Source organism: Globicephala melas, chromosome 9 (genome assembly GCF_963455315.2).
Source record: "Globicephala melas chromosome 9, mGloMel1.2, whole genome shotgun sequence".
NCBI lineage: Eukaryota > Metazoa > Chordata > Mammalia > Artiodactyla > Delphinidae > Globicephala > Globicephala melas.
The window spans coordinates 65,935,439-66,007,527 of record NC_083322.1 but is presented as its reverse complement, the minus strand read 5'-3'; positions in this window follow the sequence as shown (position 1 = coordinate 66,007,527).

Sequence of the window (72,089 nt, the reverse complement as noted above, 5' to 3'; positions counted from 1 at the left end):
AACAACCTCAGTAAAGCACTGATGTCATAGGTTATAGGTCATCCTGTTACATCAAGCATCTTTTTCTCTTTAGCTAAGGAAAAAAGAGGGAGTGATGTTGATTTTTTTCAAAAATCACCAAATGTGAAAACTTAATATCATCATAATTGATTATGGATAAGTGTGCAGACACTGTGTAGGTAAATATTTTGAAAATCTAAAGTTTCTAAAATGCTTAAAAATATAGTTTATAAAATACATTTTAAAATGTACAGCATAATTATATGTAAGAATAAGCAAGCTAACCTCAAAACACCTAAATATTTTCTGTTTACTGACTTTGCTGCATTTAAATCTCTCAAATTTATAATGGGATATTTATGATACATATTAAAAGATACTTAAAAATTACATAGGGCTAGTAAATGAAAGCATAATTTGATGTTGCTTCAGAGCCAACTAATGGATTTTGAGATGGCCACATATATAACTGAAGAGACCAGTGAAAGGGATTAAATAATGAGACCAAAGGTACTAATAACAATGTCATCAACTAAGTTTTGATTGAAGAGACCTTCAGAAACATAAATGAACTTAGCTGTACATAATAAATATATGTTTCTATTCCCTCGACAATACCCAAGGTAAATTATCTATTGAAGCCTTCAAGGGAAGAAGCAGACTGCATTAAGAATAAAGGCTTATGTGCATTAAAAAAAGAGTTTGGGTTTCTACTGGACACAAGTCAACATGTAAGTTGAATAAGAATTTAACATTTGTAATAAAAACTTTCTAAGTAAGTCATGTAACTAATATGTTTTGTTAAATGAGCAAAAGTGGAAAGGAGCTGAATCAATATTTGAAAAATGCAGTTGATTTGTAACGTGGTAAGAAATGATTTTCTAATATATAGTGATTACAAATGGACAAAGTCCCAGTGGCATTATCACTTGCAATGTCAGATACTATATTACCTGGACAAAATGACGTCTTACCTAGGAATATTATGATGGAGTACTAATATTGTGTGCTTAGTTATCATTACTAATTATACTCTTAGCAGGAAATTTTAAGCATAAAAAATTCACTAAGACTATATGGAAGAATGCAGATATGCTTTTCACGTAGAGAGCATTTCATAACAGGAAACAATGATAGGATATTGTAAACATCTTCTTTTGCCTACCTTTGTATTTCAGTAGTTCAATATAACCACATTTCTCCAAAGACTCATTCTGTTATTGAAAGGTAATGGTGGGAACCAACTTAAGAACATGTAAAATGCAAGATTTTTTAATCAATGAGGAGCTATTAATTTAACCAACCCTTCCTGTAATAATATTGAGACAGACTGTCTGCCTGTTTTTACATTATAGCTAGCTTTGCAATCTGTGTAGAATTTAATGAGGTGTGTAATTTTTGTGAACTTATTGATTCTGAGAGATTCAAAGATTTTAGTGGTACTGAACTTTAGTATCTTTACCTTTCGTTTATCTTGTATAAAGACAATAATATTTTAGTGCTAGCTGTTGATCTCTTTGCACTGCTCTTAGTATACATTAACTATTTTTTCTCTAAAGGTACGTGGAATAGGTATTTGGAAGAATATACAATTTAGTCTGTTCCTCTCCCTATTAAAATTCTTCATATTCTATATTCAGGTATTTCATAGTTCAGTTAATTTCTTCTTTTGAGATGCATTATCTAGAACTCCTAGTTTTGTGTATGTCTTATTTACCTATATAAGAACCACATACCTTGTCTCTCAACAGTATTTTTACGCTCTGGAAAATTGAAACAGCTTCTGAGTCATTTAAGAGGGCATGCAATTCACAAGAATGAACTCGTATACCAACGTCCCGGGGATTCGTTCCAGGAGCCCAATCAGATATTAAAGTCCATGGACGTTCAAGTCCTTTATATAAATGGGGTAGTACAGTCGGCTCTCCATATCAGGGGGGATCTGCTTCGCAGGTTGAATCAAAATTTGATTCCTGGTTGCCTGAATCTGCGAATGTGGAACCCACGGATGCAGAGGACCAACTCTACTGTCTGTTAGCTCTGGTAGTGTAAGAGGTCTGACATGGTGAAATATTTCAATAAATTGTATGAAAAAATATTATATGTAATTTGAAAACCGGTTTTATACCACTACATTGTGTGACTAACCACAGCACAGTATTAACGGTTATTTATCCAACACAAACCAGAGAATGTTGCGTTTGCTTTATTTTATAACATGTTATTTGAATTACGCAAGGATAATATCTAAGATATTTACAAAATGATAATGTTCAAGTTTTAATATACTCATAAAATTATTCAAAGAAAGGCTGCTCAAATTCTACTCAGAGGCTGCCCAGAATTAAAGTTAGTGGCTGCATGGTATGTTTTCTCATCCTGCTAACCCTAAAATTACTGAAAGAGAAGAGATCTTTGCTGGTAATTAAAGGCAGAGGCGAAAACAATTCTGCTTTAATTTTTATGTAGGACAATTATGGGTCATTTCATTTTAAGAAAAATATCAAGGTAGAGGAAAAGTTGTTCCCCTGCTTAAAAAGATTTAAAAACCTTTGGTTTAGTGAATATTGAAACCTAATTTAATTCCTTGGAGATCCATCAATTAAAACTAGAATAAGTAGTCCAGAGTTGATACTTTCATATACATGACCAACAGACAAAGAAACCCACTTATACCCAATGGAGGGTTGATGGTTTTAATGTTTGTTTCCTACCTATAACCAAACATCCCCTCTATCCCTTATTGACTCAATCTGATCAATAGCCTTTTATGTAGAACCCTGTCTAAGGCATTTTAAACGTCAGAGTAAGTTAAATCTACCCTTTAGTCTCCATGTGTCCCACTGTATAATTTTCCAATATTACTTAGACATATTTTTCCTTACAGAAATTAGATTGCCTTTTTTTCTAAAACAGCATTCTGTGATCTTGCCTGTTTTTCTATTCTTTGCCAGGTGACCATTATGAAGGATGTCTTTATTTGCCCAGGCTCCTTTTGGGAACTGATAGGTTAGGATTCACAATGACTACTCAAACATGTCATGAATATTTTATCAAGTTGTCCCCCAAAAGTTGTCCTTGTTTTAAAAATGCAAAGAAAAGATGTGTATATATAAAGGCTCTGGGAATTCAGAGGCAGGAAATGTTATTTCCATTTGGGGAAATCAAAAATGCTTCATGGAGGAGGTGGCCTATCACTGTTTAATTTAGCTACTCTTTGCCCCAAATGAAATAGATCCTGCTTGTTTATAGGTTCTCAGTCTTTAATATCCATCAGGATCCCTAGAGGGCAGATTTCTGGGCTCTACCTGCAGAATTTGTTATTCAGTAGTTTTGGGGTGGGTTCTGGGAATTTCTCCATCAGGTTCTACCAGGTTCTCAGTGGTGCTGAAGCTACTCATCTGGCTAACACGTTTCGAGAACTATCAGTACAGAGCTAGACAATAAGTCAATTGGACTAAGCTATCTGCCTTTAATTCTTGAGGAAACCTTAGGCTTAATATTCCCAAATGGTCCCCTAATTCATTTCCGTCTTTCTTCTTTATCATATTCAAACAACTGAATATTTACTCTGAATTTCCTTGAAATGTGGCATTAGTTCTCTTTTGGCTAAATATTTATTTCTTGCTTTCAATTTACACTAATATTTTTTAATTATTATTTTTTTTGAATCGCAGTTTGTATTGTTTGTTTCAAGGCAACCTAGTCATTAATTTCTGTTTTTAACTACAGGATCCCAGATGCTAGGTTAAGAAGAAGAGAAAAAGATATTATTTCCATTTTGTGGTATTAAATCACACGAAATACCTACACTTAAAATAGATGTTTTTTCTGACTACAACAGGGATATATACTTGTCTTAGCCTGGTTTCACCAGAAAGCAGAGCCTTAAGCAAAGCATTAAGTGCTACTCCTTCATTACAGAATGCAGTCCTGGGAGTAGGGATAAGAGAAGAAAAGAGTGTCAGAGAAGGAGGGAGAGCCAAGAAGAGGATGTGTTTTCAACCTGGCCAGCACTTGGGTATCAAGGACAAATTGCTCAATCTCCTGAGACTGTCTCCTGAGAGGTCTTTTAAGTGACTGCTTTTTACGGCAGTCCATCATAAAGAGGAAGAGATAAGAATATATTCACTAGCTCTTTTCTCTCACTGGTGAAAGTTGAGCCCCACAAAGCACTAGGCTCCCCTGCACTTCCTGATTGTGCACATGTGCGCTCCACAGGGCTTGGTGTTGCGTGCCTCATTGTCACTAGGAAGCTCCAAGGTCTGTACCCACAAGAAAGGTGCTCAGAGGTCATGGAGAAAGAGATTAGCCCTAGGCTGGGACAGATAAAAATGGCCAAATGGCCAAGATACAGTTTTGAGGCCAAAAGAATCTAAAGTGATTCATAACAGATGATATAAATACTCATTGTAGAACATTATCTTCCTTGTTCCCTCTGCCACTTTAGGATGGTGTCGAATATTGTCTGTTTTTTAAATTCGTGGTTGCCCTGACCTCTAGGAAACCAGTCTCTCTTGACTCTGCTCTTATCTCTTGAGGACTCCTTATCAATCTTTAATGTGGATCTTTTATGTGGGTGAATTTTCCTTTACATACCATGTAAATATTGTTTGGATTTCTATACTTGGTCATCTTCTCTTTTCACTTCTACTTTCTATGATGATTTCTTCTACTTATACCTTCAACTGACAACTATATGCTTAATGCTCCAAAATGTATCTCATGCCCAGGTCTTGTTACTGAGCTGCAGACCCATGTATCTCATGGCATACTCTCCATTCCTACTTAGATGTTTCGTAGGAATTTCAGCATTTTCAAGTTTGAACAAATCTCCCATCTCAGAATTCTACCACTTCTCCTGTATTTCTTAACATACCATCCGTCTTCACCTTCCCCATTCAATCTTCATGTAGTGGGGATAGTGTCTTGTTCACTGGTTTGTTTTTTAGATTTCTTGAATCTGTCTAGCCCTCTCCATCCACATTACTACTATGCTTATGTGGGTCATCGTCATCTCTAGCTGGGATTACTACCACACACTTCTAATTGATAACTCCCTTTCAGGCTTCCTCCTTTTTCTACTGCTTAACATTTTTCAATTGTTCCCCATAGTCTTCAGGATAAAGAGCAAACATCTTGGCATGTCTTTACATGATTTGCTTTTCACTTTCTTCTTCAGTTTAAGCATTCACTGCTTCTAGAGAGTTGCCCTGAGTATTGTGCCAGGTCAAACTAAGTCATGTTCACTTCCCTGAATCTACTACACTCTGACTTACCTTCAGGTCTTTTTGATTCCTTTTGCATGAACTAACATTAAATTCACTCTTTATCTGACTCATGTTTACAGATTCTTTCAATATTCAGCTTTTCTAGGGGGTCCCATCTTAACAGTCCTACTTCCAACCCAGACTAGTCATGCTTCTTGTATTTTTTATTTTGTTTGCCCAGACTGTACTGTGCCTACTCTCATCAAAGGATACAGATAGGCAATCTGTATTCTAATCTGCTGTTTACTTATGCATTCCCTTATTTAAGTTGTAAATTTCTTGAGGGCTAGAACTGCCTTGAATAGATATTGACCCATGTTGAATAGCCAATACATGCTTGAATAAGTTAATACATAATATTATTTATTGACGAAGTAATTTGACACATATGTTCTGTGAGTCATCTCTATTTTTTGGCTGAAGAAACTGAGTTTCAGAGAGTATAAATAAATTGCCCAAAGTCAAACAGCCAATAAGTGACAAGGCCAGATTCAACTTCAGGCATATCTGATTCCAGAGCATTTGTCTTTACCACAGAGCTACACTGAAGATGCAAGGATTCAAATTCTAACTCTGCCTCTTGTCAGATTAAGGCTTTACTTGACCCCTTTACAAAGCTGTGTCTCAATCTGCCAAAAATGGAAGGGGATACATGTGATGGGTTTTTTTTTAGATAAATAAGCAAATATTCCATACTAGCATAGAGTTAATAATAAACATTTTAAAAATTATTCTTATTATTTTACTTATTTACCTAAATTTTAAAAGTGCAAGCATGGGGAGTATAAACTATAGATCCTTTAGTAATCGTGAATGGACTTAAAAATTCATAGTTCATCAGCATTTCATAGAATAGGAACCTTCTACTTTCCTAAAAATATGGGAAATAAAAGCATTTATATCATGAAATACTATATACATCAGAGACATTTTATTTGAAATGTATAGGAAATTACTATAGAGAAATAATACTAAGATGGAGAATCCTCAAAGGTAATGAATCCTTTTACTGTAACTTTACACCTATCGATGAACTGACCAAAACAAAATTGTATTACATTTATCTAGGTTGAACATCAAGGGGGGCCAGTAGAATAACATTTAACATTGAAGACCTGAGGAAAACCACCTAAGGCAGGATTGCACTTTTTGGCAAGCCTGTTGGTCTTTATTCTTGAAATATTTTTCTTAGGAGCGCTGAAGAATAATACTTTTACTGCTAGTTAGTGATTTTTAACAATAGCATCTTTTGAAAGATTAAGGAGATGTGTGTACATTTAAATGTATAAACATATACATATTTATATACACACACTTATACATACACACCATCCAACAATATATAAGTGAAACGTATTTAACAAGCCCAATTTTCCTTCTAATTTAATAGGGTTCAATAAATGGAAAACTGTGCAGTCAGAATAATGAAAAGAGGACATAATTTATCTTATTCTGTTTGTGTCCTTTCTATGTTCTTTTGTCCTTTGATTGCACTGGTGGATAATATTATTTTGTTCCCAAGGAAATATGTCCCTTTGATTAGGTTGTAGATATTCTCTCATTTGTCACTGTTCTATCAAGCTATGCCATGTAACAGCAGGAACTCTTGATTATTTAATTGCTTGTAAGAATTCATTAAATCCGACTATCAATCATGGGACATATGGTAAACATCACCCAATGGCGTGAGAGGTTGTAGCAATGATCTGTCGCTAGGGCAAACCCTCTTTTCAGCAATACAGACTTTGGTTTAGTTGTCTGATCATGATTATTTTTAATTGATATTGATTTACAAGTCAGGGTTCATCTAGTTGCCTTACTCCACACTTTGAAGTTAATAATATAAGCATTTGTAATTTTATTAGAAACATACTCAAATGAATCTTTTCTGCTTGTACCCGATTTTCTTCTGAGTAATTGAATTTATTCTTTTACAAACAGTGCATAATAAATTTTTAAATCTATTATTTTTCTCTTGATAGAATTCAAATAGTACTCCTTAATAAATAGAGTTTACAAAGTCAATATCAATACTTAGTTATAATCAGTTGTGGGGAAGCAGCATCTGTAGGGATTATTTCTGAAATGGTCCTTTTCAAATTAGAGAAAATCAAAACAGCTATTTTTCTAGGACTAAAATTGTAAAACTTGAAACTAGTGTATCTTCCATTAAGTGAGCATAATTTAAAAAAATTATGTATTTACAGTGAAGGTTTACAAGCATCTAGCCCTCCATGTATTCAAGACCAGGGTATACAGCTGCCTTTAGGGATTCAGTAGAAAGTTAAATTTAAAATAAAGTTTAATTCATTAGCCCGTTTCCTAGAAAACCATGCATCTATTGGTTATCTGAATCAGGTGCACCTAGAGGGAAGAAAAAATCAAGCTCCCATCTCCCTCTTCACATGGATTAATACACATTGAAGCCATTAGAAAATCCTAATTCTAGCAGCCTTCAGAATTATGCACTAAAAAGAGGAGCACATACATGTGGAGGAACTAGTTTAGATTCCAGTTGTGAACTTCCTCAACACCTCCATCATACCAGTGACTTGTATGTCAAAGTCTTTCTTTGGAAAAAGAATGTTTTGTTTTTTAGAGTTTCAGCTTAATACTAGATTAATACTAAGGCTATTAATCATTTTGCTGTATAATATGCTAACATTTTACAAACAGTTCCTCATTTAATCACGTAAGTTAATATTGATGGAATGCTTATATGTGGTAGGCACTTTGGTAAATGCTTTACCTACGTTATGTCATATAATTATTACTATAAGCATGCATATATGAAGTAGGTGCTAATAGTTCCATTTTACAGTAAAGGAAACTGTGGTTTAATGAGGTTAACTAAAGAGATACAACTAGTAAGTGACACAGTCCATACTGAAATCCAAGTCTGCCTCACTCTTGAGTCTTCACTCATAGTTCTACAGCTAAATCCAGTAATTATGGGGCCCCTGTACTGCTACTCTCTTCTTTCGCTCATTGCTAATTGGTTACAATGCATGTCCTCAGACTCCATCTCAGCATAGGGCTCCCGGCAGGCACTGCCCCTTGGTGTGGCAGTAAAACCATTTCTCTATTCATGTGTTATAATAAACTGCTCTTACCCACTAACAATACAGGCACAATTACATTTATAAGTCAGGCATGCATAGAAACAAAGCAATTACGAACGGAATATGAGAAGCAAAGATAGTAAATCAGGATACTGTGTGCAAAATTATGAATAGGTGCATTTTTTCCACTTTCTCTGTAACATTAAAATCCTGAATACACACAACAGATGGTAACCATTTCTCAGCTCACATCAGGGAAGGGTTGAGCCTAGAGAAGAGTTTTCAACCCCGAAGGCCACTCAGTCTTTACTTTTGTTAGTGAGATGCGACTAAACACACCTGAAGGGCTTATATTGCTGGGAAGAGCACTAGGGTTTTTCTTCCTGGGGGTTAATTCTTTAGTTACGTTTTTTTTTCTTTAATATTAATCCACATATAATCTTATCAATTGCACTACAGGATTTAACGTCCCCTGTTTATGGAGCTTGGCCTGGAATTAAGAAGGGTTCCTCACTTTGCATTCCTATAGCACTCTGATCTTGAAACAACTATATCACTTATACTTGTATATACAATTTATACCTTTATATTTGTCACCCCTAGTAGGCTCTCAATTCCCTGAAACTATTTATTTTTAAAAGCCATGTCTTACCTATATTTGCACAAGTTACACAGTGTAAATTTCATCTTGTAAATTCTAACATTCCTTAACTGAATGGATGGATTAGTGACATAATCTTACATACACCTCTATTCTAGGATACTTCATATTCCACTTTTTATTTCATCCTCTAATCATCTGTTTCCACTCTTGATCTTCCTCCCTCATCTTCATATTGCCCATAGCACCAAGAGGCAACAATCAAGTGTTGATTAAATTGAATGAAACCCATTTTCTTATCACTGACCTGCATATTCAATCTGTCAAACGTCTGGATATGTTACCTAAGTTGATTATGCACATTGCCCACAGTTCCCAGATATGTAACTTCTCGTTGACTGTTTAGAAGTATTACGTAGATAAAATTAAGAGTACTTGAATTGTTGGGGTAAACAATAGGCTTACTAGAAGTAAGTAGTAGATCCTAAGAAACCTATATGGGTTTCTGTACTTGAAGCATATTTACAGTTTACAGTATGAAGAAACCAACTCTGCTATATGGAACCAGTGAAATGAAAATGACAGAAAGAATACAAGGAGGTCCTGTATTCATAGCACAGGCACTCTGTGATGCACTTGTCTTTTTATGATTAATTTAGACATTTTCACTAATAGATTCAAAGATAATTGCCAGATAAACAGCTGTGCTATCCCTATAACAGGAGAGGAAATGAGTAAGGGATATTAAATAAGGAAAAATGGTGCTCAGGTGCATTAATCTGGAATATGGAGCTCATTGTAAGATGTTCTGTCTTCCTTGGTATTTGGATTTAAAAACTGGAGTATTAAGGCATACGGACATGACAGGGCATCATGAGAATGAATAATCTCCTTATGAAACTAAATGATTATAATAATATAATTTTTTATGGGTGGAAGAGTCTTGCCATTTCATTATTCAGTCTTTTATTAAAACTTACAATATACAAAAAAGGAAATGTTTAAAATATTTTTTCAAAAGTGTATAAATCCTGGGTCAAAGAACATGTTTCAAAGAATGTTAGCAATATAAAAAAAACTCATAGTAAGTGTTCTCGTTTATTTTAACTTATTTTTTATTTGCAGATAGGAATATTTGTGATTGTCCAAGTTGTAAAGTGCTGAAACCATCAATGATTTCAAAATTGTTTATTTTATAATGTAACTATTTGTAATTTAAAATCAAACTCCTAGAAAATACATATCCTATTTGTAAATGTGGAAGAGACAATCATCAAATTTACTAAATCTGATTTGATGCCAAATATAAATAGACAATTGAATTCAGTAGTTGCCCTAATAAGTTAAGTAATATCATAGATGCTTTGGTAAAATTTGCATAAAACTGTTTTCCTATTCTATTTTCTTGCTGGACTTTTCATGAGTTAGTGCACCACTGTACTTTTAAAAATCTTTGCACATGTAAACTATTAACTCAGGCTTTTACAGACTTAGTATATTGATGGGAACTGCATTATACTAATTTTATGACTTTCAGACAGGTTAGTGCCAGTGAGATCAGCTAAAGAGTAATGAATGCCATTTTAAAATACCAAGAAGCATGATTATTTTCATGCTGATATCACTGTGGAAAAATACCAAAGAGGCTGTGAGATTATGCCACAAAGTATAGAAACTGTTCCAGGCAATAAGTGCATAAACTCGGCTGTGCGATTGTACAGAAAAACCCATTAAAACCCATTAAAAGGACCCAAACTGCAGGCAGAAGATAAAAAAGGATTGATCAGTTGCATCCATGAAGGCTACAGATTGTCCATTTATTAATTAAAAGTACATTTTTATATATTGTGATGTGATAAATAGTTTGCCTGTATAGGTTAATTCTCTCACATCTGTACTGAGGGCTATTAGCATTGATCAATTATGCACTATGACATTTAACATTTCTGACAGACAGTCTAAAGGAGTGCTGTACCTGCAGCTTTGCTTCTGGTATTTACACAGCAGTTTTGTCTGGCTACAATTAATTGAGAAGTACTCCTAACACAAGTGGGACTATACCTCAAATAAGCATGTGCTTTTGTGGTTGTGTGATTATATTCTAGAACCAGAATTAAGTCTCCTGGAGCATAACTGTCTTGGTCACCACAAAATGCAGAGTTCCTCTGCCATGTATAAACATTATTGGGTATCACTGGCATAATGAACCTAAATGTCCCAACACATGAGATGTATTATATACATAATATGGAAACATATTTCTATAATTTATATAGTAATTATATGTGATGCCATCAACTTATTTTTGTGTAAATTACCATAGGGACTTTATAAAAATTTTTTCTCTGTTTTTTTTAAAAATTTTTGTTGGAGGTTTTTTTTTCTTTTTTTTCTTTTTTTAAAGTCAGCTTCTCCATTAACAAGGATCTCCTGTATAGCAAAGGGAACTCTGCTCAATATCATGTAACAACCTAAATGGGAAAAGAATTTGAAAAGGACTAGATACATGTATATGTATAACAATCACTTTGATGTTCCTCAACATTGTTAATCAACTCTGCTCCAATATAAAATAAAAATTAAAAAAAAAAACTTAAAAAAAAGATGTTTGGAAAATTTTTTGAGCTAGGTGAAGTTTTAAAAGTCTATCCAAATGTTTATTTTTAAGGGTCTTGCTTCAAAGACTTTGTATACACAAATTGTTCACTTGGGAAAAGTGGAACACATAGTAAAGTAGAACTAAAAGACAAAACAAAACAACACAAAAGCATCTACCTGGCAAAGAATGAAAATATCATATTTATGTAAGACATTTTTCAATTTATAAAAGAATCTTCATTTTAATATCTTAATCTCACCAACCATCCCATAAGGCATTCTGCCTTCACTGAATATATAGAAGAACAAGACTTCAAGAGTCATAATTCATGGAGCATTTGGTAGGTTCCCAAAGGTTCCTTCAGTGTTGGGTAATAAATAGCCATCGACTAATTCTCTTGTGCTAACTTAAAAGAACCTTAAAACCAAGCCAGTAAAGGATCAACCGTTTTCAAGTAACTAGTTGAAAAATATTTATAGAAATTTAAAACTATCCAGCAATCACCAAGGTAAAATTCACCATGGCTGATATACAATAAAAAATAAACAGTCTTTCAAAGAAAAAAATATTATAAGAAATTATGATAGAAACTATCTAAAATGACACACAATGGAAACACAGTAAGCTCATTAGTGAGCTGTGGGACAGTTTTGAGTGGCTTAATATACAAGTAATTGGAGTCCCTGGAAGACATAAACTATTTGAAGTGATGATGGCCAAGAATTTTCTGAATTTGATAAAATCTGTAAACACACAGATACAAAAATCTCAGTGAACCCCAACCACAAGAAACATGAAAAGAAGTACTCTAAAACACATTATGAGCAAATTTCACAAAACAAACATTAAATAGAAAAATCATAAAACCATAGAAAGAAGAAACATTACATAGGAAAAAAACTAACTTCTCATTGAAACAACAAAAGAACATTTATAAAAGCCCTAAAAACAAACAAACACATCAAAACCCTGTGAATGTACAGTTTGTTATCCAGCAAGAATATCTTTAAAAACAATGATAAAAGAAAGAATTCTTCAGATATACAGAAGCTGAAAGAATTCATAACCAGTAGAAATGTATTCTAAGAAATATCAAAGAAAGTCCTTCAAGCAGAAAGAAAATGAACATGTGGATCAATAAAAGGAATAAAGAGCATCAAAATGGTAATTACATTGGAAAATATATAATATTAAAATATTTAAATCTTATTAGTAGATAGCTTACTGTTTAAACAAAAATAATCACAATGTGGAGTTTATAACTTGTATAGAGGTAAAATGTATGACAAATTATTGGAAAGGCTGGGATGCGAGAAGAGGAAGGATATAGTTTTAAGGTGCTTATACCAGACATGAAATGGTTTGGAATCACTTGAAAGCAGACTGTGATTAAAGATATGTACTATAAATCTTAAAATAACTACCAAAATAACAAATATCTATAGTTAATAAGCAAATGTAAGAGAAAAAAAGGAATCATTAAAAAAATCAATAAGCCCCAAACAAATCAGAAAGAGGAAAAAAGAGGACAAACAACAAATAAAACACATATCAAGATTACAGATTTAACAGTAACCATATCAATAATCAAATTAAATATAAATGGTCTAAATTCTCCAAATTAAAAGGTAGAGATTGTCAGATTGGATGGAAAAGCAATATCCAACCATAGGCTGCCTAGAAATTGTATATATATACTTTATATTCTACTAGTATATATATATATGTATATATACACACATACATACACACACACACACACACTAGTAGAGCACACACACAAAGAGGCCAAAAGTAAAAGGATGAAAAAATAAATACCAAGCTAACACTAGTACAAAGAAAGCTAGAATGACTATAATATTAGACAAAGTCAATTTTAGAGCAAAGATTATTACCAGAAACAAAGGGTCATTTCATAATGATAAAGGGGTCAACTAATCAAAGGAGCAAAAAAAAGAAAAAAAAATCCTAAGCATTTATGCATCTAGCAAAAGTGCTTCAAAATACATCAAACAAATACTGATAGAACTACAAGAAAAATAGACAAATTCACAATTATAGTTGGAGAATTAATATCATTCTCTCATACATGATAAAAGCAAAAAAAAAAATCAGTAAGGATATGTAAGGTTTGAACAACACTATCAGCCAACTTGACCTAATGGATATTTATAGAACAGTCTACCCAACTTCTGTCAGAACACCCACTTCTGTCAAGAGCACATGGATAATTTACCAAGATAAACTGTATTCTAAGCCATAAAACAAGTCTCATATTTCAAATAATCAAGTCATCCAAAGTATGTTCTCTAGTCACAGTGGAGTCAGAAATCTAAACAGAACAATATCTGGAAAGTCACAAATATTGGAAACGAAAAACATTTTAAAATAACCTGTAAGTTAAAGGTGAAAATAAGAAGTAAAATTAGCATTTGTAAATAAATGAGAATGAAATCACAACACATCAAAATTTGTGAAATGTAACTAAACCAGTACTTATAGGAAAACTAAGCACTTAATGCCAGTATTAGAAAAGGAAGCTCTCAAAGCAATAACCTCAGCCTCTACTTTGAAAAACTAGAAAAAGAACAAATCAAAACCAAAATAAAGAGAGCAGAGAAATTAATAAATATAAGAACAAACATTAATGAAATAGAAAGCAGAAAAGCAATAGAGGGAAACAATCAAACCAAAGTTTGGTCCTTTGGGGAGATCAATAAAATTCATACACCTCAACTACTGAGAAAAAAAAAAATAGAAAAGACGATGCAACTTAACCAATATCAAAAATGAGAAAGGTTATATCACTATAAATTCTATAGTTGTGGAAAGGATAAGAAAATATTATGAAAAACTTTATGCCGATAAATTCTACTTAGATGAAATGGGCAAATTGCTTGAAAGACACAAGTGACTATAGCTTATTCAAGATAAAATAGGTAACCTGAGTTTCCTTAAAACAATTAGAGATTTAAGTTTGTGGTTAAAAACCTTCCCACAAAGAGAACTCACCACCTAAATGGTTTAATTGACAAATTCTACCAAACATTTAAAGAATAATACTAAATCTCTATAAAATCTTTTAGAAAACTAGAGAGAAGGAAATATTTCCTCACTCATCCCATGAAACTAGATTACCCTCATACTAAAAACACTATAAGAAAAGAAAAACACGGCTGAATAACTTCTGAACATATATGCAATAATTCTACACAAAATTCTAACAAATAAATCCACCATTATATAAGATGGATATTACATCATGGCCAAGTAAGTTGTATGACAGGAATGCAAATTTTGCTTAATATTCAAAAATTAATATGATTCACAACATCAATAAAAAGATAATCCCAATAAATGTAAATGCTCATCAACAGATGAACAAATAAAAACTGTGTTATATCCGTACAATGAAATACTACTGAGAGATAAAAAGGAATGAACTCTTGATTTATAAGTACATATTGAAATAAACATGTTGAAAAGAAAGCCTGCCAAAAGAGAATGCATACTGTGTGATTTTATTTGTATAAATTTCTGGAAAATTCAAACTTCTCTTTAGTGACAGAATGCAAGTTAATGGATCCCCAGGGAAAGGTCGGGGGAGGGAGAAAGAGGGGGGCTTGGGAAGAGCCAGAATAGATGGATTACACATGGACACAAGTACTCCTTTGGGGGTGATGGATATATTCATTATCTTGATTGTAGTGATAGTTTCATGGGTGTGTACATGTCAAATGTTAAATTGTACACTAAATATGTGCAATTTATTATGTATTGATTATATCTCAATAAATCTGTTTTAAAAAAACAAAGAATTTCAGAGTCCATCTGACATCCAGTATCAAAATCTCCGGAATCCGTGTTAGTCTACCTGGCTGACGGGAAGTAGTCTATAGCACGGGCCTCTCCCGCTCCCTTTCCCCCCAGTTTCCAACAGTCTTACTTGATTCTGGGAGAGGGACAAGTTTTTTAAATTTTTATTTTATATTGGAGTATAGTTAATTAGCAATGATATGTTCATTACAGGTACACAGCAAAGTGACTCAGCCATACCCATATAAGTATCCATTCTTTCTCAAATTCCCATCCCAGCCAGACTATCAGAGTATTGAGCCAGGTTCCCCGTGCTATACAGTAGGTCCCTGTGAGTTATCTATTCTAAATAGAGTAGTGTGTACATGTCAATCCCGAACTCCCAATCCATCCTCTCCCCACACCCCCACCCCCACCCTTTCCCCCTGGTAACCAGGGAAAGGGGCAATTTTAATTTTTTCTTTAAATTCCATTTAAAGTGCTATATGAGTCAAGCTTCAACACAATCCTTTATGCCACCTTTGACCTGCCACATGTAAGAATCACTTGTAATAATCAAGAATCACCAATTTACCATCAAAATATACTTAAAGTACTTTTATAGGAGATTCTGCCTTGTTGACAAGATTGATACAGTATCAAAGCAATTTCACTCAACATAAATGTGTAGGCATGACACTGAAAGTAATGTATGATAGTATTTATAGAAACATTATTATAGTAGCCCCAAACACTAAATAACCAGTGTCCAATTTATAGCATAGGTAAATAAATGGTGATATATTTATACAACAGAATACTATGCAGTAGTGAAATACTATACAGCTACACTCAAAAAATGGATGAATTCTAGAAATATAATATTGAGGGAAATGAGCTAGACACAAATGTTATATAACATGATTCCATTTTATATATAGTTCAAAAACTGGCAAAATTAATAATGTTAAAAACTGAGTGTTTACTTTTGGGTTGGAAAGAAGAGAGTAACTGGGAGGGGGCCTAAAGTAGCAATCTGGTGTGTTCATCAATGTGTTTTACTGAGTAGTGATTACGTGGATGTGCTCACTTTACTAGTCATTGAATCCTGTGGTTAATGACATGTTAGTTCACTAAAAAGAAACACAAAATTTTAAAAAGTCACATTAGTCCATTAATAAGAGTCACTTAGGGATCTAACTAAGTCAGGGTCTCATAATATTTTTAAAATCAGATTTAAATTCAGGTTAAATTATGGCAATTAATAATCAGTTCAGGAGCTATGCTATGATTCAGATAATTTCTAGATGTTACCTGGAGTTACAGAGTTCTACTTGTGACAAACATTACAGTTTGACAGAAACACATATCAACTGCTTTGATCCAGTTAGCCATGCCTGTGAGTTGGTTGCTGTATACCTGGGAATAACTTATTTGATTTCCAGGCTAAGACTCTTGTAAAATGAAAACCTATCAAAAAGCATAGGTTATGGGCCTTTGTTTTTGCATGATCACTATGATACCTAAGTATTAGTTTTATCATTGACATGTATTATATTTATATAAACAGCTAGGCGCCACCTTTCCTTGCCTTCCTTATCTTTTTAGTTTCAGTCCTGCTAAACTTTAGGAAGTCTAAAGGGTTAAAAAAATAAGTCTACTTGAAAATTTTGACATATTTATCAGTACTAAACAGAACACATTATTTTGGAATTCCTTTGGTGACGTATTAGGGGGATACGCTTCTCACCTCTATCCCTGCCCTTTTTATTGCCTTTTTAAGTCATATTTCAGATACCTCTCTGGCATGTTGGCACAAAATGCTGAGTACCTTTCCCTACCTGCCTCTCCCCTTAGCCACGGCCACATTCAACAGGAATACAAACACTACGTTGGTGGTAAATGCAAGAGAAATGTGTTCCTTGAACTTAAGTCTCTGATAGCCTGTCATACTAATGATGTCGTTTTGAAAGCTTTTATTTCTTTTGCACATCTCCATTTTTTAATGCTTCAATGTGGTGGAGTGAAGAGACATCTAGCTCCATATTAATGGCTCAATCTCTTAGAGCCTCACACTTTCCACCTTAAAAATGAAGATTATAAAGTCAACTTCATCAGATGATTTTAAGGAATATATGTGGGAACATACATAAATTACCTAATAAAATAATTGGTAAGTAATAAATACCTAATAAATGTTTAGAACTTCTGAAGGTGGGGGGAAGCATAGGAGAGAAGGAAAGAGAAGGGGATAAGGGAGTAATAACACACAATATTATACAATTAATAATATAAATTATTAATAGAAAAATGATTAATAGAATAATAAAGAATATAAAATATTAGTCCAAGAATTTAACAGTTTGTCTTTTTAACCACACTGATTATGAAAGGGGAATTTTTTTTGTGGTACCATGTTACAATATCCAGAACATAACATTTAAAAATACATATACAACTGCTTCTTGTCACATGTCATAAATTTAGTCCCTGAGATGGTTTTAAAATGTTTCATAAATATTTTTAGCATCTTAGGCTAATAAGAAAATGATATCTTTAAGTTATTGTTAATAGAGACAAAATAGGTAAGTGATGAGCAGAACTTTACAAAACAGTACTTTATTACTGTAAAACTAAATTATATTTAGAAAAAGCTACAGGCATTAAAGAAGGGAAAGTGAAGAAAGAGGAGGGGGAGGAGCATTCACAGCAAAAAGCAGCCAGACCAAGGGGGCATCCTAGCTTTCATTGCAGAAGGGGGTTGTGAAAATCTTTGCTCATTGTTCTTTTTTTTGCGCTACGCGGGCCACTCACTGCTGTGGCCTCTCCCGTTGCGGAGCACAGGCTCCGGACGCGCAGGCTCTGGACGCGCAGGCTCCGGACGCGCAGGCCCAGCGGCCATGGCTCACGGGCCCAGCCGCTCCGCGGCACGTGGGATCTTCCCGGACCGGGGCCCGAACCCGTGTCCCCTGCATTGGCAGGCGGACTCTCAACCACTGCGCCACCAGGGAAGCCCTGCTCATTGTTCTCCTCACAAACTCTCTCTTTTCTGTTGATAAGCAGGTGCATTAATTATATTTGATTTCCATACAAAACTTGATGAAAAATGACTTTATTGATGACAGAAAAATTTGTCTGAATATTTCCTAGTTCTTGTAAGACATTTTCTGTGTATTATTACTTGATATGTCTTGATGTCTGCAAAATTTACCCTTTTGTAAGGTTTTGTTTTGGTCTTGTAAGGAAGTTACCATGAAAATGTGTCACATCTCTTATCCTACCCTGCAGTTTCAGTCCTTTTTATAAATGTGAAAAATCCGTATGGATTCTATTTTATTTTTAGATCCAAAGTTTGGTGAGAAACCATGAACTTCACAAACCCACATGCAGTAAGTAGACCTGACTCTCCAGCTTCTTAATTTTGACTTTGTGTAATTGGTTTAGAAAAGTTAAAATAAATTTGCTGTAGAAGCATATAATCTCGAATAAAGTGCTTATATAAGAAGTGCACATTCTATTTGCTAAAACTACATGTTGAAAGTTTTTCTACTTTTGAAACTGAAGACTATTTTAAAAATAAAGAACTGAAAGAGAACAGAGCTGTTTAGCTGCTAAAATGAGCTTGGACTTACATCTTTCATACATTCTTCCAAAAAGGCAACATAAAGCTGCATATACAGATCAGATCCTTAAATAGAAAGATGTTAATGAAAATACAAGATTTCTACTTGTTACATTACAAATTGTAATGTAATTACACTTGTTACATTACATTTATACATTAAATTTAGATCGTACATCTGGAATTTTAGTTAAGAATGCACACATGAAACAACAGCTCTAAGATGAAACAGAAATGGATAAATATTATTATCCACAAGATAAAAAGGCAAGCAAAAATATAAAATGTAGGTGCTTTCGCTTAGTGATGAAGTTCTCTCAGATTGTACCTCGCCTTAAATGTTGTTCTCCAATGTAGTATGATTCACCATGTCTGACAAGTATCAAATTTAACAACCCATTTAAAAAATCTTGTTAAAATATAATGGAAAAAAAAGATATGGAAAAAGTATTAGTAAAGTCTCACTCTATCACTTTTGAATTGTGTGAACTTGAGCCTAAGGTCTCAAATGGGATTAACAATATCAAACTTGCAGAACTGTTCTGCAGAGTAAAAGAGGTAGCGTGAAAATGCCAAAGAAAATATTCAGATGATGAAAAGACAGTTTTCTGAATTACTCCTCTTTCTGAATAATTTCCTCAAAATTAATTTCTGGCATATGCTATAGTTTATTCCTAAAATCCTGGTACAAAAAATCCCTCCATAGTAGATCCCAGCTTGTGTATGGAATCTGATGGCACTTGATATCATCAGGCTAACTGCCATTAAGACATGTGGGAGGGTGATTCAAATACAACTGGACAGAGTTAAAAAAAAAAAGGAGTGAATTAGCCTTAGAGTGAGTGAGCATTAGGACAAAGACCCTGATGAAAAGGACACTAAGAGATAGCATTTTTCATATGCATTATGAACAACTGAAATAAATACTAGAGTTTTATTTGGCACATTTTTGGCATCATTTCTCTATACACTATCTCTAATGGGTACAGGGCATGGCCCTATTAGAATACCACAAGATGTTTTCATAGCACTGGGATGAAACTCAAGTAGGTTTTGAGTGTGGGTGAGAAGGATGTTGTCAGCCAAGAAACAAAACGAAGAATTTACTTTCTGTGAACTCATCAAAAAGTTTAAAATAGATCACTGTTTATCTTTAATTCACACTCAATTATTTTTATTCATTTTATGTTTCTTATTTGGTGTAGTGTCACTTAAAATGGCATTACTACTTCTGATCACGATACTAGACAATACCAAACAAACTAGATAAAATGCTAATATTCTACAATTAATACATTTTAAATTGTATTATTTTAATAAAATTAGTTATATTTACATCTGGTAATATGAGATGAATGAAGGTTTTTCACAGTATCATAAACTAACATTACTTGATTAACAACAATTTTTGTTAATATGAATTGAGCAGTTAGGACTTAATTTGTGCATATTTTCTATTGCTTATTAAGTACCTATGTTGCACTGTTTTATCAAGATCTTGACATTTAATGCTCTATTAAAGAAATGCTAGTTGATTTTAATGTCTTTATAGACGCCCTCAGAATTGTAACACCTTTTGAAAATTTAACAAAGATTTATATACTCAAGGGTATGTAGTGATTAAAAAGTAGAATAACTAAACCTCAAACCTTAAATCTGATCTATAATAATTTGTTGAGGAAGAAAATCTGAAGGAAAGGAAGATGCAGGGAAGCAAAGGAGAAAATGGTGTGCTCTCGTGTACCAGGGTCAGATGAAGCCTGGGAGTGCAGTGGAAGCAAGGTCACTCTTCTGGAACTGATTTAATCTAATCCTCCTTTCTATTGCATTTGAATATGTATATTTTACTCAAGGAAGTTTGACTCAGAATTTGTTATAACTGGAACAGTATCTATAATGACTGAATATTGCCAACAAATCATTAGTGTTGCAGATATGGCTCTGGAGATCATAGGTAGAAGCCCTCAATCTCCTAGAAATATGTTCACGTATGTTAACAGAGTAAGTACTTAAACTTTTTGATCGTCAAAGCTTTCTATTTTGACTTAAAATTGTGACTCCAATTGAATATTCTCTGCGTCAGTGTTGGAAGATGCTAAATTTTATAAAAACACATCATGGCAATATAAGGCAGGTAAAAGCAGGTATTAAAAAAAAAAAAAGCCCAGTGGAATTCAGTACATAGATGGTCAACGAATATTTCAAAGTGAAAAATTTACCTGTATAGGAGAATCTGAAGTTTCTCAACAACAATTTTTTGTACTTGTAAAATTATTGCATACTAATAGTTCTGATCAATGAAACAAATTCCTATTTCTTGCAAAATCATAAATACTATTTCACATATATGTGTTTCCATCAGTTTTAACATATAGGATATCCATCAGGTATGAAATCTGATTTTACCCTACTTATCTAGATAGTAAGCTAGATTTGAACAGTTTCATGTATGCTGGCAAAAGACAGGAGACTTCTAAGAGAGAAAGACTTTACTACTTATGGCACAGAGGTCAGCATGAACATGAGCATCTTTGCATTTCTCTCTCTTTTCCTTATGAAAAGAGACGCGATGTAACATGATTTGGCCCAGATAAATGCTACATGCACAGTGGATATCTGTCACAGCTCAGGGACACTGAGCTTGGGGAATCTATGCCTTTCTATTAAGCAGTAAGCAAGCCCACTCCTGGTTAGGGGATGGGAGGTGGAGGGAGTTAATAACATATTTCATAAGGGTGGCAGCTGCATGGACAACTTTGAGGAGACCTAAGCCAAAGAACAGTCATCCAGCTCTACCAGTTCACAAGAGCCAATTATGTACTTCTTGTGCCAAACCCACTTTCAGTGAAGTCACGTCAGTTGTTGGAAATCAGCCACGGTAAGAGTATTTACACCAGGGAAACCAGCAAACATTAAATATCAGGGCTTTATTTTCCTATCCAGAGAAAGTTGTTAAACATTTACTTGCATATCACTCTACCCCTGTCTCTGTTGTTGATATTTTTTGGACAATAGTTTAAGGGAGCATATAATATACATAACAGGTACCTATTCTAACCAATTATCAAAAGATGTATGTGTGTGTGTATGTGTGTGTGTGTGAGAGACAGAGAGGGAACCTGAGCACAGAAGAAAGAAAGAAAGGGAAGTTCCAATTGAAAACAGCCTAACGGTTGACATAAAACCTCGCATCTCAGAGAGACTTCAGGGATATTCTATATATTGAACCAAAAGAACAAAGCCTCTGCAATTGGATGGAATGTTTACCAAAAAAGCAACAAACTGTTATGGAAGTTGAGAAAAAGAAAAATGTTCTCTTCAAAACATATGTTATAGAAATGAAACTTAGACCAAATGAGAAAAAGGAAGGAAACTTACAACTCTGTAGATTTCATAGGTTTAAAGCAGTCACTAAAACTTAGAGAGAGACTCTTAGCCTTCCTTAACCCTTGAGGACACATTTGGAAGAGTCCCTAACACTGAATTTAAAAAATCGTAATATTCTTTCTGATAAAGGATATAGGTGCAATAAAAATGTTAAGAAAAAAGTCAGCATTAATCAACAATATATTCTGAAGGGCTAAGAATATCATTTAGACGTTGTCTTTCCATTAGTCTCAACAATCTATCACTTGGGTAACCCTACTTCATCTTCTTGGCAAGCTTTTAGCATCTATACTTTATTGACTACACCCCACAATCACCATTTACATTTCATATTGGATTATCTTAAGAAAACCATTCAGGTTTCTTCAGATGGTACATCAGAATGCACTGAATCTAAGTGAGTTTTATTTTATTTCTCAGTCGATCAGACTGCTAACATTTTTGGAATTCGAGAAAGACTTACAAAAAACTTGAAAACCTGAAAACCTTGAACTCTACAAAGAAAATGTGGTTTAGTAGTGTGTCGTATCAGGAACAGAATTGTACTAGGAACTCAGCTCTCTCAGAAGAAAAGCCAGCCCTCTTTCTTTTCAATACATTTCTTTGAAGACCAGCTTGAATTTCTGAGGTCCTGGGGCTGTGAGCACGTGGACAGCAGCTTGCTGGTTTCTATTTTTAAAATCAATATTATCTCAATTTATGAACAGTTTAAGAAAATAAATTTCCAAGTGTGACCTGATTCACTTTCTTGGAAGAATTTGCATTCTTGTAAATTCTACAGTGAGTCACTAAGGGCAAGAAAACTGACATATGTTGGTCTTAGTTTTGAAACAAGGAGGGGGACTCCGAAGCAAATCCCAGTTCTTTAGACTGCATTAATAAATGTAAACAGGATGTTTCAGCACAGAAAGCATAAAGCTGCCTGATATATGCAAGGCATATCTTTAATGATGTTTAAAAAGGAGCTAAACATCTCCCTGGGAATTCTTAAAACATTTATCTTTTAGGCAGTAATTTAGCTTCACAAGTCTTTGTTGTTTAACAAGCTGGAGAAAATAGGTCAGCTAATGTTATATTAATCAGTAAATTAATATTTTAATTTGATTTTCTTTCTAGTTAAAATGCTTGCAGCTTTTCCCCTTTTTTTCTTACTTTGGCACTGATGTTAAGTGGTATCATTATCATATTGTACCTTGGGGTTGTGAGATAACAGGGTCCAGTGATAGCTCTATTCTTAGAAGAGTGGGAGGTTTATCATGCCACTTACACATTTAAATGACACTCCATGGCTGCTGTGCAACAAAGTGTCTTAGAGCTGAGTCACAGAATTCTCCAAATTGTGCTTTTCAATTCATACTCAAAAACTGTACCTTCCAAATCTAACTAGAAAATAAGTTTTTGCTTAGTAGAAATCCTATCTTTAGTCTAGGAAAAAAAATCTTACTCAGAATATCTGAATAATATAAATGTGGGTTTCAGATTCTAGTTTCTTGTATTAACTGACAATTCAACAATATTTAGATTCAAAGGATTTGATGGCATATTCTTTGCAAGTGAGTAAAAGTCTACTAACATTTTACAGTAGACATTCAACATTGGTTAGGTATTTTTATTTTCAATTTCTCAAAAAAAAAAAAACCTCTGTCTTTGCTTAGTATACATTGATGAACTAAAACATGCTAGGAGCTGCATAATTTTGTATGACATTATATCTGTGGTGATATTAATTTTCTTTTCATAGCAGTTACCATGGAATTTTATGTATTCCAAAGAACCCAAATTCGGACTGATTAAGGGAGAGATTACCCATGCTGCCTCAGAAGAGGTTAGCTGAGGCTAGTGATAGAGAATGTTCCTGAAGCATTTATGTTAGTTCACTGTACTTTTTCTTTTTTTAATTAATTTTATTTTTGGCTGCGTTGGGTCTTTGTTGCTGTGCACGGGCTTTCTCTAGTTGCAGTGAGCGGGGGCTACTCTTCGTTGCAGTGTGTGGGCTTCTCATTGCAGTGGCTTCTCTTGTTGCGGAACATGGGCTCTAGGCACGTGGGCTTCAGTAGTTGTGGCACACGGGCTCAGCAGTTGTGGCATATAGGCTCTGTAGTTGTGGCTCGCGGGTTCTAGAGCGCAGGCTCAGTAGTTGTGGCGCACGGGATTAGGTGCTCCGCAGCATGTGGGATCTTTCCGGACCAAGGCTCGAACACATGTCCCCTGCTGTGGCAGATGGATTCTTAACCACTGTGCCACCAGGGAAGCCCTCACTGTACTCTTTAGTCCTTCTTAATGAAAGGTACTATACTCACCCAGTGTTTTGCTGCCTTGCTGAAATTCAGCTGGAGTTTGGCAGAAAGAATGCTAAACTAATTTACTGGTATTGAAAAATACATATATACTAGAAAACATATTAAAGTCGTACAATAAAATTTCACAATTTTATTGTATCTAAGAGGTATAGCAAAATCTATCAACAGGAAGCTTGCCTAAGATTGATCTATTTCCATCTTATGGTACTTTTTCATTGACCTATAAAATTTTGAGTCCTAGATGTGTAGATGCACAAAGTTGTTTACATAAACTATAACATAATCTAATTGTAGGAAACTCTACTCCAGTTAGAAAACTATATGTTTAATTAGCTTAAATTAGTGCCAAATGCATTATTTCCACTTTGTCCATTTCTGTTCCATGGTCCTCTGGTCTACCAGGGAGAAAAATTCCAACCACTTTGCTAATGTGGACAAAGCCACATGTAATTCTCAGACAAATATTCAACTTTATAATCTAAAATGAAGTATACTCACTTATCTTACATAAATCTGTTACACTTTTAACATTATTACTCTTGCTGTCTATACTATTGTTATAGACAATATTAGGAATTATAAGAACAGAATGTTAACTATGCAGAATTCATGAGATCAGTTATTTTGCTCAGTCTGGTTAAGTCTTTCACTTGCATTTGATAGGGAAGTTTTCAATGACAAGAGAAAGTAAATTTATGTATAGGAAATCAAAGATTGGTACTTTAAAAAAGCACAGAAATATAAATTCATGTACAATGCCCAAAATAATAAGTAGCTCATAGAAAAGATAAAGAAACTAATTTGTATCTATGAGCCATGAATTACAGGCCACATCCTCTTCTAGACACTTATGTATAAAAAAACAATATACCTTACATTTATTGAATGCTTATATGTGAGCTACTGTCCAAGTGTTTTATGTATTAGCTTATTTAATCCTCACAATCCTATGGATGAAGTTTCTATTCATTATCCCCATTATATAAATGAGTAAATCAAAGGCAAGAGGTTAAACAACCTGTCTAAAGTCTAAACAAGTGTAAGGTGTAAGTGTAAGACTAGATCAAAGTTCTTATTCTTGGTCAATACTCCTAAGCACTAGACTTTCACTCAACCGGTTTTCTTACTTCTTTTTTTTTTGTTTGCGGTACGCGGGCCTCTCACTGTTGTGGCCTCTCCCGTTGCGGAGCACAGGCTCGGAACGCACAGGCTCAGCGGCCATGGCTCACGGGCCCAGCCGCTCCACGGCATGTGGGATCTTCCCGGCCCGGGGCACGAACCCATGTCCCCTGCATCGGCAGGCGGACTCTCAACCACTGCGCCACCAGGGAAGCCCTTTTTTTACTTCTTTTAAAAATACTATAACTAGTCAGGCAAATGGAGAAGAAAGAGAAGTTAATTTCATTTAAAAACCTGATAGCTCATTCCTAAATCTTTACAACTATCTTCCTCACAATTTTAAGACTATCTCTGCATCCAAATTCTTCCTCAGAAACAGAGTTTGATTGCCTAGTGTTGTGTGTCCACTACTGAATGATTCATTCAAATGTGATGAAAGAATAGGTCGCGTGATCACTTGGACTGTCTCTTTGGGGGCTCTGCTGAGGCAGTATCTCTAAGAATTGAGTCTGCATGGGGAAAATTATTGAAATGTATTATTCCCAGAGGTTCAAAGGAGTTTGGAGAGGTTCAGAAAAGAATTCATGGAAATGGTGACATGTTAAATGAGTGTTGGAGAATAAAGAGAATTTTACTAATCAGATAAGTAAAACCACAGTGAAAGTCCTAAATGCACTCAGTGAGCTTAATCTCTAAGGGAAGACAATTATGCCTAAATTGTGCTATATACCATTAAAGAAAAGTGTGGAGTAAACAGGGAAATCTTACCTGGTTTTGGGCTTAGGGAAGATTTTCCTAAAGACGTAGCAGAGAAGAGTTTTACTTGTGGCAGATTAAAATCACGGATATAATACTAAGAGGAAAATATTTTTAAATGTATGTCTGAACCTTTGAAGCCAGATACAAGAACACATGATTCTAGAGAAAAAAGCAGTCACTGTCTTTGGTGGATTTCTAGGAAAACTTTTCCCACAGAAAGAGAGAGTGGGCAGAACGGTTTTGGCAGATGTTAGAACATAATAGAACAAAACAAAACAAAACAAAAACAGCCTCCCTAGAAAATTCTAACCACAAGTTTCTACTCAGCGTATTCAGAGATAGAATTCTGCCTACCTGTGAACCCCAATAAATATCTAGTGAAAACCTTAATTTAAAGTAGTCCTGGGTTGAGAGTGGCCCTATTTTCCAAAAGAACTCAGCATAAATTCTCCCTGGAGAAACGTAATTCAAAATCAAGAGGCAAAGTTTACCTACAGTTAAAACTCCCAGAAACATGAGTTCACAATTTTTAAAAAAATCACAAAGCATATGGTCTCAAGCCACATAAGTGAGAATTTAGCAAACTCTTCAAACTGCATGTTCAAACCCACAAAGTATACAGACAATTGCAACATCAAACACAGAATATAATGTAAATACCTTTTTACATATGAGTAAAGAAATAAAAGAAAGCATTGAAACTATTAGGGAAGACAAGTGATTATCAAAAGTGAACCATCAGGTATTTAAAGAGATCCATTTATAACACTCCCAAATGAAATACATGATAACTGAAGTTAGAAACACAATGGATGGGTTAAGTAGGCTAGACACTGCCGAAGAAAAATTAAGTGGATTTGAGTAAATGCTTAGGATAGAACTTTAAACCAACAAGTACCATAGTCTTGGAAAACCATACTTTTAACCAACTGCTGGGCTTGAAAGAATTAAGGGAAATTTCCAAGGATAACTCAACTAAACAAAATCCTGAATTGAAACTATAACACAGAGCTTTGAGCAGATGTGAAAAGCAGGGCAGCTGATGAAAAGAGCCCATATTAGCCCTGCAATATGGAGAGTCAGTCTTGATGCAATTGCAATAAGAAAGAGATGAAGTGAGATGCCCACAAACCAGTGCCCTTGAAAAGAACCAGAGGGTTCCCATGTTGGCAGCATCCTTTTTGTTCCCGACAGAGGTAAACACAAATTCTGTCTGCAGGAAAGGATCCCCAGTTTAGGTCTTGAGAATTCCCAATGATTAAAATAAATAAATAAGAGTTCACATTAAAATATCAACAAACACACAAAAACATGAATGGTTGCCAGGGGTTACAAGTAGGGAGGGATGGATAGGAGGAGCACAGAGGATTTTTAAAGCAGTGAAACTACTCTGTGTGATACTACAATGGTGATACGTCATTATACATTTGTTCAAACCCATAGAACGTATAAAGAGTGAACCCTAATGTAAGCTGTGGACTTCGACTACTATGTGTCAGTGTAGTCAATCGTAACACCTGTACCACTTTGGAGGGGCATTTATGATGGAAGAGGCTATGCATGTGTGGGAGAAGGGGGTATAAGGGAAATCTGTCCCTTCCTCTTAATTTTGCTGTGAACCTGAAACTGCTCTAAAAATAATCTATTAAAAACAATTACCAAATACACAGTGAGGGAAGTAATAGTTATACCTCCAAAGATCTCTTGTGATGAAATTAACAATGCAGAAAATAAAATGACGTCTAAAGAAAACCTCTAAAGAAGTACAAGATGGAGTCACAAAAATGAACAAGCAAAATGGCACTATATAAGATGACCATGTAGATTTGAAGATGAATGAATTCAAATTTGTAGGAAAGTATAATTTTTGTAGTAACTGAAAGGATGGGTTAAAGTGCAGATTAGACGAAGATGAAAATCTTTTCACTTAGGTTACTTCCATACCTTGGCTATTGTGAATAATGCTGCAATGAACATGGGAGTTTAGATATCTCTTTGAGATAACAGTTTCATTTCCTTTAGAGATACACCCAGAAATGGGATGGCTGGATCATATGATAATTCGATTTTTAATTTTTCGAGAAACCTCTATACTGTTTTCCACAGAGTCTGTAGCAATTTACATTTCCATCAAGAGTGTATAAGGATTCTCTTTACTCCACATCCTTACCAGCATTTGTTATCTCTTGTCTTTTTAATGATGGCCATTTCAACAGATGTGAGGTGATATACTTATTGTGGTTTTGATTTACATTTCAGTAACGATTATGATGCTGAGCATCTTTTCATGTACCTGTTGGCCATTTGAATGCCTGCCTTCTATGGAACAATGTCTATTCAGGTCCTTTGCCTATTTTTTAAAACCGGTTGTTTTTGTTATTGAGTTGTATGAGCTCCTTGTACATTTTGGATATTAACCACTTACCAGATAAATAGGTTGCAAATATTTTCTTCCATTCTATAGGTTACCTTTTCGTTTTGTTGATGGTTTCCTTTGGTGAGCAGAGCTTTTTAGTTTGATGTAGTCCTACTTGTTTATTTTTGCTTCTGTTGTCTTTCCTTTTTGTGTCAAAAACTATTTCCTAGACCAATGTTAAGGAGCTCACCTCTGTAAATGTATAATATTCACTCTTTGTTATCTATCTCACAAAATAAGCTGAGGCATTAAAGGATAAATAAAAATTGGCTATATGAAAACTGGGGAGAGAGACTTGAAAACACATATTTGCAGTAAATAAATCCAACAGTAATTGAATATTATAAACAGGCATGTTCTAAAATAACTCATATATTATATCATTTAATCCTCTCAATAGCCCAAAGACCTAAGTAATGTTTTATCCCCCTTCCCAGATGAGGTAACAGAAGCAATGAAAGGTCAACTAATTTTCCTAGGAATGGAGCATTCAGATGGTACAACAAGATTGAGAACTCAAGTGGTCTGGTATGAGAGTCTGCTCTCTTTACCTGCAAGATATGTTACCTGTCAAAGGAGTGCTCAGTCTCTATGGCACCCGAGTATTCAACAGTGAAATTAGAGAATGCAGAGAGTGAAAGTGGGCCCTGCTGGCTGCCCAGACAGTTCTCCTCGGGATCTGCATAGAATATTGTCTCTGTAGCACAGATTTCTGGTCCTCGCCTAACTAACAAAAAGTTATGATGCATAAGTCAGCATGTTAATTTATTAACTATAAAAATATATAATTCTACTAATAATTGTGTTGTGGTCCAAGGTGTCCGCTTCACAATTTATGGTATCTTGGATGATACCATACCAATTGGTTGTTTGATAATCATAAAATCAGAGTGAATGCAGTTAGATATTATTGAGAGATATTTTATCCAAGATATGGACGAATACAGGAAAATCTATTGACAGAAAATCAATCCATTCATTGCAGTCCTTTTAAAGTATCTCCGTGTTAACTTAGAATTTTTAACTTTAAGGTTAAGCATTTTCTGACACTCAAGTTGAAGTTAAATTCCCTGGCTATTCATTCTGTATCTCCAGGACACAGTTTAGGGCTTAGCATAAAGGAGGTGTTCCGTAACTATTTGTTCAATCTACTCCCATGTTCTCCCTCTTTTTTCTTCCTATTTTTAGATTTTTAGATTCCATTCGGTCTTGTCTCCCCTTATACTGCGTTTTAATTGAGTAACACATCTTTTCTCCCAGTGGGAACCAAACACTGATGGTCAGTTGTAACCTTTTATATATACATCAATTAAAATACTACTTTGCCTTCTAGACACCCTACCACCGTCACTTGTATAGATGTTGTGTCTACCGCCACCTTTCCAAAATACATGTTAGTAATTTCTCTTTTAGGATAAATTCTTATCATCCACCAAGTGTTCATTCTTTTAAAGTTATGCCTTAAAATGCAGCCTATTCATTTGGTAGCCAGAGTCTTACGGCTCTTTAGAGAACCAAAGAGAAAACAGAAATGAGATTCATGAGCCAAGGAAGAAGTTTGAGAGGGTGGCCATGTGCAGTTGAAAATAAGAGGAAAGGAGGTCAATGTGAGGCCTGGATGGAGGCACTGAAGCAGAACTTTACATTCAAAATAGAAATGGGATTGAACCAGAGAAGCAAACATTTCTACAAGTGTGAGGGCCTTGTTCTGGGCCTGGAAAGGACTTTAGAAGCATTGTTAATATAATGCCTGCTACCGAGTGAGCAATTATAAATAACTTGTCTAATGAATTAATGATTAAATAAGAATTGGAGGGTTGAACAGGAAAGGAAGTGCATCATAATCAGGCATAAACATTTAGAGGCATGAAGAATCAGAGAAAAATGATACAGCATTTGACTCAGAGAGAATGCCCAAATCAGCAAGAGTTGAAAAGTGTACTGCACATTATCTAGGATGAAATACAGTTCATTGACCAAATTCCCTTGTGGTTGGTAATGTGAGGTTACTTGATGTTACAGGTAACCTGACTGAAACATAAACGGGAACTGATTTTTCCAAGATCAACCACAGGTCAAGAGTTTAGTTTCATCTCCTGGGCTCCCACACTTGTTCTTAGGCCAAAGGGACACTTGTTTCTAAATTCTACATTGACTTTTTGATCTGCATCAGGATATGCTCGGCAGGTCCTTGCACCCCGATGGTGAGAGAATGTATCCTTTACCGTGCTTGAATTCAAAGCAAAGTAAAATTTGAGTGGGGCAAAATAAAAAGGTCTTTCCAGCTGCACAGTGATGTGGGAGTCCCACATTCCAGAGAGCTGTATACCGAAGCTCAGTCAATAGCCAACTAGAAACATGGACAGAATTCTTTAAAATATCTGTTGTGCAAAGGTGTTAACCAGAAAGATAAAGGATCTATCTAAGTTTATGAACCCCGAGTAGTCTAAAAAAATCTATTTGGAAACTGTGTTTTGATATTATAATTTTTATTCTCAAACAAAAGAAGTACTGTTGTGATTGCCATTTAAAAAATAATATTTATTAAAGTTGATACTAAAATCCCCAATTTCCTGACTTCTAGATCACCCTTGGAATAATATTAAAAAATATATCCCTGTAGCTTCATTTGTGGTCTATAAAAGTGTTTGACTCACTAAGGTTGAATGTCAGGTAATTTCATTTAATGTTCAGTTTTAAGAGAGAAATGAAGGAGAAAGATGTAGATGAAAAGTAGTGTGTGTGACCTTAGAAATGTATTTATAAGGTCTGACTGCAGCAGCCAAAAATAATAACCATTGAACCTAGTGAATAATTTAAGGCCAATGAGCTAACAGTGATCTTTGCAAAGGGATATTAATACGTAAATATTTTAGTCAGCTTTTTCACACCCAGCATAAAAATGCCTTGTATTTTATCGACAATCTCACTCTAGGTGAAATTTCTGAGAGATTCTGTGTTCTCACTGAAGTCTTTATATACACGTTCACACATTATAATTAAATGATTTTACTACCCAAATACATTCAAGAAAAAAGATTATATTTTCTAAAATATGCAGTGATGATTCCTAAGGCCATGTTTCATTTTACACATTGGGACAGTGCTATACAAGAATGTGGTTCCTCTATCTCGATCTATGTGCTGTGACAGTGTGATTCATTGAAGATTATGATCATTTGCTTTTTTAACCAACACTCAACCTTGAAAAATATTACTAACATTGACTGAAAGATATATTTGTGAGTTTGCCAAAAAATGCATTTGTTATTCACATACCTATAATATATAGATAAATATTCAAATACTTATATCCATATATAAACCAGTATGTGTTGTTAATCCCTTTCTGTTTCTTTGATGTTAATAAACCAAAGCAATGGCTCTCGTTTTCAGACAAATGATTTACTTTTGCCAATGTCTTTACTTGCTAGTTGTATTAAGGTAGGGCTATTTGTTAGAAATTTAAGATGAGTTTTGACACTTAACATGGAAAGTGAAAAGAAATTGGAAAGGGCATTACTAGGTCTTAATCTAGAGGCTGAAATTCTGGCCCTGCTAGCCCACAAATTGAGCAAGTCACTTCATCTGTTTCAATTCATCTTTCTCACCTTATATGTGAAGATATGCCTGGCTAATTGATAAAGTCCCTCAAGTTGCAATCATGAATGAATAAACTGTGACAAAATCTGAGCCCCCCCCCCAATATTATAAGTATTGTATTATAAGTATTATAAGTATTATAAGTATTATAAGTAAATGGGACCCTGAAAAATAAAATCATATTTTAATGGCTGTTTAAAAACAACGTGGTGACTTTTAAAGTAATACTCTATAGGTCTCTCTTCTGCCATGTTTTTTATATCCTTTTGTAGAGTATGGATCTTCATAGTCCATAAACTTGGATGTATATAAAATGCAACTATCTTCATTTAAATCTATAATAAAATTTAAGACTATCCCAAGCCTAAATAGAGGAATTTGTAATTGATTTAGAATTTCACAGTCGAATGGGTTTCTCTATACCCATCTCAATTCTTCTTGGCTAAAATAGAGTCCAGGCACTAGTGCAAGGAAGCATCTGCTGAGTTGTTTTTATACTTGAGCTCTAACCCAACTAGAATTGGTCAAGCTATTTGCATTACCTGTTTGGTGTCTTGGCATTAAGTCCTCAGAGATTATAACCTCTTTCATAGTCTTTCACACCTCCTCATGTCCACCAGCTCTCCCCCTTTTCCCCTTTGATGCCTGCCTCAGAGCCACAGAAATTTTTTTGAATATTCTATAAAGCTGTTTGTTGGTAGATGCAGGAGGGCAGGGAGTCTATTTAAACTCATCTGTGAAGAGGTACATTATCACCATGTCAATTCTATAGCTGCTGTATTGCATCTGGGTGTCCTCGGAACTCTGCAAGGCTTGTCATATCCCTATGCTTGCTCTGGAAGTCAAGACACACGTTTTCATTCTTTTTAGGACTCCCAAATATCCTAGGATTCCATTTTTCATCCAGTCTGAAAACTAGAGCCTGGAGGGGAGGGCAAGTTAGAAGTAACTTATCAAGGCCCTACTAGCGTCTAAGTTTTATTCTTCCCTGCAAGTAGCCCTTTCTCTTTCAACATGGGAACATTTACCTCTTTTCTCGGTTAGTTCAGCTTTCCATCTAACATATTTTCTATCTCTTTTTGGATCTTTCAGGTCTTAGCCTTTTGAAACTCAAAAAGACTAGGCTCATAAAATCAAAGTTTTTGCTCTCAAAGCTACAGTAACTTTCTTGAATTTCAAAGATTATTTTTGAATCCAAAATCAAATCATTTGACTTCTTACTTCTCCCTGGGTTTCTGTGTGCCTTCCATCTTTCCCTCTGGGAATGCACACTGCTTAGTCACTTGAGTCATCTGTGATAACCATCATCTCTATGTCATACTTGAGCAATTCAGAAAAAGCCAACCATCTCAGGGTAGATGCAATAGAAACCATACAGTGGATTTGTCCTCTGGATACAATGCTTGGTAATTGGACAGTGATTATTAGTAGAGAAAAAGTTTCCCTTCCTCTGAGTCAGTGGAGCCCCATGAGAGGCTACACGGCCTGGACTGGGTATGTGGACTGGATTTCAGCCCACCCAGACCCCTGTACTGGATGCCCTTTTGTAGGGCCCTTTAGAGAGATCACAACTGTATTTTTAGGGACAAAGTGCAAGGGGGAAAGCACTCCCAGAAATATTTCAGAAATGTATCCCACTGTCTATATTTGGTCAAAGCAAGGTAAACTTTTTACTGTAATCTAAGCAGTAGCCTAATGTGATTTGGAACACGCTTAAGAAAAGTAAACCATGTCATACAAAAAAATAAGGCTGTAATTCCTTTTAATGAATGGTCCCAGTAGGAGGGGAATTTATACAAATCCTACACTGTCAATTGCTTAAATCCATTAAATAATTGCAGTCAAATTTCACTGGGGGAAAGAATATTATTTTCCTGTCCTCTTTTGTCATCTCCCATTGTTTAAGAATTCTTCTGGTCTCATTTGGTCACACCTCCCAAAACCCATCTGCCAATGCTCATTACATTAAAAAAAAAACAAACCTCTTTTCATTATTTTTTAGTGTATGTGTTAATATCTGGGATATGTACATCATTAAGAATGCATCTAATTATGATTAAGCAAGGAATTCTGAAGCCAGACACAAGCCATATTTACAACTCAGTATAAAGTTATACACCTCATAAATATATCACAAAGTCTATCTTACCTTCCTAATGTACAGTTTTAAAAAATGAAACATGGGCTTCAAATATGCTCTTCGAGAGTGTGCTATTAGGACAAATACTTAAACCAATATACAGATCAAAATAATTCATATAGAATTTTCTTCTATTGATTATCAATCCATTTTATTTGAACAGTTGTGACTAAGATCAAAATCACTTTGCAAAAATGACTGTAAACCTGATAAAGAAGTAGCACCAGAGCACTGCCCTACTTTGAAAGTATATTTGAAAAGTGAAAGCAAATCAATAGTAATTATACAAGCCAAAATGTATTACCTTTTCTTATTAATACTGTAATTGTAAAACATGTCATGCAACTAGGAAGAATTCTTTAAAGAACACAATAGTCTATTAACTAAATGTGTTCAAGGTATGCTATTCTACTAATTTTCAGAAGCCAACTTCAACCTTTGATAAGTGAGAGGAGGGTTGTAGAAATAAAGCGGAATACACAAAACTTAAAACACAAATGAGAAGTTTGAAAAATTACTTTGCAATTGTTCTACTAACTTTTTTCAATATTAGAAGTAATAAACTATTTATTTTAAACAGGACATCAATTATAGGATATAAATAAAGGTCCATCAGCATGTGAATCTACTGAAGACATATTAAATAACTCAAGACAGTGGATTAGTATCATTTAACTTTCTTGAAAATTTCTAAACCATCTATTTCTACATCTGTACTAGCATTGATTGCAATCAGTAGTTTATGTTCATTTCCTTTCATCTGCTATTATTTTACACAGGGGAATATTTGCATTTGCATTGTATTCCTGACATAAGTAAAACCCATTTCAAAGTTCATACCTGCTCTAATGTACTAGTAAATTTCATCACTTCCTCCAATAAGTCATCCTTTTCATAGGAATGTTGACTATAAGAATATTGCTTTAACAGTAATCTAAGGATAATTATTTAAAAAATTAATATTTAACTAAGGGAATTAAAAATAAAACCTGGCAGTTAAAAGAAATGTACTGTTTCTTACTTAAATATTAATCTCTAGGTGGGGGAAAACACGAAATAGAGAAACTATAGATTAAGAAGTGCATTAAAGTATTCGTTAAAAAGCATTTAGTGAAACAACCAGAATTCCAAACATAAAACCACTCAATAATTCTAGTCTTACTGCCTGGCCTAATGTAATGTTGTGGACAGGACTGAGGTGATACAAAGGAAGCGTCTACACCACATGCTGAGCCAGAGGAAAGCATCCAGCCTTCACTTAGGACCTTCCAGAACATAGTAGATGTTTGCTGCTCTAATCAACTGTTTTATTATTTTCTTCTTAATTTATTGCTGTTATATTTAATGGAGGTATCATTTTCTTCTGTATGAAATATGAGAGTAAACTGCTTTGTGGCTAACTGAAGCACCTCTATTGTTCTAGGTTTCTGGAGCCAGAGTAGCTTTTCTTTTAATGTCAAGGTTCTTATCAGAAAGAGATGTAAAAGTCACTGCATTCTACGGAGAGAGCGTTATTCTTCATTGTGTGCATGTGTTAGTGAAAAGAAACAAAAATCTTATGATCCAATTAATTTATAACACTGCAATATTCAATTCCTATTTTTTAAATTGAACTGGTTTATACAAAAAATTTACTCCAGAATCATTTTCTATCCTTATTTTGTCTTGTGTCTACATATTAGTACACAAAAGAACACTCTAAGTCTTTAAATTTACATTTCATTATCTTGTCTTGCTCATTTTGAACATGCTTTTCTGTTCTATGTTACTGAGAATCACTTATAAGATAAACCGGCAAGTGTAGATCATCTTAAAATCCGTCTAGTTTAGCCGCACTGCCCAAGTTTCCCTCTCCAGTAAACTCAGATTTAAAGCCACTTCTCTGCCTCTGCTGGGACAGCTTCAGGGAGAAGGGGAGCCAGTGATAAGACATAAGCTGAAGTAGCTTCATTTTCCCTGGGTAATGAGACCTTTTACTTCTAGGCAGAATTAAAAATAGGTGTGTGTGCGCGCGCGCGCGCGCGTGTGTGTGTGTGTGTGTGTGTGTGTTTAAATGGGCTAAATTGAGTTCTCCTTTTTGCTACTTCAATAACCCAATTACATTTTTACTAACTTCTAGGACTACACTTTGGGAAGAAAGCTTACATTTTCCCCCTTTCTTGCAAAGATTGGGCTCCTGTGAAATAATTTCTCAGAGGCCTTCCTGCTCCTATTTCAAACAATGTCTAAAGCTACCAGTAGGTTTACTCTAAAGAGGATACCAGATGATTGATTCAGGCTTGGAGGCCTGAAGTTATATTGTGCTCTCTACATCTTTAGGAAAAAGCAAGTTCTGTAAATTTTTCTTTTAAAATCTAGCCAAGGGAGAGTTCCTACAGGTCTGTTTTGGGTGACAGACAGACATGGATGTTTATTACTTCAGTGTGATCTCTCTCTAGGCAGTGAGTCCTTATCCAAGTGTCTATCCTACCATTGAAAACATTCTTTCTGCGAAAATGTTCAACTTATCAGTGATGTCTTCAAACCAACATATTTTTCATAGGTGCAAAAATTTGTTTTACACCTAGCATTATAGACGAGTAAATACCACATAAAAGTAATGAAATGTATGCATACATGTCTAAAATTGAATAACCTCAAGGAACCTACATAATATTTCAAAGATTTCCAAATTTATATTCCATTATTATCTTTAGTATTGAAAGATATTTACAAATTTTCTTAGAAGAACCATGGTGAACAAGATGTTATTTTTAACTTTCCTTTTGATATATTTTCCAACTTGTCTTAAATGGTATGAATGAATTGGCTATTTGTATGTGCCTACACAGGCAGAATGGTAACTTTTGATATTGTGGCCATAGTCCTTTAATAATTAGGTCTAACTAAGTTTAATAAGATAATTCTATTCACAACACAGCAATTAGACAAATCAAAGATGTATTTCAAGCATTAGCAAACTTTTTCTGTAAAGAGCCAGATAGTAAATATTTTCAGATTCATGGGCCATTTGATCTCTGTTGCAACTACTCAGTTTTGCCCTTGTTTCAAGAAAGCAGTCATATACAATACCTAAAGGAATGGGTGTGTCTGTGTTCCAATAAAGTTTTATTTACAAACAGGCATTGGTTGGATATGGTCTGTGGGTTATAGTTTGTTAATCTTGATGTACTGATTTTGTTATCAGAAAATGTTTCAATACTTTCAAGTACAGCTTCAATGGTATAGTATTTCATTGTACCTGAATGCAGTCTGGATTACATAAAAGGCAAGAAAACCCTTGGCTCATTAATGATGCCTTATGATAAGAAATAACCATGTGTCTTAGATGTGAATTGCAATGTGACAACCATACTTTTGTTTCTAGAATGAAGCTTGAGTTGAATACTCTTTTGAAAAATAGAGCTCAAAGTATGCTCTATTCTTTCCTTAATGAAAACTCTTTTAGCTACATATTTATTATATTTCCTCTTTTCTGTTCTCAGTGAAATTACTAATCTTCTTCTTTATAATAGGACCAGATGAATGATAATCCTTAAATTATTCTTAAACAGATTTAAAAAAATTGATTAAGTTGTTTTATTCTAGGGGAGGCAAGATCGTAGTAGATAGTACAGCTGACCCTTGAACAACACAAGCAATAGGAGGGCTGACAATCTGCACAGTAGAAAATTTGCATATAACTTTATAGTCAGCTCTCTGTATCTGCAGCTTTGCATCTGCAGATTTAACCAGACTTAGATACTGCAGTGCTACAATATGTACTTATTGAAAAAATCTGCCTATTAGTGGACCCATGCAGCTCAAACCTGTGCTGTTCAAGGGTCAAGTGCATTTTAACATCTTTAATAGGAAACAGTAGTTCTAAATTTAAATCCCATATTTAATTCTGGAGAACACATATTAGTGCATAAAGAATATATTGATTAATTTGATTTCCCTTTCTACATATGGGCACTGTAGTATTTGAATAATTAGAATAATAAACGCCTATAGCATTGCAGCAAATCCTAAGAAAAGGGAACATAATGCAGGCAACTCTTTCTCACCACTAGATCATCATCAAATATCCTGAAATGTGATTTTAGTGACAAAACAAACAAAAACCTGAAATGTCTGAAAACAAATGCCTATAGGATATGACCAGTGGTGGAATTAAATGTAATTAAAGTGGGCATTCTTCTGTAGAAGTGCACTGGAAGCCATTTTCTTATTGACAGATTCAAGGAAATAAAATTCTGCTTGTTTCCGAGGATCATATCTTTCTAAAAGTTGGTTAATTCCCCATCTTCTGCATTTATGCTTATCTTTTATGCCAATAAACTTATTAATATTATTTTCCATTTTTTGGAATTTCTTGAGGGATAATATTCAAAGTGCTGCAGATAATTTAGAAGTCCTTAATTGTTAGGAAATTTTACATTAAGAAATTATAGAAGAAAATATTTGCAAATCATATATCCGATAAAGGGTTAATATCCAAAATATATAAGGAATTTATAAAACTCAACAACAAAAAACAAACAATCCAGTTAAAAAGTAGATAAAGAATCTGAATAGACATTTTTCCAAAGAATACATGCAGATAGCCAATAGGCACATGAAAAGATGTTAAATATCACTAATTATTAGGGAAATGCAAATCAAAACCACAATAGATATCACCTCACACCTGTTAGAATGGCTACTACTAAAAAGACAAGAAATAACAAATGTTGGAGAGGACATAGAGAAGAAGGAACCCTCATACACTGCTTTGAGACTGTAAATTGCTGCAGCCAGTACAAAAGGTAGTATGGAGAGTCCTCAAAAATTTAAGAATAAGACTACCATATGACTCTGCTATTCCACTTCTGAATATTTATTCAAAGAACACAGAAACACAATCCAAAAAGACGTATACACCCCTATGTTCACTGCAGCATTATTTACAATAGCCAAGATATGGAAACAACCTAAGTATTTGTCAACAGATGAATGGATAAAGAAGATGTGAGATATATAAATGTCTGTGTATACACACACACACACACACACACACACACACACACACAGCTATCCAGCCATAAAAAATGAAATCCTGCCATTTGTAACAACATGAATGGACCTTGATGGTATTATGCTAAGTGAAGTAAGTCAGAGGGTTAAAGAGAAATACCATATTATTTCACTCATATGTGGCGTCTAAAAAAACAAAACAAAACAAAACTCAAACAAATGAACAAACAAAATAAAACGAAAACAACTTCATAGATACAGAGAACAGATTAGTGGTTACCAGAGGGGGAGGGGGTGTGGGCAGAATGGGTGAAGGGGTCAGCTGTATGGTGATGGATGGTAACGAGACTTGTGGTGGGGATCACTTTGTGGTGTATACAGATGTCAAATTAGAATGATGTACATCTAAAACTTATATAGTAAAGAAAAGAATAAACAAAAGAGGAATTTATCTCTTTTTAAGTATGTAATTCAAGTTTCTCCAAGGTACCAATATACATCCTTAAGCGTAAACATTGAAGAATTGAGACGATTTCCTCAGTGGTATTCTCCTTCACTTCTTTGCAGCACCCCAGGGCTTCACTCCCAGAAGAATTCCTATACGTCTGTGATGTTTGATTGGCTTGGAGAAGGGCTATTGATTTTGAAACACTTTTATCTGAAGGAGAACATATGTTCCGACTTTAAATACAAAGGTGGTGAAAGGTCAAAGTGGAATTAGGTGTTGTTACAGGATAACAGAAGTGTCTTGACCCCTTTTTATTATGCTTGCTAATATGTATTTTACAGTCTCAGAAATGGGGTAGTTCTTAAAATTATTTTGTATTATACTATATGGAAATAATCTCACTTTTTAAAAAAGGTGAATGACTTAGTCAAAAGTTATAGCTGATCCTTCTTAAAAATTTCTATAGTCATAGTACTGTAACAAGGACCATTTTTAAACTGGGCTCAGACTCAGATGACATATGATCACCACCAGCTGCATCAAGAGGCAGTCTGGGTAAAAATAAGTTATTTGAACAGAGCAGCAGAACAAAGCTGAAAATCTTCTGACACCTGATCCCCTCAGCAGCTGTGGAAATCTATTGAAAGGGTTCTCCTTCTAATGCATTTGTCAGAATGCTAATTGGAAAGATGACTTCATGTCATGAGTCATACAGTCACCTCTGCGGACCTCATTAGACTTAAATGAGCGCACGCAAGTCCAGCACAATCATTCAGATACAGCCATATGTTGGTAAAGAAGATCTCTCAGTAACTGGGCTCCCGGCCAAGTGTAACATTGTCAAGTAAAGAAATGGGGAAAAAAATCAAATAGAGATGTTTAATGACAGATGTAGATATAAGGCATTATAGCTTCCTGAGAATCAAAAACATATACAAGTTTGGGACTGTAAGAAGTTCAACTGAGTCAAGCCAAAAAAGTTTAGTCAAATTTTATGCTAAAGTACACCGGAGAAGCACTCTGGAGCAGGGGGAAATAGAAAGTTAACTAACGTAAGTCTTAGGAGTTCACGATTTAGAAATGCAGAAAACAACTTGCATAAGTAACTTTAATAAAAGAGAAGCTAAGAAAAATATTTAATAATAATGTACCATTAAGTTCCTAGAGAAACATGTGGAAATAAGATATCAATTGTGATTGTAGTAGGTGAGGTAGAAGAGAAGATTGAGGAATGAGGGAGCTTCCTGGGGCAGGCAAAAGTTAACCTAGCACTGCAAGGATGAGGACAGATTGTAGAGGCACATGTGGAGATAGGTAGCTAAAAGGGAAGCAAGTGGGAAGGCCTTCAAAGCAGCAGATATTGCCTGGGAAACAGAGAACCGCTGGGTAACACAGCATAGACAGTTTCGACTATCACAGAAATCATGGGTTTGAAGCAGCGGGCATTCGGGGCTGGTAAGACCAGAATGGCAGGAAAGTCTTTGAATATCAGCCAGGAGACCACCAGAATGAAACTACACAATTTCAAAAGACTTAACAAATAATTTTACATGAAAATTAATTGTCTTTAAGAGTATAGAAAATAACGTTTTTTAAACAGGTAAAATAATACTCATAATGCTTTCATGTGTGCACATTTACAATACAAAAGTACCACGCCATCCAATCAATTAAATATTTTGTTAGACTCTTTACCACCTAGAAAGAAAAGTGTCTGTTCATCTAAACTTTCTTTGTTTCACTGATTGTCTGAGAAGACAGCCATGAAGGACCTGAAAATTCTAGTCAGAACTGTTATTTCTGTTAAACACACAACTCAAATGAACAAACACTTATTGAAAGACTATTATGGTCAAGAACTTAGGTGCTATGGAAGTAAGGATGGTGTGATGGGGAATCACAGGTTTATTCTATGGCCTAAGTCCAATCTGGTCACTGCTCACAGGACAGGTGAGAATTATTACCCGAATGGAGCTGCCATCTGTTTCTGAAACTTATGGTTCTCAGCACTAGCCTCAAAGTCAAGATGTCTCAGACTATGCCATTGCTTTATCCTGACCTCCTAGCTTTTTTGGAATACCGGTCGCTTAAGCACTCTTGAATACGCCAATGTTGTCTGCCAACTGTGAGATGGCCTATGTACTACAGGTGAAGGACTGGTTGAAGGGAGATGAATTTCCTACACGGTAAATTTGAAAGACTAATTTTATATCAAGCTGTATACATCCACGGTAGGTCTACATATGCCACTCCTTTCTCTCCAACTTTACTTTTTTAAAAAGGAAAATAAATTATAACATAAATATAGACGCATAAAAAACTGTCACATAGATGAAATTTCATACAGTAAACAAGGCCATGTAACAGTCTCTAGTTCTGAAAATAGAAAATATCCTGTACTCTGGACGTTCTCTCTCCTCCATACTGGTCCCATACCCTACTTCCCCCAACAAACTCCCCCATTTCACCCATATGGAAATCTTTATCTTGACTTCTATCACTTCAGTCAAATTTTTACTGTTTTTGAGATTTTCACAAATGGAATCATATTGTATGTACTCCTTTATGTCTGACATGTTTTGCTCAACCTTAAGTTTGTAAGATTCATTTACATTGTGTATATAGCTGTAGTTTGTTCAGTTTCGTTGTATATGTATATTATGTGATTGTATGAATATGTCATAATTTTGGGTTGTTGAAATTTTTTGGCCATCATGAGCTGTGCTGCAATGTACATTCTTGTATATGTCTTTTGGTGCACTTATGCAGTCTTATATACCCAGAAATAGAATTGTTGGGTGAAAACTATGTGTATATTCTGCATTAGTGGGTACTGCCAAACAATTGGCCTGTTAATCACAGTTGTACTCATTTACACCCCCCCCCCCCATTCTGAGTCACTGGCTGCAAAGCATATCCTCAGCAGATATTGTGAGTCCTTAATTATAGAAGTTTTAATGTGGTGTGGTGGTATGTCATTAGAAATATAATTTGCATTTTCTCTATGATTAATGATATTGAGTACTCATTTAGATTTCTGAACAGTGTATTGTTTACTTTTGATTTTCTAATGCTCTTTTTGTTACTGATTTCTAGTTTAATTTGTCTGGGGTCAAAGAACATATTCTATATAATTTAAATCATATGAAATTTGTTTCCTTTACTAGACTCGTATAGGATCAATTTTGATAAATGTTCTATGTCTACTAGGAAAAATATGCGTTCTCTAGATGTGGAGTGTAGTTTTCTGTGTATCTCCATTTGGTCCAGATTTTCAGTGGTGCTCAAATTTCTCACAGCCTTGTTGACTTTGTGTATACTTTAACTGAGAGAAATGTTGGAAAATTCCCAAGTGTGATTATAGACTTAGCTCTCTGATGTTAAGTTCTGCTTTACATATTTTAAGAGTAATTCATTTTATCACCCAGGTTTCATTGAAAGTTTTAGCACTATGGAACACTTTTTCATCTCAAGAAATGGTTTTGCCTTAAAGTCCACTCTGTTTAGTATTAGTATAGCTACTTCAGTTCTCTTGTTTACTTTTACATGGTACCCATTTTACCAGTCATTTGTCAACTTATATATCTGAATATGTTATGTATTTCCCTTCTAAAAATTTATATTTTTCTTTCAGTGTGCTAATGCTGTCTTTTAAATGGCTATTTTAATTCACTCATTGGCATGTGTTTTCTTTAACCTTTATCAAAGATATCATTTCCTTGCCTTTCAAGGGAGTCAAGTATCTTTTAAAGGCAATTTGCCTTGTTGTTTTCCTCTAATTTTAACATATCCTCTTGGTATTTCATTTTCAGTAGTTTTAGTAACACGTGACTAAGTGTAGTTCTCTTTGCACATATCTTCCTTGAGGTTTGAAGAAGATTTCTTTGAAGGCGTAACTTAATGTCTTTCATCAATTTTGGAAAATTATCATCCATTTATTCGTTTTTTTAAAACATTGTTTTTGCTCAATTTTCTCCTCTTAGTTTGTGATAGGTTAGATCTTCTCTTTCCCTAGAATTTTTTTTTTTGCATACATTTACCTCTGTACTTAATTCAGAGAGAATTTTCTTATGATATATCTTACCATTCACTTATTTCCCCTTCAGCTGAGTCAAATCTGCCATTGAATCCATCTTCTGAGTTTTTTTTTCAGTCTAGAATGTCTATTTCGTTTTCTTTCAAATATGCTAGTTAAAAAAACCCTCCAGAAGCTAACACACCATTGTAAAGCAATTACACTCCAATAAAGATGTTAAAAAAACCCCACAACAGCAGGGCTTCCCTGGTGGCGCAGTGGTTGCGAGTCTGCCTACCGATGTAGGGGACACGGGTTCGTGCCCCCATCTGGGAATGATCCCACACGCCCCGGAGCGGCTGGGTCCATGAGCCCTGGCCGCTGAGCCTCTGCCTCCGGAGCCTGTGCTCCGCAACGGGAGAGGCCACAACAGTGAGCGTACCGCGAAAAAAAAAAATTATTAGTTTTCATTTTATATCCTTGCATGTTTTAAGCATAGCTCTTTAAGATCTCTCACTTTAAGATCTCTCACAGTCTTGAAACCTGTAAGCCAGTGTTTATCACTTGTTTGTTCTGCTAGTTGATGTTCTTGTTTACTTTTCTCCTCTGTACAAATTTTTTAAACAATATTTTTGCTATGTAAATTTTCAACACAGAGCAAGGTTCAGATTGTTACCTTGAATACTCATATACACGCCACCAATATTGTACTATTAATATTTTAATTTATTTGCTTGATCAACTATCACATATCTACCCACTACGTTCTGCTTACATCTATCAATCTATTTTAGGATTTATTTCAAACTATATTAAGTATATCATAACTCTTCTACATAGCACTTTTGATATACATATGAAAACTAGAACTTAATAATTATATATATATTTATTTTGGGTATAAAAATGACATGATAAAATAGATTTGTACACTTGAAGATTTTTTGGGAAAGGATGTTTTGTGTAACTCAACCCCCAATCAAAGTATGCAACATTACTCTTACCCCAAAAAGTTCCCTCATAATTTTTCCAAGTCAATCTCTGTCCCCATTTCTGAGATAAAAATATGTTCCGGTTTATTCCACCAAATATTTGTTGTGGCTTTTAGGGAACTTCATTTTAATAGAACAATACCGTAGGCAGCATTTTGTGTCAGAAGGCTTCATTCACTCAGATAACGTTTTTGAATTTCGTTCATGTTTTTACATGTATCAGTAGTTTATTCCTATATTACTTAGTAGTATTCAATTATACGAATATATGATGGCTTTTCCATTATCCTATTGACAGATCTTGGGCTATTTCAGTTTTTTCGAAGTTACGAATAGAACTGCCGTGATCATCTGTCTGCAACTTTCTGTAGACATATGTTATCATTTTTACTGGGTAATATCTAGACTTTGAAATGTATGCTTTGGTTTTGTAAGAAACTGCCAGAGATTTTCTGAAGAGGTTGCACTATTTTACTTTCCTACCAGAATGTATAGGAATTCCAGTTGCTTCATATCATCACCAACATTTGCTGTCTTCAGTCGTTATTTTTAACTTTTTCTTGTGCATACATTGTAATATCCAATTGTGGTTTATGCTGGACACTGTTACGACTTCTCATTGGCAATACATATACGATTTAAAAAAATGTGTGGTTTGCCTTTTCATTATTGAGTTATAATCTTTTTGTAGCCTTACCAGATCTCAGTCATATCCTGGTTAATCTTTACTGTGTGAAAAATATATGAAAAATTGTTTGTAGAAATGACAATGTCTATGATGATATTACACATACATTTTATATTTCTCTCTTATTGGTGCCTTTGGGATATAACAATCTGGAATCAACTTAGTTCTATAGATTGAGATGCTTCTAACCTGGGCTGCAGTCCCCATAATAATCAATCTTTTTTTGTTGCTGTTTCTATTTCTGCATCTTAGGCTGCAGCACGACGTGGTACCAACATAAAGTGAAGGGGTTATACCACTAAACCCTTACTAATACTGGACCTGGACTCTTACTTTTCTCTTCAACACCTTAATTTCTTTCTTTTTTTCCTCTGGGCTTTGTTCAAGTTATTAAGTTACTGTCTCTAAATTTCCCCTTCTGTACTATTTTGTGACACTTAAACTGGAAATCTGTGAGACACATTTCTTCTCTACCAGCTGGTTCAGTGATTGGCTCTTCCAAAAAGTTGCTCTGGAGAAAGATTGTAAGCCTGAAGGAGAAAGAAAGACTTGCTTGTTCCTGTTTGTTTTTCTCACATCCTGTGGGCTTCCTATCTGCTTGTGATTCCTGTGTCACCGAGCAATGTTTATTTACCCAAGCAGGAACAATTTCTTCCTATACCAGCGGCTGAATCTGGTTTGCAGTTTCTCTAAAGCTTGAATAACCAGCTTTATTGTGTCTCACTCCCAGAGAGACAAGCACTGATTAACTTGGTGCCCTATTTTTAGAGGTCAGATTCCAGCCTTATGAGACCCCCAAGCTTGGAAATACCAACACCAGCTGAGCGGGACCTACTCCTCAGAGGTCTTTGAGCATTAGCTTGTTATGGCCCTTTCCTCTAAATTTAAAGGAATTCAGTATCTTTCTTGTGTTCTCTCAACTCTGGGGGTGTTAGCTGCTTCCTGTAGTTGCTACATTTATACTTTAGAGATTTCTTCTTATCCTTTTAGCTAGTGAACAATTACTTAAATTTCCTCTATTCAAATAACTGGAGTGGTTTCTGTCTCCTTCCCGGACGTGTATGACACAGAAATTGGTATGAGGAATGGCCCTCCAAAATAGCCACTCAAGGATGGAATTTGGGGATGGGTTTGGTCGTATGCTTGGACTTGAAAGTGGGATGAGCTCCTCATCAGTGGGAAGTGGGATGCTGGTAACCCATGGCACAGCTAAACCAACAATTAATAGTGATCAGCTTTGGACAAGTGCCAACTGCTGCAGGCGCTTTGGGAGGATCGAATGGCTCTGCTCTTGAAGGTTCGATGATATTGAGGAATACAAGGACCACGGTACGCAATGATTTCTTCTGAGCTCTCTGAGTGTTTACAAAAATAAAATATCAAGCTTCAGTCTTTAATCTGTGTTTATATTCTATATAGTAATTATATTCTCTTTCCTATCTCTTCCTTTTATTTTATACAAGTTAAATTGAAAGTTAATATTTAGTCTTTTTAAAAAAATATTTATTTATTTATTTTTGGCTGTGTTGGGTCTTCGTTGCTGCACGCAGGCTTTCTCTAGTTGTGGTGAGCGGGGGCTACCCTTGGTTGCGGTGCGCATGCTTCTCATTGCGGTGGCTTCTCTTGTTGCAGAGCACGGGCTCTAGGTGCGTGAGCTCAGTAGTTGTGGCACACGGGCTTAGTTGCTCCGTGGCATGTGGGATCCTTCCGGACCAGGGCCCGAACCCGTGTCTCCTGCATTGGCAGGAGGATTCTTAACCACTGTGCCACCACGGAAGTCCCAATATTTAGTCTTTATGTAACAGAGTATTCAGATGGGCTATCACTAAATTTGAGCAGTAATTAACACAACTTACTATCTTTTAGTTTTCTAGTTTAAATACTCTAATAATGCCCCTGTATGAGTTGCTTATTGCTATGTGACAAAAGCATTCAAAGATGTAATAGTTTCAAATAGCAATTTATTAGCTCATAATTCTGTGTGCTGGCAACTGTCTTAGTAGTTAATTATAGCTGTCAGCTGGTTTCTTTCTATATGTGATCTCTCACCCCCTGACTTTTCTACATGGGACAGCAGTGTTTGAAGGGGGCAAATGCAGAAGCCATGAGATATCTTGAACCTCAACCCAGAAGTCACACACTATAATTTCCACTGCATTCTAATGGTCAAAACTTCCCACAGACCAGATTCAAGAGGTGAGAAAACAGATCCTGCTTTCCATGGGTATAGTGGAAAGCCACTGCAAAGGAATATACACACATAGCTGAAAATAATTTTTGTGACCATATTGCAAACAACCTACACTGATTCCATTCTAAAAATTGACTGACACCATAGGGGACTTCACCTATTCACCCAGTTTTTTTCACTCTTTGTTATTTCTTCATCTCCTCACTTATTTTCTTGGACTTAAATTTTATTGTCCATTACTAAAAGCATGTCCTTTTATTCACGTCTAAACGATTTGTGAATTTCTACCTCAGCCATCTCTTCCTAATAAAGTCCAAACCTAGGTTTAACATGCTCTTTACCTACAGCTTGCCTGTATCCAGAAGTATTAGTCAAAATATTTAACAAATCATTTAACACACCATGACTATTTAGAAAGGATTCATCTCTATTAGTGTTTCAAAATTCTTCATTTCACCTGAGCACTTAAAATGGCAAAATGCACACATGCGCACACGCGCGCACACACATACACACACGGGCATCCTTATGCTGTCTGGTCTCAGTTTTATTCATGAAAGCAAACCTTAAGCTGTCCTTAAATGTCCATAGCAATTCTATTATCATTACTCTTAAGTCCTTGAGTTGACTATTTTTCACTTTCTTCCTCTAACCTTCTGCCTCAATTCTGCCCATTGTCAAATGATAGCTTCACTCTTTATTTCAGTGATAAAACAGTAGCAACCAGGAGAGACATACCTTATTCTTTCTACCTCCGGTTCAAGTTTCCGTTCCTCTTGTTACAATGAATGTATGGATTTTGCTTTTACATCTGGCCACTGTGTACTACACTAAATATCCTCTTGACTACTCAAGTATTTCCCTTATGCATTTTCTTTATTTTTTCACGTCCTACTAAGATCATTTCATCAAAATGTAAATATGCTTCAATATATCTTTTTACTAAAAACAAAACAACAATAACAAAAAGCTTTCCTGAACCCATATATCTGAATCCTCTCCAGGTCTGGCCCATTTATCTACTCCCCTCTGTAGCAAAACTCCTTAGAAGCGTTTTACGTACAGCCTCTATCCACTTATTTCCCTTCCCTTTCCCTTTAGTTCAATCCCAATTAGGTTTTCTCCTCTACAACTCTAATGAAATTGCTCCAGTCAAATTATGAAACTCAGTCTGCGTTCCCTCTCTTACACAACCTAACTGATGCAGTTGGTTGTTCCCTCTTTGAAACCTTTTTTTATGCTTGCCTTTTAGAAAAAGCATACTCTTGATTTTCGCCAGCCTCATTAGCTTCAACTTCTCCATCTTATTGCTAGATCTTCCTAGTAGCTTGGGCCACCAAAGGGTAGAGTGTCCTGTGCTCAGTTCTTAGGATTCTCCTCTTTTCTAGTTACATTCACTCATTAGTAAGCTCATCCAGCTTCAAAAATGTAAATACCATCCACCACATCTCAGTGAGTCTGCTGAATATATCTTTAGCCCTGAGATCCACCTTGAGTTTCAGGTTCATACAATAAATACCTATGTGACATAACCCACTCCATCTCTAGTCTCCCCAGTTCAGTAAACAACACTATAATTCTTCTAGTTATTTAGGCCAAACTTAGATTTTTTTTGACTTCTCTTCCTTCATATCTCATAATAACCCATTACCAAATTCTAGCAACTCTGTTTTCAAGATTATTTCTGACAACAGCTTTATCCTCCCTCATCTGCAAGAGCTTCCTAAGTAATATATCAGCTTCTACATGTTTCCTTACAATCTATTCTCCACATCATAGAGAAATCTTGAAATGTTCTAGTTCAGATCTTACCACTCCTCTCTTTACAAATCTCCTAAGTTTCCCCAACACATTTACAGTAAAATTAAAGCTCCTCCACATGGCCCACAGGAGTCTCAATGAAATCACCAGGCCTACTTTTGGTGTCAATTTCCATCATCGTTCCCCCTTACATTACTCCAGCTGCACTGGATTCATCCTGCTCCCTGAACAAGCCAAATTCGTAGCTGCAGCTCCACTTGCCTTCCCACTCCTTCATATTCTTTGGTTCTCATCTGGAATATCACTCTTTAGAAAAACTTCCCTGACCATCCAATCTAAAATGTATGGGATTTTCACTATAGCCCATTTATTTTCCTCAGGGCCCATATCACTGTTTTGTGATTTTCTTCTTTACATTCTCTCATATTAAAATATATTTACTCTAAGATTGCTATGCTGTGTTTTTCACTGTGGAACCAACACATTAAACACTTACTAACACATGGTAAGTGCTAAATTAAATATTTCAAATGAATTATAAAAAAGGAATAAATATCATAATTTATTATGGTTATTATAATAATTAACCATAATTATTATGGTTATGGTTATTAGTTGAAATGTGATAAAATTTAAAAATAAGCTCAAATTAATTTTATGCTGAAGTGGCAATAAAAATGATTTTCAATCTTTATTTTCCCTTCTATATTCCTGTGTTTCAAGGTCACATGGTCCAGCTTGATTTCTGCAGGAGTTTAATTATTGTTAAAATATTATTTAGGTAGGTACCAAAATATGTTTACAAATTGGTATATGTGGCTTATAAAAGAAGTTTCTTTTATTCAATATAAAGCTATTCTTTACAAAGGGGATATGTACATAAAAAGAGGGGATTAAAGATTAGTAACAAGTTATATATTCACCCAGATCTATATTACCCATTTTTTTTAATAAACTAAAATTCTTACTGGTTTGTAAACTGAAAATTAATTTAACTTGGAATGAAATATATAACATCTTAACTTTAAAAGGTTTACACTTATTTAACAATGTTAATGGAGGGCCCATTTTGTGCTAGGTATTTTTGTAGTTTCTGGGAACACAATGGCTACCAGAAAGATCCGATCCTTATTTTCTTGCAGTTCCTCAGTTTAGTGTTGCTGGCAGACAATCATCAGTAAGTAAAATTATTTTCGGTTATTAAAAAGTGCTATGAAAATAAAAAGGCATGAGGTATTAAGACATTTTGATTATAAAACTGGGAAATCTTTAACTTATAGAAGTTCTTAGATTCTCAAGTTCAATTTTTTTGTATTGATATTTTCATAATGTGGAAAGAACAATCATTTAGATCCAATGGTGTGCTGGAGGCTAGCAAGTACTAGCTCCCAAGAGCAAACTGTATATATCTCTAGTCAGTTATGCACAATAGTAGCAGTAACTTGAAATTATCTGTGGTACAAGTATTTACGCCATGGAACCTGTAAAAATGTTAAAAAAAATCAGGGCTTCCCTTTCTTACAGAGTTGGTTGTTACACACACACACACACACCCCCCAAAACACCACTGATTATTTCACTCTCCCTATAGAAGAAAGTGTATACACGAACATTGAAAGGCAACAATTTAAAACAAGGAGAAGGAAATAGGTTTTCACAAAGTAAAATTAACCCCAAGAACTTTCCTGATGAAGGATATTATTGGAACTAGTAGCTTAGCCAGATCCACAAATGGATTATATAAGTAAGAAAGCCATAGCTCCCAATCTGAGATACCTAAACACCTAAGTTGACATGATTAAGAATTTCCCATCATCTAAAAGACAATTTTTCTTTATACAGTTTATCAGGTGCAATTTAATGTTTGGGGCTTGAACTAAAATTAGTAAAATTAGGGACTGACTTCCCTGGCAGTCAAGTAGTTAAGACTTCGCCTTCCAAAGCAGGGGGTGTGGGTTTGACCCCTGGTCGTGGAGCTAAGATCCCACAGGCCTCGTGGCCAAAAAACCAGAACGTAAAACAGAAACAATATTGTAATAAATTAAATAAAGACTTTAAAAAATGGTCATCAAAAAAAATCTTGAAATAAAATAAAATAAAATTAGTATAACATCTGAAGAAATTATACCAGATGGCCAAGTCATTCTTTAAAGGACTTTTAACTAGATGGCCAAGTCATTCTTTTTTTTTTTCTTTTCGTGTTTATAGTACTGTATTCTTTTTTTTTTATTATTGGAGTATAATTGCTTTACAACGTTGTGCTAGTTTCTGCTGTACAATGAAGTGAATCAGCTATATGTATACATATATCCCCTCCCTCTTGGACCTCCCTCCCACCCCTGTCCCCCATCCCACCCGCTAGATGGCCAAGTCATTCTTTAGATTCTTTTAATTTTCTTAATCCATTCTGCTTGGCTCTTAAGTAATAGAAGCCATTAGCTTCTATAGATAGGGGCACATTGTAAATTATTTTTTGCATTTAGATTTCTGATTGTTTGCATTGTCTCTTTTCAGCTTTAAATATTTTCAAGGAGACTTAAAGTTTCAGAAGCTAGATTACTATTATCCCATAGAAAACATCGGAATAGTATCCACTGAACATGAATTCTGTGTCACGACATACCTTTTCTAATTTTTTGAGGAAACCATAATCACTGTTAAATAAATGGCTGCCATATTTTAATATTTCATTGTTTTCTGTTTTTGCAAGTGGGGGTTGTGCTTATTTGTTTATTCAGATTCAACTTGTACAAAAATCTTGTAAAAGCTAAACTTTCAAAACTTCTGTTAGGTTTGCACATCCAGAAGGCAAAATCTTCAGACTTACAAAAAATGGTGATGTACTACCAAACGTAAAATAGCTAGCTAGTGGGAAGCAGCCGCATAGCACAAGGAGATCAGCTCGGTGCTTTGTGACCACCTAGAGGGGTGGGATAGGGAGGGTGGGAGGGAGATGCAAGAGGGAGGAGATATAAGGATATATGTATATGTATAGCTGATTCACTTTGTTACAAAGCAGAAACTAACACACCATTGTAAAGCAATTATACTCCAATAAAGATGTTTTAAAAAAATGGTGTTGTAAAGTATAAGTAGTCTGTGAATCAGAAGGGAATTTTTCGAGTTGGCTAGTCGCAGAAGATATGATAGCAGCCATGGCAAGCAGGAGAAATTCTGCTCCTGAATGGAAAGATCTTGGTAGAGTCATCAGCCTCACTTAGTTGGGAATATTACTTTAACTCTAACTGTTGGGAAGCCATCCAACCACCAGACCACTGATTTCATCCAGTTCCTTCCACTAAGAAGAGCAATTGTGGAATGTTTCAGGCTCAGAAAGACATGTGACTCAGAATCTCTGGGAACAACAACAAATGAAAAATGTAGCTAGGCCAGTAAAGACATGGATGGCTATAGAACAAACATCAAAAGCCCATTTAAAAAAAAAACTCATTTGAGGTCATGCAGAAGCAGACAACCTTCTATGACTTACAAGAACATTCAAAGATCACACTGATAAAGAAAGAAAGCTGCCAATTTGAGAATTTTTCATTAATACCTTATATTTATTTTTCTAGATAAAAACACGTGCAACTAATGTTAATCATTACGTTAAGCAGTGTTCTTTCAAAGAGCAAGTGTGCTTAAGTTCCATTCTATGTGCTTTACTTTTGAAACTGTGTAGACCACACCCATGGAACTCTCACACTAAGCAGTGTTTCTCCTCCTTCCTTAACGTGGCACAAATCTAGAATAACAAGCAATTGATTCTAGGAGATTTAATCCACACACACGTATACGTATATATACATCTCTTGCTCTTCCCATTTGTGCATAATAGTAGCAGTAGCTAGAAGTGATCTGTGGTACAAGTATTTACACCATGGAAACCGGAAAAATGCTATAAATCAGGGCTCCTTTTCTTAGTGTTGGTGGTCTCACATGCACACACACACACATCAACACACCACTGATTATATGCCTCTTCCCACAGAAGAAAGTGTATCTCTCTATATACATATATACATATACGTGTATGTATTCACACATGTATATATAGATATACATATATGCACACATGCATGTACATCTATATTTATGGATAATGTGTGTTTATAATTTAACATTTCTGAAATCTAGATACATCAATAATATGTTCATTTATTGTAATTTTTCTCTAAACCACTGCTAATAAATTATCACATCTTATAATCAATGCTGCTATAAAAATGAAGGAAATGTGTTAAATATTCTTATATGCATCTTAACCTTTCAACCGTATTTTAGCGACACAAAGACAAAATTATGAATTGATTCTTTGTATTTAAATAGAAGCATATTAAAATCATTTTTCATTCTTCCAATATATACAGGTATTTAAGAATATAAAAAAAGGTGTTTCCTTTGTTTGGTAACTAAAATGTATCTGAAGGAATACTTTGATTTTTTTAAATTTAAAAACTGTTCACCTTGTGATCAGTAAGGTTAAACTTTCAAGAAATTGTCTAAAATAAGAAACACTTATTGAAAGAATCATTTTTGTTATTGAACATTTCTTTTTGAGAAATTATTTTTGTAAATATGAAAAGCTAACTAGTTTGATCTTTAACAATCATATGTGACATATTATAAGTAAAGCTTCAAAGCTGTGTTTTTGTACTTTTACCTATTAACTCACTCAGTACACAGATTTTCTTCTGTGACCCAGATGCTAATAATGAAGAGAACAGTTACATAACTGACAAGTACTAAAACAGAACCAGCAGAGTAAAAGAGTATAAATTTCTGCATTTTTACCCTGCTTTTTAGGCCAGTAGTAGAGCTATCCATACTATAATAGTGTCCACCCCAAAGTCCCTCTAGATCATAAGCTGTCACATATAAAACATGGAAAGCCATTACAAATGAATTTATAACTAGTTTAAAAATAATCGGTCTAATTAGAGTATGTTTTAAAATAATTATATTTAATACACAGTGTGAACAGGTAGCTCTATCAACTAGGACATACAATTTTTCTAATCCCTTGTACAATGGAAAAGAGATGTTCAATTTTTTTAAAACATGGGTGGTAATGTTCATCGTCCATAATATCAAATCCAAAAAATAAAAAGGAAAAATCCCATAAAGAGCTATGAAATAATCTGTTATTAAAGATTGAATTACCAGTATTGTTTTTACACTGTATTATAGTCATATGCAGTTCAAGGAACAGAGAGATGAGAGGAATTTTCTGTTTTTAAAATATTTAGATGAGAACGTTTCACTGTGTCTATGCTGAAATGCCTGTTCACTCCTGATGGCATTTTTTTGATACTAGATCTTCCTTACATATTCCCAAAATCAGAAAATTTCTTTACTACCTTAAGAACTAGGTTATTTCTTTTGATTCATTTCTGCTTTTATTTCACTTGTAGATATTTACAAAGTAAAATAAAGCTGACCTAATATATCATCTTTCATTAATACATTTCCACCAGAAAACTCACACCATGTAATGACTGCACTTACATTTTGTCAGTTTTATAAGTTCAGAACTTTAAGAAATTGCCACAGTCCTACATTAATCTGGGAAATTCTCTTGAGTGCACTTAGCTATTAAACCAAAATTTCAGCTGTGTGCATTGAATTAAATGATAAGAGTGATAAATCAATTACCACAGAAGAGCTTTTAGTAGATCACATGGTTATGCCACTTTGAATGAGAAGACAAATCACTGACTTTATAAAGCACTAATCAAATCTGAGATATTTGCAGGGGAAAAAAGTTGAGGGCAAATGTAGGTAGAAACGGGGGGCAAATGTGATCACCTGGCAGACGAAAATCTGAAAGTGCAAGACAAAACAGTAAGGTTGGTGATATCTGCAGTTTCACAAATTCAGGTTTAAATGTGATAGTTATGTAAACACACGAGACAGTGCTTGGAATACAGTAGGCACAACCGTCTCAGTGACTGTGAATGCTTGTGGTTGGAATGAGAGGAAATCATATAAAAATCTAATTTGAAGTGATGGAAAAAGTCTAATTTCCCCTCCAATGGGCCCACTTCAACTACTGAAGTACTAACCATTAGATTCATTCATTGTCTTCAGGGGGAAAAAGTCAGAATTCAAATGTGCTAACCCGGGAGAAGCAACATTGCAAACGTTATTCAACATGTCATGTTTCACCAGTTGGGCCATCTGCAGAGTTGAAGCCTGAAGAAATGATGGAGGGAGGTGCTGATATAGAGATTTTCTGTAAGAAAATCCTAGAGGTATAGAGGCATTCTGTAAACCCACTACCTTTATAAGATGCAATAGCCCTGTGTTCTCTGACACACACCATCTTTTCATTTCCGTATGCTGCTTTCCCTTAAACTACACATCTTCTCTGCCCCCAAAGTCATTCTCAAATGGCAGTGGGACCTTAGATTACATGTGAATTGTACCAAATGTAAGTGGTAGGAAAAGATTAGTAGAGAAAAGAAGGAAGGAGAGGTAGAAGAGCCCGGAAGGTCTGACAATAGAACAACTGAGAAAAGGTACCTATAGGGCCAACCTTAGTGAAAAGGAATATTGAAATACATAACAAAGGTGAAAATTAATACAGATATCTGCAGGGTTTTTTCCTTCTCCCTCCTCCTTTTTCTTTGTTTCTTTTAGCAAATTTGCTTTGTGTTACACAATATAATTTTCTGACCTCCCGTTCAATACACTTCAGTAAGTGCTTATATTTTTAATCAAGGGAATTGGAACTTGATTTGTGATTCTTTCTGAATGGGTGCCTTGAGGAGATGAACCCTGTGGAGATGACAGAGGCAGGAGTTTGACATGAGGTACTTATGAAACTCCTGGGCCAAACTAACACAAGCTGTAGAATGGCAGGAAGAAGAGATAGGAGATGAGAACCTGAATTAAGTGCTGGATTAAAGCTGGTTTCTTTCTTTAGGAAACTATCTTCAAGAAGGAAGAGTGGTGAAAGCAAACAGTAAATTCTTTCACAAAAGCACTTGAATCAGGAAATTGGAAACAGAGTCTTAGGAAAAAAACAAATCTCTACAGGTGATAAAACAGAGCATGCTAAAACAGTGATTAAAGTTGCTGTGGTAAATGCTAAACCTCAGTCCTCCGAAATCAAAATCTTTTCATTTTGCCATTTTAAGTAGGATTACCCTCAGTGAAGTAATAATAGTAATGCTAACAATAGTCAACCAAGTTTTCTAGCATTTTTTCTTCCCTTTTGGGGATTCTCATGTTTCTTAGTGTAAGGCTTTTGAAGTTGTAATTCAAGGTGAAAGGAAAATTTATTTTGTGATTTTATGTTTTCTGAATTGAATCAAAATTATATCAATCTATTAACTATATAGAAGTTTGAATAAAATGAATTGACAGAAACAATCTGGCTATGCCTTATTTCTCCCCATTGTAAAACTAGTAGTATAGCTTAGTGCTACTTTTCCTAATAAAAAAAAAAAGGGATGGAAAACAATTAGCAACATTTTTAGTGTTTATTCATACATGTATGTGTTTAGGTATAATGTGTGCATTTATGTCTAATATTATATATGTATTTCTTTTGTGCATGCACCTTGTAACTTTCCTTTTAAATTGAATCCAAGAAGGCTATGCTGAGTATCTGTTTAATACTTCAAAATAAATAATTCAGTTTTTTAACACAGATGGAACTTAAAGGTTGGTCCACAAAATACCGGCAAATATTACTTCTAATACTCTACATCAAAAGGAACTTTTTAACAGAATAATAGAGTCAGTTTTTAGGAGTGCAAATTCTGCTTTTAATATGAGATCCACAGTGAAATAAGTTCAGAAACTACCTAAATTCATCCGCTTCAAAATTTAACTATCCGTCAAAACTTGTTTGGAACATCAACATTACTTTTAATTTATTGCCAACAATACTTATAACACTTTGCACAGCACATTATAGATGTTTCTCTCACAGTGCATCACCTACCGCACAAAATAGATCGATGAAAGTGGTTTCACTGCTTTAAATATCAATAAAAGTTGACTTTGGTTTAGACGTTCTAGAACTGTGAACTTTGATGCAATTTTATTTTTTTGGTTCAATTAAACCATTTGCCTATATTCCCTCATGTGATATTAACTACTGTTATGCATCATTCCAAGTGCATTTTCATATGGCTATAATTCTAGTTAATTTATCTTATTCCCTAGACAAGAATTAAATATTTATCTACTTAATATTTCTGTTAACTTGCATTCTCAGAAAGGATATGTAAGGTTATTGCAACACCTACCTGTTTCTCAGAAATCTCTCATAAACTTTCCAGTATTATGCAATGAGTCATAATAGATAACATGCTCTTTTGCCCATCTAATATTGATAAAATCCTGTCATTTGAACAATTCCTTGCAGTTTCTGAATATTATAGACTATTACACTAATAATAATTTGATATATTAAATTTCACTAATGTTTATATGTTTTTTTTATCGTTTATTATAGTACATTTGTTTGAATGTATCCTCATGTTACTCATTACTCAAGTGTGAAAAGATTTTATATAATAAATGTACATTACCTTTAAAGAAGGAATTAGTTACGCATTCATTGGAAATATATTTCTGTCAATCTTAAGGAATGGTAACTATTATATGTCCTATTAAAATTTTAAGGTTAACCAAACAAGAATGTTGTGATGATTATTGCCTTATGATCAGAAGTCTGTTATCTGAACAGACTTAAATTCAAGAAGTATAATGACTGACGAAACTCATGGAGTACTACACTCAGAATCAAAGTCTAGATGATCTAGTCTTTGACTGAAATGTTGTAGCTTCCAAATGTGATCTTGGTATTTTAGGAATTCCTGTTGAAGAGTCTAATTCAACTTTGGAATTCAAACAAATCTCAGTATATACTGAGGGTCCATACTAAGCCTCTCTGAAGGTCTCTCCCAAAGGAATTAGCCTCTTAATTAAACAGCAATTGCTATTTCCAAGGATAAACATTCATCATTGGTGGGGAGGAGTAATTTTGAATATTACAAATGTGTTTATTAGTCAGATTTTCCCACACTTAAGCTTCCATTGATGTATAACTGTCTTCTAATGCAGTAGTTCCCAATAAACACCGAGAAAAAAATTAATGAGCTCTTCCACTAAAATTCAAGCCAGGCTAAATTTCTCAAACTGGCCACAAGTACTCACAAGACTATTGAGGTGTGTCCTTGATGGTAATGGAAAAGTACAGAAGGCGTGTAATACACTTTCCTGGAATAAAAGTTTCCACCTGATGTCATTTAAAGCATTAGTTTCATATTAAAACACTGTTTCATTATGGGTTAGAATAAACATTTGCATAGATTTTAAAGGTAGAACAAAAGTCTAAAGAAATCTCAGGTATGTTACCTGCCTCTGCTTGCAGGGAAGTGTTAATGGAAAAATTGGGGGGGGCAATGGTCAAGATTAAGAATATCAAACAGCCAACCACGCTGCCCATGGGAGCAGAGGGTATATTGCTTTTCAGGATCTGATGCAAATTCAATAGGACAATAAACAGATTGAGATGAAGTTGGTTTCAGATGCCTCCTCTGAAGACAAAGTGGGCCATATTCCTCTGTGGTTTCAGTGATCTGATTCTGTGGCCTTTCCAAACTTATTGTGAATATACAGGATCCCATAGGTTGAAAATCAGAGCAAAAGAGAAGAATATTTGACATTACATAGTATCCTGGAGGACTAGGTCATAAAGGCACACGAAAGACACCTAGAAATCAATGGCTGGAAATTGAGGGGTTGAAGTAGGAGCTAAACTACTATAACTATTAGTTGCATCGTGGTCCTGAATTCCTATAAACCTATGTGGCCCAGAGCTACACTGATTTCACTGACAACTGCAATGAAATTTTCTGAACTGTAGATGCAGTTAGATGCATTGAGAAAACTTTATTATAAATGAGTTATAATAATAGGTACAGATTATATCTTTCTCTTATTACATTATCACTAAAGGATTATATTTTCATTAGAGTTAAAGCTGCAAAACGGAGTGTATATTATTGAGTTTCCACTCAGTCATTTTATTTATTTGGCTATTTATTTATTAGTGTTGGGCACCTATCATGTGCCAGGTGCTGTGGTCAACTCTCAGAACAGGAAATACACATACCCCCCAAAACAAAACAGAAAGACTAACTCTTGAATTCAACAAGTTTACAGAAGAGATGTAGACCAGCAGACAGAGAAAAACAATACAATTACAACTGATTTAGAAGAATATGGTAATAACTGAGAAAATCTACAAGTGTAACTTAAATTTCACATTCTCCTGGCTGGCTGCAATGACAGAAATTATCTCCTGGAAAGGCCCAACAATATCTCTTAGAAGAGATCGCCCACCACATAAGCAAGAGGAGGATGCATAGCTGATAGTTAAGCATATTTCCTTTCCTACTGTTGGGAAATACTTATGAGGCTGTGCCGGTGCTAAGGTGTTGAGTTGCTCAAATGTCTTTCATGAGTTATTGGACAACTATCCTATCACTGATACAGGAAATTAGTTGAAAACCATAACCTACAATCCAATCTGATTAAAGTTTAATATAGAAGTTAGAAGATTTGGATTTGACACCAAGTTCATTGTCAAGTTGACCTTTTGATATTTGGCAAATATTTTTAATCCTTTTGGTTCCTAGTTTTCCAATTTTCTATTTGCATTAGATGATGTTTAGGAACTCCTAAAGCTGGAATTCCAGAGCTAATTTAAAAAAAAGTTTCTATAAAGATTCAATTACATGACTAATTTTTATAAGGTGCAGTCGATAACAGTCAAGAACCAATCTATCTGATAAAAGCACGTTAACTATACCTAGGTTATATACACTTTAGCGCAGAACTTGTTTGAAAACAGGGAAGATCTTCTAGGTTTCATACTGTCCAAATCATAATAATCATGAAAATAACTTACATTTACCAAGAAAAGTGGTTCTCAGACTTTAACATGCATCAGAATCACCTAGAACTTTGTTTAAACACAGATTGCTAAGCCCAATCCCAGAATTTGTGGTTCAGCAGGTTTGAGATGGGGCCAGACTGGGAACTAACAAGTGCTCAGGGGATACTAACTGTAACGGTCCAGGTACTACTACACTTTGGGAACTACTGACTATGAGTATTATTGCTAGATATTCAACAATAATTAGACACTAAATCAACAATTAAAAACACTAACTTAAATATTATTATTTCCTCCTTATGTTTCATAAATATTCACACAAATACATATCATATACATATACAATACACATGTATATACCTCTGTATTTGTGCTTTAATATCATATATTTAGTTTTTAAATTTTTAACCACACAGGGTCCAATTCTGTAAATAATATACGCTCAGTTAGTGTTTGTCGTTAATTAAAATAGTTCCTAAATGTAAGATTCATAAGGGATACTTGCCTGCAAAGCTATGATACTCTAATGATATGCCACTCTGTGAGTACAGAAAGTACCAGTTAATATTTTTCATGCTTACATGAGAGTCTAAATATAACCGATCTCCTGAAAATATCTCATCAAGTTGAGAAAGAGAAAATTTTCATTTTATTTATGTTTCTGACTTTGTAACTTTTATTTTTTTTAATAAATCCTATCATCTCTATGTAACTCTAAATGATTTTTAAGGTAAGACTGAAATAAGTCATATGTGAAAGTGAATGAGTAATCATTCTCTTAATGACCTATTTAATATCTTCTAATTTTTGTATATAATAGTTTTTATAGGAGGCACTCAGATACTGGACTGTTGACATGTCTAAGAGTTTAATAAACCTGAAAATTTACAGTATCAAATGCCCAATGTTGTTTTGTGATTTTTCTGGAGCACTGGTTACAAAAACTCTTATAAACCTCTAGATCTGCATTTGTGTGTGTGCATCTCATATTTAGACTAGATATACCCATGCATTTACATAATTACACAAATAACTTAAAAGAGAAAAATGAAAAAAACATATTTGAAATCTTTCCAAGAAGTCTGTTTACACTGTAATATAAAACAATACATCAGAAGTACCTCCTACCTTTATAATTTTCTTATGTTTGTACATTTGTCTTATTTTTCATATCAGCAGCTCTGATTTACCCATTTGAAATTTTTATGTTATTTCATTTTTTGTTGTTTATTATCAGCATGTATTCGTGGAAAATTTTCTTTGGATTTTTTTTTTAATTGACAAGATTTCATCCTGGTTTGTTAAAGAGAACCAGCTGTTTTCTTGAAAGATAATTTTCTAAAGCTGTGTGTGCCATAATTACACTGCAATTACACAGCAATATCCATAAAAGCAGATGACGATTCTATGTGTCCTTTTACCTCATTAGAAGTCGCAAAAATGATAGATGCAGTCTATCTTAGTTTGACTATTGCCCTCTATTGGCAAATTCAAGTTCTGGCATAATCCAAAAGATAGCAATAAAGACAGATTTGTTTTTGTTCTTTTAAAACAATAGTAACATCTTGGGTCACAAGGTAACCCCATCAAAAGTTTTAAAAACTCTTTTACAATTAGAATTTAAAACATACCTTTAAAACCTAGGTATTGAGGAAAAAAAAAAATCACTTAAGCTAATGATATGTGAATTGGGGCTTCTTTCCAGCACCAAATTGCAGTGCATGGGATCTTTTCTCCCTCACTCAAAATCTGCTTAAATCATACCCCTCTTTTCAGCAGAAAATCAGCTGGATCTTTTCCTGTTTCCAGCATGCATCCTCTTCTTTGAGGCAATCCTCTCTAAGAAAACTGAGATTTTTAAGTCTCTCATCTTTTCCGAAATCAGAAATTAATCTTACCTTTAATATCATAGTGATTTTTTAAAAACTTGAATATTTAGTCGTGGGCAGAAGAAAAATTCATTTCTAATAAATTGCTGAGGGTTTTCATTTTAAGTCAATAATGTTTTACGTATTATGAGTGAGAAGGAAGATGTGAGAAAGCCAGCTCTAAAAAGCTTTGCTAAAACTATCTCCAGCATTGCAACATTTAAGTGAGTTCTGTGGTGGGAAAGGTGTACATGTACAAATAAACACCATCTTTTTATGTACATTTGGTTCTGACTGGCAGCTGGGGAATACAGTATTTTAATAATATTTATTTTGGCAGAAATGGCAGGAAGTAATCTAGTTTTGCAGCCAGCTATGCAACTGGAGAAAACAAATCTTCTATGAGTCTTTTTATGACCTTCTAGGAATCAGAACTTTTAACAGACTTGAACATTTTTAAAAGTCAAAGTTTTTTCTAAATTTTACTTTTACTATTTACACCAGGGTAGGCTGCTATCCTTTAATATTTTTAATGTAATTGCTGGCTGGGCAGCAAACTTAGATAAGTTTAGCTGCAAAGTTTCTGGATTGATGTGAGATTTAGGAGTTGAGAATTAAAATTAGTTCGTTTCTTTGCCAACACTAACACAAATCTTCAAGCACATTTCTTCAGATGCACTAAAATGGTGACAGCTTAGATAACCACTGGGGAAGTTTTCTGTACGAGAGCTCAGATTCATTTAACAACTTTGGTTTAGCAGGATCCCACCTCGGTTGCCTCTTCCTTTGTTTAATTAATAACACTATTGCCTCTTGGAGAAGAAGACTTACCTCACAAAACAAATTTCAGGCAGAACCCATAGTTTTACAGAAAAGAAAAAAAATTATATGCTTGTAATGGCTTGTCCTATTTCTTGTTCAACTCTTTTGCCAAATGTCTGTTTGCACCTATAGAACATTTCTGAAGTGAAACATAACTGCATAATTGATGGCTCTTTTCCTTTCTAGCGATTTTAGTCACTGACTGTGAACCAGTGTTGATTAGTCTTTAGCAGTTGACAAAACTGTGTAGGTTGCACATTCAGAAAATAACCTGCCCAGTTGTCATGACAAGCGCCTGGTAATGGACAGGTTTGGACTCCTCACTATTTAATCTGTTAGTAGAGAAAAGAAATCCCTTCCCTCTTTCACTTCTGGATTGGCTTCTTTTCATAATGTTAATATTTCAAAACCATATTTCACGCATTTCACTTATCCCTTGTCATTGTTACTCTTGGTATACTGATATTCTGATTAACCAAAAAAAAATCACTTGACAAATATACAATTATTATTTATCCATTCATTTATTTCATTAAACAGGTATGTATTGAATTCTTACTATGGGCCAGGCACAATCATACATGCTATAGATATTACCACAAATAAAACCAACTCTCTACCACCATGGAGCTTATCTTCTACTGGATGTAGTCAGAAAATAGACAATTGAGAATTTACCATGTCAAGTGGTGCTGGCTCTTAAAAGAAAAAAATAAAGCAGAGTATATCCTTTAGGGTTCAAGCAAGGAAGGAAAACTGCTATGCATGATGTAGACGCAACGGGCTTATTATAGGGACTTAACTTGAAATACTTGACCTTACAAAATTGTGACGCTGGTAAGGAATCTATTCAAGGACACTGCCCTTGTGTCTGGTGGTGGATCTAAAGTCTCCATTGGTCTTCAGTGCTAGCAATTGGGAAGAAAATCTAGATATGAGGCAGAGGAGAGCAAGGACAGACTGAACTCCCTTAGACACACAGGAACCCATGACAACATACCGGAACCCGAGTTTGTCTCCCAGTACTTTCAACCTGGGTCACCTGCCAAAGGAGGTGGCATTCTTCCCCCATGGCCATGCACAGCTGCCTGGCCCAGGACTTAGATGGTGACTGGTGGAGGTAGGGGAGCCAGCTGCAGCAGCCCTGGCAACATACACTGACTTTTCACGTGCAGAGACTACTGATTCATTTCTACCTTTCAAATCTCACAATTTCTCTTGGGGCCAATCCTAACCCAGAATCATACGGGTAAGGGAATTCTGAGAGGCACAGGACTAGCTTAGCTGAGTTGCCACGGCACAAAACCACATGCAGGAAGTGATGTCAAGTAAGTAGTTGGATTTACAAGTATGGACTTCAGCACCATTGTCTGGCTAGACATAAAAATGTGAAAGTCCTTAGCATAGAGATAACATTTAAAGGCAAAAGACTGGTTGTGGTCATCTGGAGTTGGACTGAGGAAGAAAAATAAGAACCTGGGTGACATTCCCATGTTTTAGAATCAGAGAGCTATGAGGAATTAGTAAAGAGTCAGAATGATAACTGAATGGGTTAGAGTAGAACCAGAGAGTTTTCAGAAAGAAAAATGTGTTTCAGAAAGGAAGGAGAAAGAGCACACTCTCAGTGCTGATAGGCTGAGTCCCATGAGGCTGGGACCACAGCATGGCTGGGCCATGTGGAGGTCACTGGTGCCCTGGCAGGGGCTCTTTCTACATAAGCTAAATCTGACTGAATTGGATTCAGGAGAGAACGGGAGGAAATATAATGGAATCAGGGTGCATCATCAACTATTTTGAGGAATTTTGTTGTAAAAATAGAGAATTGGAACAGCAGACAGAGAGAGATGGAACCAGATTTTTGTCTGTATGTCTGTTTTAAGATTGGATAAATTGCATTAGTTGACAGCATGCTTCTATGCTGATGAGAATGTACCAATACATAGAAAAACATTGACGAAGTGGGAGAGATCAAGGCAATTTTAATGGCCTATTCTAAAAGGATTTTTTTTTCTGTCAAATCTGTAATACTGGGGCTTCCCTGGTGGCGCAGTGGTTGAGAGTCCGCCTGCCGATGCAGGGGACACAGGTTCGTGCCCCGGTCCGGGAGGATCCCACATGCCGCGGAGTGGCTGGGCCCGTGAGCCATGGCCGCTGAGCCTGCGCGTCCGGAGCCTGTGCTCCGCAACGGGAGAGGCCACGACAGTGAGAGGCCCGCGTACCGCAACAACAACAACAAAAAAAATCTGTAACACTGGAGAAAACAACCTTTTTATAAACAAAGTGAATTTAGCCTATGTCAGTATTATTTCCAATTCTGGGCCTACCAGAGAGAGATTAAGAGAGACAAACAGAGTGCAACAGAATGCACAGGAGACAGACAGACAGACAGACAGAGACAGAGAGAAAACACACACACACACACACACACACACACACACACACACACAAGGACGCTGGAAAATTCTGTCCCCAAAGCAACATTTGGAGGAATAGACTGTCTTACGGAGGAAGAGCTAACTGAAAAAAGAGCAGCATCCTGGAGCCTATAGTCATGAGGCCTGAAGCACGGCAAGGAGAATGTGCCCATGCAGCCCAGAGCAGGAAGCAACCAGGAGCAGGAAGCTGAAAGGCGGTGGTGAAGGAACAGCTGGTGATTAGCTGGGCTTCTCCTACCAGCACCTCCCTCTGGTGTGCTCCCACTCAGGAGAACCTAATTACGGCCATCAGGGGAGAAGCTGACAGACCAGATACATCCCACCCCTGATTCTATCAAGTTGTTTTTTCTTTTCCATACCAAGGTCAGACCTTCCATCACCTTTCCCCTGGACTCTTATGCTAGCATGTTAAATTCTTTTCTCTGTCTCCCTCCACTGCTCTTATAATTCCCCAAGTCTGCTTTTTGAAACACAGTTGTTATGTCGCCAACACTCTGCTAAAAACTTGATGGAAATTCCTCTTACCTACAGCAAGGTTGACAAACTTTCTTTTTTTTTTTTTTTTGTGGTACGCGGGCCTCTCACTGTCGTGGCCTCTCCCGTTGTGGAGCACAGGCTCTGGACGTGCAGGCTCAGCGGCCATGGCTCACAGGCCCAGCCGCTCCGCGGCATGTGGGATCTTCCCGGACCGGGGCCCGAACCCGTATCCCCTGCATCGGCAGGCGGACTCTCAACAACTGCGCCACCAGGGAAGCCCCGACAAACTTTCTTAAAGGGCCAGAGAGTAAAGGTCTGAGGCTTGTGAGCCACAGGGACTCTGTCACCAGTGCTGTGTCACTACTGTTCTGTCACTCATGTTCTGTCACTAGTGTTCAACTTTCACGCTGTCACAGAACAGTGGCTTAGGCAATACATACATGAATAAGGTATCTGTGTTCCGATAAAAATTTAATTACAAAACAGGAGGCCAACCCACAGGCCACAGTTTGCAGACCCTACTCTACAAATACAAATCCAAACGCCATAGAATATGAAGGCATTGTCATTGGTATCCATTGGTATCTATTCAATCTTACCATCTTACTCCATTGTGAAACAGTTCACAACCCTGATGAAAATGTCATTTCAACGACTTGATGCAATCTATCCACTCCCAACCGGGTCAGAAAATTTGTTTCCTGCTACATAAGATACTAGTATCAACTGTTTTTTCCACAACTGTATGAGTATGTAATGATAAAATAATAGCAATAGTCAACATGAAAATCTCCTAGCATTCATATATTCTCAGGCTATTAACATCCCCTCCAAAAGTTATTTCAACATATAAACATGATACATCTGATGAGAAACAGTGATCCTTGATACATTGAATTCACAGTCAAGAGTAGTAATTGATGTCCCCTTCAATTGTGTGTGTGTACACATATTTGTGGCTAGTAATAGAACAGCTCATTAGAGAAAATGGGGATTTTGTAAACTACAGAGACTCAAGTTAGTTATCATAGGTCTAGCCCTCCAATTATCTGTGATCTTGGCTAAGGTATTAATGATGATTTAATTTTATATTCTCTATGAAACGCTGTGGTTCTAAAGATTTTATGAAGTAATTAATTCATATTTACTTACATAGGTTTCTGTTAGTTATGTAATATATAAGTACAAAAAATGACAATTAATATAGTTATACTGTAGGTATTTATGTGGGCATGCAATAAGTGTTTCTTTTCTTAAAAAAGCTGATTTTTAAAAACTTCTTTCAATGCCCTTAATGATGCCATAGTTATACTAAGTGTGATTAATAATGTTGCAATCCATTCAACGTTTCTTTCAATATCCAATGACTAATCTCTTCTCTCTCTCTGAAACCTCTCAATCAACTGGCCCCTGTGCTACTCTGTTCAGAGTAATTAACACAAGCTGCCAAAACATACAAACACCATAACGTCAGTGACTTTACACAACCAGAGAGATGCTTGGACAGCTCTCCTCCAATCAGAGTCCAGGAACCGAGGATACCCAATTTGCAACCCTGTCATCACAAGATCCTTCACTTTCAATCACATGCACAGAAAAGAGCGCGTGGTAGGAACACAGTGCTATTAACTGTTTTCGACTTGAGGTAACACATCATTTCCCCTCACATTCCCAAAACTCAGTTACACACCAGCACAATTACTGCTAGAGAGAATGGGAAATGAAGTCTTCCTGTGTGTCCAGAAGGAGGAAAGAGAGTAAAGAACATTTAGAATTTTCTTTTTAAAATGATACTTAAGTGAGACTAGTATTTCTAAAAGCAGGGGAAAATCCATTACAACTAACAGTTGGAAACATTGTAAGATACATGAAATAAGTATGTGAAATTTTGCAAAGTTTTGTAACCCTGAGAATAATTTAATTTCTATGGGCAAAAGTTTTACTATAAATATTTCCTAGAGGTAAAAAAAAAAATTGGTAAAAATATTTTCCTTAAAGCTTACAACATGGAACTAACACAAATATACCTAAAAATGACTCTCCTTTATTAGGTAAATTGGGATGGATTCCTATGAAAGGTCCAATGAGTCACTTATAGGTCTTTCTGTATATTCTTTTATTTAAATACAGTGTAATAAGTTGTCTCAAACAACCTTGCTATATTTCTGGTAATGATGAACTACCAATGTCCAATGCCCATGGAGTTTGAGGTTATTAGCCCCTTAGTCAATGAGACAGTACATGTTGGAAGCTGATTCTGTGGTCTTTCTTCCATCTTCATAACATGATCTTTGGTGTAACCTCCCTTGCAACATTAATTCAAGGAATCTTTACAAGTACACAGGGTCCAAGTTAAATGCGATGCACTGACACCCAATTTGTACCTCGCTGTAAAGATCAGGTTTATTTAATCATCTCTGATGCATACAACTTCCCCAGAGAATGGGAACTAACGTTATCTCCCTGAGAGGACATTAGCAAGGCTCAAAAGCTGAAAAGGGCTCTGAGCCAGTGGCTTCCCTGAGCTGAGGTGGTTCATATCCATTCAGTATCGTCTCTCATGGCCCTTTACATGCTAAGTGGGGAATGACAGGGCATTTGGAAACAGCCTGAGAGTCAAGAGAGCTTTTCTCTGTTGTTACTGAACATGGCGATTTGCCTAGCCTGTACGTTATTTTCCCAAAGTCTAAATAAGCATGGTGCTGGGTAAAGTCTGCTGTGTCGTGTGACTCTGAATTCAGTATTACTGCCCCCGGTGAGCAGAGCAAATAGTGAACATGTCGAGTAGGCACAAAAAAACAATAAGAGACAAATACTACTGTTGGATAGTACTAAGTGCTAAAAAGAACAACTAAAGCTGGGAAAGGGGATATGGAAATTCACAGCGGGGCACTGAACTTTTAGAGAGGGTAAACAGCAAAAGCCTCACTCCCAAAAAAAGACCTGAAAACAATGGGGGTAAAATCCATGGTGCAGGTTTGTGTGTTTGTGTGTGTGTGCAGATTTCATGCTGGAAAAACACAACCGGAAGTACAAAAGGAGGGAGCATGTCTCTGCTCTCTTGCTTTTGCTCTTACTGCTGTTTTTTTTGTGCTCCAACTGAGTCAGCAGTTAGGTCCTCAAACCACTGAAATTAAAGGATTTTTTTCCTTTTCTTTTTTGTTAGTTTAGGAAACTTCTTGGAGACTCCGGAAACACCCCTGACTTTAATTCTTTGCAGCTTTCTAATTCCACACTATACATATGTCCCAGTTACTCAGTTCTGAAGATACAAGACATGGTTATGCCTAAACAGTGAAAGCTTTTATAATACTTCCAAAACACTCTTGCAGATGTTTACCAATCATCCATCTATAAAACAATTATTTTCTCTTCAAAAGTAGCATCGTACTCATCCATATTAATGAGTAACGTTTTTAAGCCTCTCTTAGCCACCTGTTATTCACCAAGTAATGAAATTTAAAATGCACTGGTGTATCTGAGGGAAAGTATTGACTCTACAGACCTTTTACCCAAGAGATAAAGGACAACTGAGTTCGCTTCTTAGTTATTTGTATGATCCGGATATCGGCATCACATAAGCAAGTCCTTACAGCACCTTTCCCCTTGCTCCCCACACCCCTCAGTGATCTATCTAATCAAACTAAGGAAAAAGAGAAAGGTGATTCATTGAATAATAGCACATTTCACTGAGAATAATTTCATTTATCCATGACTGGCCTACTCTATGTCTGTTCTGATACTTTGCTATTAGACATTATATTAGCTTCCTACTGCTGCTGTAACAAACGGCCACAAACTTAGCATTTTAGAACAACACAAACTTAGTACCTTACCGTTCTGAAGATCAGAAGTCTAAAAGGAGTTTCACCGTGCTAAAATCCATGTGATGCCAGGCCTGCACTCCTTTCTGGAGGTTCTTGGGGAGAATCTGTTTTCTGGCTTTTTCCTCTTTGTAGAGGACGCCTGCATTCCTTGGCTTATGACCCTGTTTCTTTATCTTCAAAGCTAGCAAGACCCGCGGCCATTTCTGTGGCTCTCTCTCTTCCGTCTTCCCCCTGCATTTAGAGAGAACTTTGTGATTACAGTAATCCCACCTGAGTAACCCAGGATACTCTCTAGCTCTCTCTCTCGCTCTCCATCTCAAGGTCAATTGATTAACAAGGTCAATTGATTAATTCCACCTGTAACCTTAATTCCCCTTTGCCCTGTAAGGTAGCATACTCAGTCACAGGTTCTAGGGTTCAGAATGAGATATTTCTTGGGGCCCATTCTTCTGCCTACTGCTGACACCTTGATTTAAGTAGCACTTACTGAAATAAAATAAAAAGCTTGCATTTGTAATCTGATAGGTCTATGAGTTTGCTGTGAAAGACTAAGGTCTGTTTCTCTTCTTACAGATTTCTCTTAGTCAACCTATTCGGAGTTACTTATCTAATGCTTTCTTTCTTCCTAAGGCAGTGTTATGACCTTCATGTAGGCACTCCACAAAAGCACATATAACTATTTCAGTACACTTCCTTCCTTCAAAGAGATTGCATACTTTTCAGTAACAAAGGAGCTGTAAGTTTGTTGCTTAGTAGATTGCTTGACCGTGACACCTGGGTGCTGAGCCCATGGCTTTGGCTCTCACTTGATCAACACATCAAATCTTAGCATGCATAATGTAGCATGGTCACATTAAAAATATTTTAAAAGAAATTTTAGGAACTAATTTCTCTTACTCCCCACAATCTGTATTATTTTTTCTGGAATGCTAGGAAATTATTACTATTATTACTGGTCCTCAGCATACTCCCTCCAAAAATGACACTTAAGAACAAACAAAAATTTTAGTGGGCCTAAAGAAAGCATAACATATTAAATTATGTAGAATTCCTAGAAATGTAAAAACAAGTAAGCCGTACATGAGCCTGGATTTTGCAGTTTCATTATTTGTACCACAAAAGATACGATACAGAAAAGTGGGGGTGCTTTGAAGATGCTCTTGTTTTGCTTTCTTAAACATGTCATTTTGGTTTATTTGTTTCATCCTTGTGCTGACCTAATGTGATCACACTTGACTGAAAATAGAGTAGCCTTTATAGGGCAAAGGCAGAGGATAGAAATCAATATCTGTCTGAAACGTAAATCATCAAAGGGATTCCATACAAATGATAAGAAAGGAGAAGGTGAAGGACTTAGTTATTTTTAAGCAAGTCTGTTTTAAATAGGTATTTGTGTTGCAACATGAAAACCTGATTTTCAAAATTTTGAGAAGAGATCAGATGACAGTATGGCATCTGGGTAAACGTTACTGATGTTTTGCTGAATAATTTTAAACAGAACTAAATCATTTCACCTAACACAATCATAAAGCATTTCTCCAGATTTATTTCAAATTACTGAGCAGATATTACTCCACATGAATTTCTCAAAAAATTCCATCAGTGGCTTTTGTGAAGCAAATATAACAAAAAAAAAAAGTATTACTTTGTATGTTCCTGTTTGTCAAAAATAGTATTTATATTAATAATTTTTTATTAATTTCACTTCAGAGGCCTCGTGAAGGTAATGTATAAATATTTTATAGATAAGAAACTTAAAACAACTTAAAAGGACTTAAAGGTACAGAATGGGGTAGGTCAGTTAACATCAGGGACGTTTTCTCTGGATTCTTAAAAAATATCTAGAACTCTGCTTTTAAAGATGTGCTCTCACCTTGAACTGTTGTCCTATCAGTGACCCATTCAATATGCATTTATGTCCTCTCTAAGTAGGTACTAAGAAAAATAAGAGAGTTCCTACTTTCAAAAGTTCA